The sequence below is a fragment of the Cricetulus griseus genome, chromosome 5 (assembly GCF_003668045.3).
Source record: "Cricetulus griseus strain 17A/GY chromosome 5, alternate assembly CriGri-PICRH-1.0, whole genome shotgun sequence".
NCBI classification, from domain to species: Eukaryota; Metazoa; Chordata; class Mammalia; order Rodentia; family Cricetidae; genus Cricetulus; species Cricetulus griseus.
This window is the reverse complement of record NC_048598.1, coordinates 57,307,787-57,378,593: the sequence shown is the minus strand read 5'-3', so window position 1 is coordinate 57,378,593 and position 70,807 is coordinate 57,307,787. Positions and strand designations below refer to the sequence as shown.

The 70,807-nt window shown below is 47.9% G+C and overlaps 2 protein-coding genes across 2 annotated transcripts in view; both read left to right on the top strand.

The window, feature by feature from the left end:
* Positions 1–18,220: 18,220 nt before the first annotated feature.
* Positions 18,221–37,144, top strand: Slc26a9 (solute carrier family 26 member 9). The gene is made up of 20 exons (XM_035445774.1): positions 18,221–18,345; positions 20,582–20,721; positions 20,849–20,959; positions 21,693–21,868; positions 23,204–23,368; positions 23,976–24,128; positions 24,426–24,508; positions 25,198–25,345; positions 26,485–26,598; positions 26,760–26,837; positions 27,397–27,492; positions 30,274–30,380; positions 31,082–31,151; positions 31,241–31,333; positions 31,470–31,583; positions 32,553–32,834; positions 33,722–33,776; positions 34,495–34,637; positions 35,701–35,772; positions 37,097–37,144. The coding sequence occupies exons 1-20, from the start codon at positions 18,221–18,223 to the stop codon at positions 37,142–37,144; spliced, it is 2,373 nt and encodes a 790-aa protein (XP_035301665.1).
* Positions 37,145–52,981: 15,837 nt separating this feature from the next.
* Pm20d1 (peptidase M20 domain containing 1) overlaps positions 52,982–70,807 on the top strand; it is a 19,484-nt gene continuing 1,658 nt past the window's right edge. The window contains exons 1-12 of the mRNA XM_027417658.2: positions 52,982–53,141; positions 54,556–54,642; positions 57,708–57,940; positions 58,498–58,584; positions 59,060–59,193; positions 59,483–59,602; positions 60,947–61,022; positions 61,468–61,529; positions 61,758–61,836; positions 63,060–63,131; positions 68,712–68,880; positions 70,777–70,807. The exon at positions 70,777–70,807 is cut by the window's right edge and continues 69 nt beyond it. Coding sequence (XP_027273459.1) covers positions 52,982–53,141; positions 54,556–54,642; positions 57,708–57,940; positions 58,498–58,584; positions 59,060–59,193; positions 59,483–59,602; positions 60,947–61,022; positions 61,468–61,529; positions 61,758–61,836; positions 63,060–63,131; positions 68,712–68,880; positions 70,777–70,807 — 1,310 coding nt within the window. The remainder of the gene's footprint in view (positions 53,142–54,555; positions 54,643–57,707; positions 57,941–58,497; positions 58,585–59,059; positions 59,194–59,482; positions 59,603–60,946; positions 61,023–61,467; positions 61,530–61,757; positions 61,837–63,059; positions 63,132–68,711; positions 68,881–70,776) is intronic.

Sequence of the window (70,807 nt, the reverse complement as noted above, 5' to 3'; positions counted from 1 at the left end):
TCACCCTCATATTCTGTGGGGGTTGATAGAGCCTGAGTTAGCCAAGGGTAGATGTGTAATGGACTCGGGTACATGGTCCTGCACGGTAGATTGGTATGTTTCATTATGAATAAAATTACCTCAAAACAGCTGTGGAAAACGCTGGCCACCGGTCAGTGATCCAGCACTAAAATGTTGGTCTAGATGGAGATGAATGGCCTCAGCTTGCTTTGAAATTCATCTAAACAAGAGGGCTGGTGGGCAGCCAGGGCATGGGCGTGGGGGGCATATCTGAGAGATGCAAGATTACAGGTGACGGGCACATGGCTCTGGCTGCAGAAGTTTGGCAGATTTTCTGCAGGCTTGTCATTTCTCCTGATAATATGTGGAGATAGAAAAAAAAAAGTCTTACCTCCTAAGATTGTCCCAGGCCCCCAGGACTCTGAGAGTCCCGAGCAGGGGCTAGTCAGCACCTTCTGACCCTGTGTGTGTCAGTGTGACTAGTGTGTCAGCACCTCACCAGTCCTCCATCAGCCCAGAGCCAGAGCGGCTTCGTTTCCCTCCAGTCAGGGTGTCTGCATTGTTCTTCCTTTGTTCTCCTGCCTAGGCTTCAAGGCTTGGGGACCAGTGACTTCATTCCTCATTCATCTACTTGGAAAGTCCCCTGATTCCACTCCTACCCCCACTACCAGAAAGAGAAACAGCGCTCTCCCGTTTTCTTAGAAACTATCACACATCTCTCTGAAGATCCACACTGTCCAGTATGATCCTATAGCCTCACCCTAAGAAATCTTCCTTTCTATCTTACCTAAACCCTACATGCTGCTTTTCTATAGAAGTCAATGGAACTGGGCGTTGGTGGCACATGCCTTTAATCCCAGCACTCGGGAGGCAGAGGCAGGCAGATCTCTGTGAGTTCAAGGCCAGACTGGTCTCCAGCAAGAGTGCCAGGATAGGCTCCAAAGCTACACAGAGAAACCCTGTCTTGAAAAACCAAAAAAAAAAAAAAAAAAAAAAAAGTCTATGGAACCTGGAGCCTCTGGTTATTAGCAAGTGTTTGTGTCCATGCACTGGACTGTGTCTAAGCAATCAGTGAGGCAGAAAAAGTAGGGGCACTTGGGTGAAATCAGGCTTTCTTCCTTGATGGCCCTTTGCCCCGCACCCCACCCAGTCACCTGGTGTGGCCAGGCCACTGTAGGTAAAAGAGCAAGCATCAGTCATCTGGTCTTCCTGGGCAGAGGACTTCTCTCAAGTGATGTATCCCTACCCAGAGGTGTCTCCCAAATGGGAGGCAGATGGTCCTCTGGGTACAGAGGACCCTGAGACCTGGGTCAACACAATGCCCTCTTTCTTAGAGCCATCCTCAGGGTTCACACTTTCTGAACATAAGTCAAACACAAAACATTGCTGTCCAAGCTGACAGCACACAGAAATCCCAGAGAGGAATAGCTCCAGCCCACATCACAGGGCCATGATACCACTCACAGACGCTCTCTGTGGGCTCCTGGGACTTCACAACGGCACAGCTCACAAACCCAGATGCATTACTGAAGCACTGGAATTCTTGCTGTTTCTTTGTTTATTTTTGTTTTTGTTTTTGTTTTTCAAGACAGGGTTTCTCTGTGTAGCAGCTCTGGCTCTCCTGAAATTTGCTTTGTAGCCCAGGAACTCACTTTGTAAACTAGGAAGTCCTCGAACTCACAAAGATCCATCTACCTCTGCCTCCCAACTGCTGGGATTAAAGGTATGTTCCACCACTGCCTGGCTTGGGTTTTTTGTTTGTTTATTTTTGAGACAGTATCTCTCACTATGTAGCCCAGGCTGGCCAGGAAATTGTTATGTAGCCCAGGCTGGCCTTGAATCATGGAGATCCACCTGCCTCTCCCTCCCAAGTGCTGAGATAAAAAATGTGTGCCAACACACACAACTGGCAGTTTGTTTGTTTTTGAGATGCTAGCTCATATAACCCAGGCTAGCCTCAGACTCATTGTATAACCAAGGAAAACCATGACCTTCTGATCCTTCGGAGCAATGGGATTACAGACAAGTGTCACTAACCTGGCCAAAGCACTGTTTATTTTTAGTCTATGTGAATAGCACCACTTCCACCATGACCGAGGAAGAGAATAAGAGTGACCTAGGAGCCACCAGGCCACTGAGTTCTTTTCTAATCCCAAGTACCCTCACCTGGAGACAGAGGCAAGGCCGACAGGAGGGCCAAGTCTTCTGCCAGCCTTACTTATCCTACATCTAAGAATCAGCAAGACGGAAGTCCTACTCAAAGTGATGCTGGGATCCCAACACACCTCGACTAAGAGCAGAGTCTGGTACATCCAAATCAGTGGTGAAAAGCAAGAGTCTCAGAAGAGACCCTCTATGGCTTCTCTCCCCAGCTACCCTCCTGGGTTCCGTCCAGCCGCTGGAGAAAGGCATGGAGCTCCTAGAAGTGGCAGGAGCTCTCCACACCTGGACCTAAATGAGATTTGCAACGAGATGTGTTTTAGAGACCCAATTCCTGCTGTGAAAGGAACCAAGTTGCACTGGATTATAATACAAGAAAGAACCCCTGTGACCCACTCTGAAGAGAGTAAACCAAGGCTGGCAGTGCCCTTGGTTTCATTAGGTCATTTTAGGCCAAGATTCCTTGGCATTCGACAGACCACTGTCAGCAGGCATGATGGAGCCAGTAGTCAGGGAGAGAACACATGGAAGAAGCAACACTCACCATTTAAGCCAGGGCACAGAAGTGGCTTGTCACCTCTGTCAGTAGGGACACAGTCACATAGGGAAGGGAGGTTGGACCTAACATCCTCTTCTTCTGATGATAACAGCTGGTGGTCTACCCCACAGAAACCACCACCTGTGCTTCTGTTGCAAACGTTCTGGACATCGTTTTCCCTGAGACACCTGTCCCTCAAGGGCTAGAACTCCAAGACACAGCAAAAGTGCAGAATTTTCCAGATGGCCTTGCTTTACAACTCAGGAACAACAACAAAAAAGCCTTCAAGAACCAGTTTGGCGTTGGGGAGGGCTGGGGTGTAGCTCAGTGGTAGACACCCATCCTTGGGTTCAACCTTAGATCCAAAACAAAACAAGACTGAAGAGAAAAACTGGGGAGAATCTCAAACCTAAACCCAGCAAACTACAGTCCTAAATCTAAGGGAGATCCAGACTAGCAAGAAGATGAGGTCTCCAGACAGCATGAGCATGGCAGGTCACAACCTAGGCTCCTCTTGGGAACACTTGGCCCTCTAAACTGTGTAGCTGAATTGATTATGCTTCTTCTAACTGCTCTGAGGAAGGAAGGACCTAGGTTGGCCACAGTCAATGACATCAGTAGATGTTAGTGCTTTCATCTTAAGTGTCTCCAAAGCTCATGTGCTAAAGGCTGGTTCTGCTGCTGATGGCAGATGCTACTAGAAAATGGTAGAGACTGCTGGGTACAGCCTGCCTGAAAGAAGATGGTCAATGAGGGATACCCTTTTTCTCTCTCTTTCTGCTTCCTGGTGGCTTTGTCCCACCATGCAGTACCTGCTGGGAGATTGTGCTTCACACAGACCCAAAGACAATGGAGTCAATTAAAACCCTTGGAACTGCAAGCTAAAAATAAATGTCACCTCCTTTCAGTTGCTTCTCCTGGTATCTTATCAGGGCCACAGAAAGCTGACTAACATGACAAAACACCACGCCAACATGCCTAGTATATTTGGTCCAGGAAGGAAACAAAGGAAGCACGTGCCCAACTCCTACGTGCAAAGGGTGAGAAGATGAACCCCAGGAGCAGTGTGACTATTAGAGCCAAGGCCCTGATAGCACCTGGCGAGTATCAGTTGAAGTCACCACCTAGAGAGAGGGAAGGCCACCCTGAGCAAGCAGACAGGCGTCCTGGAGATATGGCTAAACAGTCTTAGAAAACTAGGGAGAAGATTCCCAGATGGCTGGGGATAGGGTTTCACACAAAGGGCAGCGTCAGTGAGGTCTTGGGTAGAGGAAGTGATTGGAGCTGTATGCTTTCCGGGAATGACCACATTTAATCTTCCCCACATTCCTTGAGGTGGGTAGGTGCTGCTCTTGTTACCCACATTTTGCAGATGAGGAAACGGCTCAGAAAAGTTCAGTGACTTGCTTAAACTAAGTGTGGTAGCACGTGCCTGTTATATAACCCAGCACTCAAGAGGCTGAGGCAGGAGAGCTGAGAATTTGAGGCTAGCCTGGGCTACATTGAGAGACTCTGTCTCAAAAACATTAACAACAAAAACCACACGCTCATTCCTTGGGGAAAGCCACAGCCAACTTCCAGGAGCTCTGGTTTTAGGAGCTGACAAACTCAGCTCTCTTCCACGGCCAGTGGTTATGTCACATATTCCTGACACGAGCTCTTGCCCTTGGGGCAAACAGCCCCAAATGGTCGCATCCCAGTCTGACATGAGCCCTGGCAGTCTCTCAGCTCCTTGCTCAGTAGAGCAGTCCAGATCCTGCCCACAAACTTGGCACCCAGCCTGCTCCCTGAAGATGTCTTTGACTGGAATCACAGCCAACAAATGTACCAGCAGGATAAGACAGGCTGAAGGCTGTGAGAAACCCCGGCTGGAGCCCGGTCCTGAAGGAATGGTGTGACCTGGCCCACAGGAGAGGAAGCTTCCAAGAGAACTCCCAAAGCCACTCCCAATGGGCCTGTCCCTACAATCCAGATGTAGAGGTATATCTGAAGTATGGACCCCAACCAGCCTTTGTCCCACCCACCCAGGGCCTGCCTGCTGGCTGAGGGGGCCCAGAGAGAGGTACCTTTCCTGAATCCACCTCACTGGGGAACTCCACACAACATCATATGACCCCTAGCTCCCAGAAAGCAAGTGGAGTTGAGGCTGGTCAGGGGTGAGCCAAGCAGTCTGAGGAACCTTGAGTTTGTCCCAGCCTCCTGCTCAGAAGGGACCTGCCCTCCTCTAGGGCCGACGACAACAATGCTCCCTCCACCCCAACCTTTCTAAGTTTTGAGAAGAATTCTAAAAAGAGAGGGAGGGGGGATCTGTGTCCTAAGTGCCCTGACCTTGAAGGTTAAAAAAACAAACAAACAACAACAATAAACAAAACAGCAACATGATATTTACTTTGATGGGGGAGTGGGGGAGCTGAAAAATTTGTGTTCCTTAAGCACAGCCTCTGAGGGAAACTCAGAGCAGAGTAGACTCTCTAGGATAAATTGGTTATGTTGGGGGCTCAGGTACAAGACTTCTCACAAAGGCATCCACGCGGAGGTTGAGTACCACCCTGAAGAGTCTGCTTTATTCCAGACAGGAGCCCACCAAGCCCATGCAGGTCTGAAGGCACATCCCAACCAAGTAGGGGGCCAGTGTCCCTGAGAGCTGGGAAGACCAGTTCTCTAAGGAACACACGAATAAAGGCTAAGAAGGGAGCAAAGGGGAAAGGTGAGCTGTGTGTCCTCTGTCCCCAACCCTATAAAAGTCTTCTTGTTCAGTTCCCATGTACCAACACTCACACATGGACACACACCCTCCCCACTGGCAGAGGGGCCAATGGGCATGCGTGGTGCTCGAGTGGTTTTGTCCTGCCACTGCAGTGCAGGGGATGCTCTTGCTGAAGCTGCCTGACACATGGCTACAAATCTGGGAGGTTATGAGGGCAGGCTAGCAAGAGGGAGCTCGTGACCCTGGCATTGTGGGGTCATCCACTGTATAGGATAAAGGCATCACCAGGCTGGGGTGTGGCTCTGAGGTTGAATGCTGAGAGATATCAAGAGGTGAAGATAGGCAAGTAGCCAGACAGTCTGCGGTCACCCGGGGGCAGGCCTTTGTGCCCAAAGAAAGGAATTTGCTTTGCCACAACGCCTCCTTCTGCCATGAGTCCCCTTTCACAGATGAACAAACTGAACTTCAAGTGGGCAAATGCTGTGCCCAAGGTCACATGACTAGTGAGCACCTGAAGTCAGGACATCTTCCTAAAGTCAACCTGATGCCTCTTGGGGCCTGTCCTCAAGAAGCTGTGGCAAGACTGCACACCTTGGAAAGCCCAGCATTTCACTCTGGCAGAGGTCTGTAGTTAGAGTCATGGGACCTGGGAGGATCATGAGTGATAAGTACCCTCTAGGCTTACCCTCTTTCCTAAAGGGTGCAGACTGGGGAAGGAAAGACAGGCATATACCCCCTTCTTCCAACTGACCCCAAATCACAAACATCGTTTTTCCATCTAATCCCCACACTGCCTGAACCAAGCCAAATGTGGAGACACGATGCTGCCCTGGAAACCAAAACGGCCAATTTTGTGTTTCTCCAGCTATTTCAATTTCCCCTGAGCTGGAGGCTTGGGCTCCCTACACTCTACCCTTTAAAGCATCCCCTATACCTAGTTACTAAGGCACAACTAAGTTCCAACAGGCACAGAACCCGAGTCAGAATTGCAGCCAGGAGGCCCATCCGTTACCACCAACAGCCCAGAACTTGTCCCCACCAGACCTGTCCTCACGCCTGGTCTCAGCATTTCCAGGCTGGCTTAAACTGCCTTGGACACTCCCACCTAGGCCAACAACTTCTGGTTCTGAGCAGTATCACCCCCTCTTTCCCTTTATTTTTTTATTTGTTTATCATGTATATGTACACACATACACAGACATACCTACACACATATACACACATACACACACACACACACACACACACACACAGAGAGAGAGAGAGAGAGAGAGAGAGAGAGAGAGAGAGAGAGAGAGAAGAGAGAGAGAGAGAGGTCAGTGGGAAACTGTTCTTTCATTCCACCATGTGGATCCCAGGGATCAAACTCAGGTCACCAGGCTTGGCGGCAAGTGCCTTTCCTGCTATGCTGTCTCACCGGCCCTCCTCTTTCTAGAAGCTGCAAAACTGCCCCAGTTAGAGCCTTAGCCCCTAGGTTTCCAACAGACCTGCTCCCCTCCCAACAGACAGCAGGGAGACCTGGATCATCACCTCAGGAGGGCAAAATGGACTGAGGGGTGTAGAATGTGAGGAGTGGGGGGGGGGGGTTGTGAAAGAAAAATTTGGCTGTACTCCAAGACAGGCAAGAGTCCTGTGGGGTACCAACCAAGCTGTCTTCTTAGCACCCCCTGGTGACCTCAGGGGGTCCTTCCTTCTGCTGTCCTTCTCTGTGGCTTTTCCTCTGTAAAATGAGGAAGGAGGTAGCTCAGACAAACCCTAAGGTCTCTCCTCATTTCCCTCTTTACAGCTCTGTGATAGCTGTTTTCTTTGAGTGGCAGACTCTAGGGACAGTAACCTATTCTAACCTTACTCTCTAGTCAGGTTCTGACTGAACCACTAACCTCAAAGGCTACTCTAAGCTCCTTCTGGACTACCATTCCCCAGCTATGTCACATATATTCTGGAAGCCTCTTCTGTCTGCTCCTGTCAGGATCTTGACATCTCAGACTGGTTCTTGCTGGATCTTGGATCCTGCATGCCTATCACAGTGCCAGGCAAATGGTATCAGCTCAGGTTCCCTGTGAGGCAAGACTGAACCCCAGCTAGCATCACCCTGTTCACCTTACTCCCTTCAGCCAAATTCTGACCAGACCATGATGTCCCAGGTGGGGTGCTAACCCCTGAGCTCATTTCCCTGTGGAGAGAGGTGAAGACTTGACATCCTGTGAGAACCGCTACACCGTACCAGTCCTGTGTGCTCCTGAAGCTGGCAGGAGCACAGGTCAGATCTTGCATTTCAGGGCAGCAGTGAAGACTTCTCTCTGTCTTTGGGCTTGAGATGTTTGTTTAAGTCACTGGGCCACTCTGCCCAAAACATGATCTTGCCCACACCCTTGGCACAGGCTCCGTACAAGGCACTCACGCAAGAAGCCACAATGTCAGAGGCCCAAGGATGGACAGTCAGTCCGGGGAGATCAAGTGTCTGTCTTACACGTTTAGCTTCAGCTTACTAATCTGAAAAGGTATTGTTCTTTAGCAGGAACGGCTCAAAAATGAGGCTGGTCAAGAGGGCACTTGATGAACACTGTGGCTTTATCTGAATAACTCAGAAAATCCCAGACCTGTTTGATGTGAGTATGGTGTGTGTGTGTGTGTGTGTGTGTGTGTGTGTGTGTGTGCTCACATGTGCAGTGTAACATGATATGTTGGAAAACTGAACTGGGGACACAGGGAGCTTGGACTCAGTAGGGTACCCAAGGACAGGCTTAAAGCAGAGGCCCTTGGACTGATTCAGAAATCACAGATGACCGGAAAACAATCTGGAAAAGCCCTCTAGAAACAGTACTTACAGGAGCATCACACATCCAACCTCCTGGAAGTGAGCCCCTGGGGATCATAGCTCAGCTTTCCTCTCAGCAGACTGGATATTTTTATGACAGGAATTCTGTCTTAATGATATTGGTATTCAAAAGACAAGCTCCTAGCACTAGAGCAGTGGTTTGGAAAAGAGGGAGGGAGGGAGGGAGGGAGGGAGGGAGGGAGGGAAGGAGGAGCCAATACAACTTCCAGCCCTAAGGTGAGAGTAAAACGGGTACTTCCAAAGAAGAATCTGCCCTGCCCCAGAGGAAGATGAGAGGCTGCAGTTGGCTTGCTTTTGTCATAAAAACAGACAGTGAGCTAATGAAACCCAAACTGAGATGTTCTGGGTGTGAGTGTTTTCACTGCTCTCTATTTCAGAGAATTTGCCAATATTTCTTTGTCACTGTGCTTTTAGCTCAGCTCCATGTGTGCTTCTCTATATTTCCATGTCCCTACTCAGCCTAATTATTCCATAGCTTATTCCATCCAATACACCCCCAAGGTGCCCTTTCAGGCCTCAGGGCCATGTGCCCATGGATACCATCTCTGACGCCTCACTTTTGGTCCAGGTTCCTCCATCCTGGGCCTCCCCCCTATGATTCAACTTCAAAGGAGCCTCTAAGTTCACTTGTCCTGTAAAACCTCCCTATCTAGTATTTTTCTGAAACTGTAGAAATGTTGAAGAGCCAAAGAGCTCCCAAGTGGTTCTGTAGGCCCCAGCTACCTCAGCCAGATTCCCTTAGGACTTGTTCAAAAGCCTGGCTGATGTTTTCAAAAAGGTGGGTGTGGCTTAGCACCCCACCCTTGCTTCCACACTTTGTCAAAGACAAAGCAATGTAACAAACATCCACTTAACCAAATTCACTCCCCACCTCTTCCATGAAGATCTTTGTGATCTTGGGCAAGCTATTTCCCTTTGACTCTGTTTGTTCATTCAAACATTTGAGCAGCATGTGGATAGCACATAGTTGGTTCTAGAATTAAATCAGATAGCCTGTGTGAAAGTTGAAAGTTACTATAGCAAGGCAGACAGGGCTCAGAGGGAACTAGCTCGGTTAATAAAGCTCACACTAAACTGGTGGGTAACCCAGAGTATCTGTGGGTCATTTAAAAGAGAAACAATATCTGCAGATAACCCTGGTTTTCCTGGTCGGCTCTGCCCAAAAGAAGTACAGCCAAGCATTCCCTGATAGACATGGTGCCTTAGCAAAGAGACCTTCTTGATCCTGATGGCCACTTAGCCACCAGTAGGAGTCTGATGACTCACCTGCTTTCTAGGAATTTCCTGGCCAAAATGCGGATCAGGCCAGACTGTCCATTGCACTGGACTATGCTGGATGCCAATGGACAGATTCTTGTTTTTAGGTTTTGCTTTGTTCAAAACCTCCATCATATGATCATTCACAGACTCCTAGTGAAGTCTTAATGAGTACTTAGGCAGCGGGCTAGGTGGTCAAAATACAAAAGTAAACAAGCCAGAAGCTGCCCACTGACCATCTTCAGAGAGTAAGCAGGTTTGAAAGACTGACAAGTGGGCACATCACACCCACTGGCTGTGCTCCATATTATGACTCGGAGGCAAGACATGCTGCAGGAAGGAGACAGGCTGTCTATGCAGAAGCATGGGGAAGGGTTCATAGACACAGTGCCCACCTACACGTCCTCCCTCACCTGAGTGGCAGGCATGCCTGGGTCCTTTACATTCTGGATTTCTTCAGCAAGTTGTCTGGCTACACCTTGACAACTCTGAGTGACCTTGGGTGTTTCCCTAGTCCCCACAAGCAAAGCATCTACAAACTATCCCTTGGGTTGGGCTTGCAGACAATTCATACTTTCATTCATTCAACAAATATTTGTTGAGTCCCTGTTATGTACCAAAAGCAAATTCATTTCACCTCGCCAGGGACACTTCCAAAAGAGCTTCACTGAGGCACCCCTGTATTGACTCCATCACAATTGAGAGCTTCTGTTTTATCTTAGGGAGATGGAAGGACAACTCAGGGCTAGGACAGTCTGGAAAAGATGTCTTGGGGGGAAAAAAGCCACCTGGCATCAGGGAAGAGTCCCACACAGTGGATTCCCACACTGCTTTTAGAGGTCTCGCCTTCATCTCTGGCCATGGCACCCACAGCTCTGCCGCCAAAGGCCACTGGGAACCTAAGCCTTGCCATTGGCTCTGCTGCATCAGCTCCTGGAAGGGGTGGAGCCTGTGGCGTTGAGAAGAGCTGGCTTCAGAACTCTTTGCCTAAATTTGCTATAGGTCCACTTTCTTAAGCTCCTTTACCATGGTGAGCCTGAGCCTCCTGGCATCTCTGGCAGTTCTGAGCACGCTGCACCCACTGCTCGGGGACAAATTTCACAATGATTTAAGGTCAGGGACAGAACTGGAAACCAAGTCCCCACCTCAGCTCCAAGTATTCAAGGCCTTCGGGACCTCCAGACACCATTCATTCATGCCCTTTCCCAGAGTGCTCAGAGGTGCACTGTCCCCCACCTCCTGTTCCCCAACCTTCAAAGCAAGAGCCTTACAGCCCCACCTCTCAGGTGCCTTCAATGGTGTCCATTGTCCACGAGGCTGTGTGGCTTGACCCCCAGCCCCATAAGTAGCAGGACAGCAGACTCAGAGAGGAATCTGCCTGGTGCCCCTCCTCTACTGACTGCCTTGGGGGAGTCTGTGGGGTAGTGGCCCCGCTGAATGTGACCTATTGTCTTCAGGGTGGATTTAGGAAGTGCCAAGCTCCCATCAAACAGCCCTGCTCCCTGGGTAAAACAAAAAAAGGGCTGTTCATTTGGGACCTTTCCCCCCTTATCTCCTTTTCCTATCTCCTTAGGCTTAGCTCTGGTGTAGTGTTCAAAACCACTTCCCCTCCGAGCCAATCAGAAGCCGGGGCTCACCCGTGGCCCTGAGGTGAAGTTATTTATAAACGCCTCCCTGGATTATTTGAGCAGAGCCCTTTCACACACCTCAGGAACACCTCTCTACTGCCTGCTGCCCGCTGCCTGGACACACCTGCAGCCCTGCCCAGCCGGCTCTGCTCACTCAGAGGTAAGTCCCACCCAGCCCAACCCACCCAAAGGGCTGGGGGTTATCCAGAGAAGAGGACAGGCCCCAGGGGTACCTCCAAAAGAGAGATGACAGGGTGGGGACTTGCCAACCTGAACACAAGTGAGAAGGACGCTCTGGACCGGAGCCTGTGAGCAGCCCTCCAGCCCTGTCCTGTGTGAAGCCCACCATAAAGACCTCAGCTGCTAGGCAGAGTTTAGCTGGAGAAGCAAGCAGAACGGACACCGTATTGGATGAGGTCAGTGATACTCAGCTAGAGTGGGACAAAATAAGGCCTTCCAGGAAAAGGAATAGAGCTTGGGCCTTCCTGGGCCACATGCACTCTCTACTTCTTTTCAAGTCCTGGAAGCAGAGAGCTGTGTGACTGTGTCCCTGTCCTTCCTTCTCCAGACTCCCTCCTTCCCTCACTTACTTTCCCGAGCGCAGGGTACTTAGTGTGAGCTGTATGGACTCCTATTTGGTCCCTGTTACTTCTGTGAAGATGAAAGAGGTAGCCAGGGAGGAGGCTGAGGAAAAGAAGGCAAGCAAGGCACGAGCTCCATCAGGCAGGTAGAGTATGCACCGTGCAACATGGAAGGGTCTGACTCAGTGTAGTAGGTGAGGAGCCAGGCCCACAAGCACCCAGCCTCTGAACTTCCCACCCCGTAGTTCTAAGGGGTCCCACGGCATCCTTGGACAGTGTCTCTGCTTCTGGAAATTAGCCTAGAGGTTCCCCCAAACTAGGCCAGCAAATCTTTTATCATCATAGCAGCAGCTACTCTGTTGACCTTGGGCCTGTGAGGACTAAGTGGCTGGAGAAGACCATCTTTAAGGGCATGTCCTTTGGAGTTGCAAAGCCTTCCCCACCCTGAAATAGGGCAGACAGAGAGGAATTTCTCCCTGTGTGTTTTTACTCGAAGATAATTCTCTCCCAGAGCCCCTGCAGCAGCCCCTACTCACCCAAGAACATGGTCTCAGAACTTGGCCAGAGCCTGCTTGGGCAGCATGAAGACCAGCACATACCAGAACTGTATCCACTACTATGCCAGCCTTCCCTGCACATCCCATGGTTTGTCCTGACCTGGGGTTCACTGTACAGAACCCTGAAGCAAAGGTGACCCCTTTACCCCTTAGTACTCAGAGGCTTCCAGAAGAGTGACATAAAATCTGTACTTAGTGAGAGTGTGTCAACTTATACAAAATAACCTGAGGAGGCATGTCAAAGGAATGGGGACCAGCTGGACATGAGCCAGACGGAGGGTGATGTGGTCATGGCTGGAAGGATATAATCCTCTGGGGGAATCAGCCTCCCGTCAATGCCACCTGGAATTTTGACCTAGATTCTTGGATTCACCGGTCTCTTTAGGGATTTCTAAGAACCTAACCCCACACGTCCTTACAGGGACCTTGTGGCCTGGTGCAGGTCTCACTGTTCAGCATCTTCCTCAGTCCCTCTGCTGGGACTTAGTCCCAGTTCATCCCTTCTCAACAGGGAAAGCAGATGGGTGATAAGGAATGGGGACTTGAGTATCACAGTAATGAGTCCCCATCACAGGATACAGTTCCAGAACAGCCAGAGCGCCAACATTTGCCTTGGGTACGTCTTCCCTAATATCACAAAGGAGGACCTGGGGCTAGAAGGGGACTGCAGATTTGTGCAAAAAAAACAGGTGACAATAGAAAGAGTGTCTCAAAATGCCTTAGGGGTGACAGGCTTCTAGAGCCTTTCCTTCTGTCAGGGACACAGTCTCCAGCTAGGACCCCAACCTTCTGTCAACCAGCTTATATCCCTACACTGGCCATAGAAAGACTGCCCTTTCTTGGGATACCTACCCTAAATGAAGAAAGAAAGGCAAGTGGCAAGCCCTTGAAGCAAGGGGACATCAAGGTGACCTTTCCACTCCCAGAACACAGCCATTAGACAGGTAGAGACCTGTGATAAGGACGCCTGTGATCTGCCAGGCCAGGGCTGCTCCAGTGTCTGGCACAGGTGTATCAAGAAACAACTCCCCTGAGGCACCCTCCCCACAGCCAGGGCTTAGAAAGGAAGTCATTCTGGGCCACAGTGGCAGGGTCACCTCCAGACAGGACAGAAATTCACAGGCAGGCCCTCACCTTTCTGCTCCCAGTGTTCCTCATATCTCTCTCCACTAGCCCAAAGCCATCAGGAGTGGGAGGGCCTGTGGCTGAAGCATAGGATCAGGCAGGAAAAGGAAGGCCTAGTGAGATGCCTAAGGTGACAGACATAGAAAGGGACTCTTTTTTTTTTTTTTTTGGTTTTTCGAGACATAGTTTCTCTGTGGCTTTGGAGGCTGTTTTGGAACTAGCTCTTGTAGACCAGGCTGGTCTCGAACTCACAGAGATCCTCCTGCCTCTGCCTCCTGAGTGCTGGGATTAAATGTGTGTGCCACCACCGCCCGGCAAAAGGGACTCTTGCAGAGTGACAGTGACAATAATGACCAGAATTGACTGTATGTGGTCCAGGGTCAGGCGCCCTGCTCTTCATTCCCTTGAGCATCATGCTGAGCCCCTCTAAATAAGCATCCTAAGGGGATCCACAGACCTTGTCAGACGCAAGCTAGGAGGAGGTCCAGTGGGCTTTCTTTTGTAGGAGTTCATTGGAAGGGGTCCTCACAGAGTCCATTGTCACTTTCTCCTTGCTCCTCAGCTGTATAAGATCCCAGGCTGACCTTATTCCTTCCCTGGCCCAGATTCAGGACTTATGTGACCACATTTCCTATCCCCTCCCCTCCTCTCCGTTCTCTCCCTCCCTCCCCCCCCTCCTTCTCTAAGTCCTAAAGAGCCCACCTCTAGCTCTTCAGGATGCCCTCCCCTCTTTTTCCACAGTGAGTCACCTTTCTGTCCCTCAATACTGTCACATGGCTCCTGCAATCTACTGAAACGGAGGAGCTACATACTATGTGATGGGTGTGGGGCTCAATACACAGCTATGACCGCAGAAGACTTGGCTTACCAGGACTGTGTTTAACTAGGGATCAGATCATCTCGTTCCTGATACCCTCTCTCACTGTCTTGCTCCTTTTTTGTTGTTGTTGTTTTAGAGGTTTAAATTCTATGTATATGAGTGTTTTGCCTGTATGTATGTATGTATGTATGTATTTATGTATGTATGTATGTATGTATGTATGTATGTATGCATGTATCACATGTGTGCCTGATGCCCACAGGGGCAGAAGAGGCTGTCAGATTCCCTGGAACTGGAGTTAGGGGTTATAAGCCACTATGTGAGTGCTAGGAATTGAACGCTCTTCTTCTGCAAGACCAGTAAGTGTTCTTAACCCCCAAGCCATCTCTTCAGGCTTCTTGTTCTTTTACCTTCCCACCCAACCCAACATCTTAAGGCTCTCTTAGCTCTCTGAGAACCCTTAAGGGCAATCTACAAGAGGCTGAGGTCCTCCTCTCCACTGTAATAGCTCCACGCTTTTCCCTTCTTACCCCCCCCCCTTTACTCCAAGGTCTGAAGGACTGACTGGGGATGACAGGACCATCCCTGCTATGCCCACCCCACTTGAGCCTTCCCTTCCTGAAAACAGGATGTATGATGAAGGTGCCTCCTCTTCAATGAGCCAGGGTTGCTCCTAAGCCTACACGCACAACTCTGTCATCGTGCTAGACAAGCTTAGGCCAGGACAGGAGGCAGAACCTAGGCAGGGTCATCAAGGGGAGAAACAGAACCCAAAAGTCTTGTCTGATCTGACATTATCAGAGTGCACACGTCAGCGCTGTCCTTGGAGTCCTGGAGCCCTCCACCAGAGCATTTGAGTAGTTGTCAAGGCCTAGTTCCCACACATCTGTTGTTCTCCATGACTCAGTTTCCTCAGACACGAAATAAGAGAATTGGGCCAGCACAGTCCTCAAATCCCCTTCTAGACAAAACCTTCCTGACTTCAAAGCCAACCGCTGGCTTCTCCTTTTTATAAAACAGGTTTGTGAAAAGCCCTGGTCCCCTGCAACACCCCAGTCCTGGAATAGAAGAGGAAGAGTACAGGAAAGGGGCAGATTGGGGTTACCAAAAGCAAAGGGACTTTTTCCTTCTGTTACCCTGTGTCACTGGGGACTCCCAGAGTTCAGGCTACAGGGAAGACTTGCCCAGAGAGGCAGAGACCATGCTGAGTCACACACCCATTACTCGCTAAAGGTTTCACCCCTACACCTTCCCTCCCTCCCTTTCCTGGACAGGCAGCCAGGAATGGCTGAAGCCCACCACAGTACCTAGGCCAGACTAGCCCTGAAAGAGAGCTGAGGGGACAGAACAGTTGCTCTAGGCCAGGGTGGTGGGAAAGACTTCCGGATGGGGGTGGGGGAAGGAATTCAAGCAGTTCTTGAGGATAGGCAGGTCTAGAAAGGCAGCAATGAGTCAGAGCACCTAGGGTGAGGAGGGACTGTGGAGAGAGACCCAAGCCTGTTTGGGGTGAACAACCTGCCTGCATAAGGCAGTGGGACCAGTCAACTGGATCGGCTAACACAAGGCCTAAAAAAAGGATACTGGGCTTGGTCCTCCTGGAAATGACGATTGGGTTTTCCCAGCGGGACATATGTGCCAAGTGGAAGAGTAGAGTTGGTGGCCAAAACTTCAGTTAAGAAGGGTGTTTGACTGAAGTCAGACCTGGCGGGTGAGGGCAGGGTGAAGGCCACAAACGGGGGGGTGGGGGGGTGTGCTGGAAAGAAGGATTGGCTGGGGGATAGGGACAAGTGGCAGGAAAGGAGTGACTCGGTGGCAGGGAGAAAGTACCACCGAGGAAATGGAAGAGCTGATGGGGGATCGGGAATAATAGCATGGGAAATCCCACCCCACAAATGTACTAGCAGAACAGACAGCCTTTAAAAATAGCCTGGCGAGATCCTTCAGCCCACCCCCACCCCCACCCTACTGGCTGGCACAGAAGCAAGATTCCTTCCCTCTCATTCCTTGTCTAAGTGGCTCAGCTTTCATCAGTCAGCTCACCTTGCAATATTTGGCAAGTTCTTTTGGTCAGCTCAGTAGCCTGGGACACACTCCCCAAACTGCAGGCAACCCTATGGGTTCCCCTGGGGAGTCATACTCACTGCTCCCAAAGAGCCTGCCAAGCAAAGCAGCCAGAAAGGTAGACAGACCCTGGCAGACTCCAGGGAGGGTGGGAGGAAGAATGAAGCCATCTGCTCCATGGAGCGTGAAGACTGGTTGCTAGAGAATCATCTCTCATAAGCAGGAAAGCACCCTCCCATCTTAATAATAATAACCAGTGTCGTTAGCATTCACTGGGAACCCAGGAAACCGGCTGTCACACACAAGCTCACTTAATCCTCACAGCAATTGCTTGGGACTGTTATTATCCCCACTTATGGATGAAGAAACTGCATCTTTGAACCCAGATCCTTCTGCCTCTAAAGCTTGGGCTACTTTCTTGAGTTTCTCCCACTACAAGTCTCTCATACCATGGCCCTTACTCACTTCTGCCCATGTCTCCTCCAAAACCCCATTGGTTGATTCACTCAACAAGCGTTTGTTAGGTACTAAATATCAGGCAAGTAGCTGGGCAGGGGTTTTGCGGGTAGATTCATCCACCCATTTTTGCCCTCTGGTGGGTGTCATCGTGGGATTTCATAGTGCAAACCTTAGCTTCCATTCCAGAGGGCTGTCTCAGCACCCAGACCAAAGGAATGGATACACTAATCATCTCAAGCTCAACTTCCTTAACCAAGACCCTCAGGTTTCTGTCCTTTTCATTTTACTTAATTCCTCCTTGACCATCAGGCTTACACCCTTGTGTAGGAAGCCACCTGACCCACATTGTTAATGATGGGTTGGCAGTTCAAAGAGTCAATATCCCTCTTTCCTTCTCTCCAACAAAGCCAGAACCAGCCTCGGATCCCTGGATCCTCATCTCTTTCCAGTGTTCTCTTCCAAAAAGGCATAAGCAGCCCAAGTTTTAGAGGCAGACCCAGGGAGTCTGGTCGGGTGGGTCCCTCTGTGCTTGCTCATCTTCAGCCCTTCAAACCTTTGGAGTTACAGCCACCCCAGATTCCCCAGGACCTCGCAAATGCAAGTCTTTCCTCAAACCACCCTATCTCCTCCCCTGAGGGCCTCTACATAGCTTTTGCCAGCTGGGCCTGAGGGACAGGGGAAGGGGGTCAGGGTTAGAGGAGGATGGAGTAAACATTCTCACAGGGAACTCCTCTGGGCCCCAAGGGCAATGGCACCAAGCTCTGCCCAGCTTAGCTCCTGGAAGTTACGCAAAGCATGAGGAGGAGAGAGACACCAGTACACAAGGGTGGAGGAAAGGCTAGGCCCAGGAAGCTGTAGGAGAGAGCCGAAGCCGACCATCCAGACTTCCCCAAGCACAGCATTGTCCTTCCTGGGGAAACCTGTTGGTGAAGTCGTAGGCAGGAGTCTTATCCAACAAAGGTCCTCCTGAGGTCACGTTGGCTATCCCCCTGCCTCTAGGCAGGCTGTTTACCCAGTTGTTCCAAGTTAACTGGCTGAAGGATATGAGCCCTTCTGCCAGGGAAACAGAGGCCTGCGGCAGGAAGTAGTCTATGGAGCCATCCCAGCCTAAGGGGAGTAGGATTCATGTGTGGAAACCAGCTGTGACTTTTGTCCTTGTACTCCCACCTCCTCTTTGCCCGGCGTTCAGCAGGAGTGACAGTGATGTCACGGGTGTGGAGTGCCAGCCACGTGCTGGGTGCCAAGCAAAACAGCCAGGGCGAGTGTGTGTATCATCAGTGCCTGAGAAGGAAGGCCACCAAAAGACGTGAGTCTGGTGGAAAGACTTGACTGAGAAAGGGAGGCACCTTGCTGGATGGGGGCGGGAAGACTGGGATAAATCTCTGTTGCAGAGAGGACCAGAGAGAGAAGGGCCTTTCTGGCACTGAGAAGGGATGCCCCTCACCTTTCCATACTCTGCTTCTCCTAAAGCCTGTCAATGCCCCAGACATGAACCAGCCCAGGCCCCGCTACGTGGTAGACAGAGCTGCGTATTCCCTCTCCCTCTTCGATGATGAGTTTGAGAAAAAGGACCGCACCTACCCGGTGGGAGAGAAACTTCGCAACACCTTCAGGTAATGTGGCCCAGAGCCCAGACTCCTCTCTCCTCTGTTCCTCACCAAAATCCATCGTGTTCCAGTCAGTCAGGGCTCCTAGACCAGTATCCAAGGGCTTAGGGAAGCCCTGGGGGAGGGGAGATTCTGAACCCTGAATATAAGAGCCTGCAATCTCATATACCCTGAGACCCTTAGGAAGGATGGAGAGGAGGGACAAGAACCACTAGCCATTTCTGAGGGTTGTAGGGTGTTTCTGTCCCCTACAAAGGGTCTCGTGATGTCTCAGTCCTCTTATCTTCTCTCGGGGCTTCAGAGGACCCTTAGATGGTTGTGCCACAACATGGAGTGGTGGAGGGCACCTGAGCCCCTCCTCCAGACCCCATTCCCTGCATATCAAAAGGCACCAAGTCATCATCTCCTCATGCCTCATCCCCTCATGGATAGTTCTTCTTCCATCCCATTCAAAGAATTCCTAGAAGAAGCCCTAAATTCCTAGGCTGTACTGAGAGGCCTCACCAGCCTTAGGATTCTTCCCACTCTCGGGGTCCCTGGACTGTGATGGTGGACTGTGCAACCTTGCCTGGAAGGAAGGGGATATACACAGTGGCCCACACCTATACCTCAGAAGCCTGAGGCCATGGGCTTCACCCTCCCCCTCCCCAGACTTCCAGCAGACCTCACCCTCTCTTGCTCCCCTGGGGAAACAGCTGATTCAGTTACCTGGATTGAGGTCACTGGCAGTAGCTAAAGTGGAGCTGCAGGTGGAACTGGTTGAGGCTGGGGAATCACCCACTGGAGTCTTTACCAAAGTCCTAGACCAACCCTGCTCCTCCTGGGAGGCTCATCTCCGCTCAGCGGCATGACACTCCAGAGTGTGCCCAGTGTCTGAGCCCTGTCCCTGCAGCAGAGCCCCTCTGACAGGTGGGCTCAGCCAGTCTAAATGTTCCAGGAGTTTACATTTAGGTTGTTTGTGTGCTGGAGGGATGGAAGATCTGATGTTTTCCTGAAGGTTAGGGGTGGTTAGAACTATAAAGAGAAGCAGAAAACTAACAGTTCCCATGACACTGGCACCAGAGCCTTGAACACAGGCCGTGCTCCAGTGAATACTGGGTGATGAATGAATGAATGTCTGGAGAGCTAATCCTTCCCTCCAATTCCATCCTGGCCTCTGAGGCTATTGTATAAGTTGTCTGGCATCTCTTTCCAGCACTTCTTCCAGACTTCAGGTTGCTTTGCCTGACATATGGCAGAGGTGCAAGAAGGCTGGGCATGTGAGCTGTATTCCTTCCCCGGCCAGCTGTCTACCGGCAAGTCCAGTTTTCTCTGCCATAAGCAAACCTGTCAGAGCTCCCGGAGGGCTGTTGCCTCCTAACACAAGGCTTTTAGGTATGCATGAAGCCATTCGCCATGTCCTGGGCTCAAGAAGCACCACAGGCCCCAGAAGTGGCTGGACTGGCAGGCTGGTGGAGATGCCGTCTTTCTGTTCTGCAGAGTATTTAATCGGGACAAAAAAAAAAAATGCCTAGACTTTCCAGGATACAAAGCATTGTCTGTGTTGGTTTCAGTCTTGGGTGACATCCAGGGGCCCCAGTGTCAGGGAAACTATTGTTGAGCAACAGCAAAGAGTAAAGATTGGTGCGGGGCAGAAAAGGAAGCCTAATCAGACGAGGCCAGTGAGTCACCAGAGGAACCCAGAGCATTTGACTTCCCCCACTTGGGAGAAGAAAAGCAACCCCCGCCCCAAGTCATCAATCCACTGGCTGTCACTCTCATATTTGTAAGCCCTTGTTCCTGCTACTCATGAGTTTCCATGAAAGGATCTCAGGGTGCTCCACAAACAGTATCGATCAATACTCCTTACCCTGTTGGCCAAGAAACGGCTCTCACATCCTTCTTTCACTCTGATGCTTTGCTGGGGTGAACACCCAGGCTAGACTCACCATATGTAAAGGACTGAAAGTTGGCAGGGTGCACCTCACAGGAACAACAGAGGTTGCCCTTTTAGAAAGGTTCAAAAAGAAAGGGACTTGACACCTCAGGAAGACTGAGCTACCATAAAATCAACAGCTGGAAGCCCAGCCTCATAGATTCCCAAGCGGAGAAGCAGCAAGGATGCGCTCTCCAGTTTAAAGCCCGGCTTTCCCTCCGCAATAGCCTGCAGCACAGGATGTGCATTGCAGAGTGCACTGAGGATGAGTGAACTAAATGATGTGGGTGCTAACATTTCCCTGCAGCCTGCCCTCTTCTCCTACAGGTGCTCCTCCACCAAGTTCAAAGCCATTGTGTTTGGGCTGTTGCCTGTGCTCTCCTGGCTTCCCAAGTACAAGATCAAAGACTACATCATCCCCGACATGCTGGGTGGACTCAGTGGGGGCTGTATACAGGTGCCACAAGGTGAGAGAACCCCCAGCCAGGCCTAGCTGACCTCCTGTCCTTTTCCCATCTCTACCCTACCATTCTATGACCTCTGTGAGCCAGATGCTGTCCCAAGCTAAGCCTCCCTCTCTTTTGTCTCTTGCAGGTATGGCATTTGCATTGCTGGCTAACCTTCCCGCAGTCAATGGTCTCTACTCCTCCTTTTTCCCCCTCCTGACCTACTTCTTCCTAGGGGGTATACACCAGATGGTGCCAGGTAAGGTCACTTCCCATCTCCACCCCCTCCCCAACTCTCCTTCCTCCCCCCACCCACCCCCACTGAGCATGATGACTTGGACAGGGCATGGTGAAGGAAGTTACATCTCCACCTTTATTCTCCTGGAATTGATGTTAATCCAACCTGAAAGGATGGTCGATGCATCAGTCCTGGGTCCTTGATGACCTTGGAAAAATGACTACACCCATGTGAGCTCAGTCAGTACGGCCTATTGCGTCTTCCTCCCAGGAAGGAGAGCTAAGTGTGACAGCACAAGCTATACCATATGCCATGCAGACCAAACAGATTGAGGCATGGCTGCTCTCAGCAGGCCGCTGCAGGGATATTTGGACCTGTCTAAGAATTGAGTTAGACCCTGAGGATACAAAGATTTTTAAAAAAAAGAAGAAGAAGAAGAAGAAGAAGAGGTCCAGTTCACAAGTGGCTCCAAGGGAGACAGAGGAGATGGAAGAAAAGAACCTGGACACAGGACTAGTTTCTGGTCCAGGCTCTGCTTACATTTCTGAGTTGGTGTCCCAAGAGATGATGTTAACAAGGATGTATCTGATCTAGGGAAGTGTCCTTGGCAGCTTACAGGTGATGTGCTGGCAGAGAACAGCCTAGGGAGCCATTCCTCTGGGGCTGGTGCATATTCCAGGGCTAGACCCCCTTGGTCATTTCCATCGGTATGCTGCAAACTTCTGACTTTTGCTGGCTGGGTGGGGCACTACAGGTACCTTTGCCGTTATCAGCATCCTGGTGGGTAACATCTGTCTGCAGCTGGCCCCGGAGTCAAAATTCCAACTCTTCAATAATGTCACCAATGAGAGCTACGTGGACACAGCAGCCATGGAGGCGGAAAGGCTGCATGTATCAGCCACACTTGCCTGCCTAACTGCTGTCATTCAGGTGAGGAGCCCAGCTCCCAGCCGGACCAGTGACCCCACCTCAAAAGGTGGCAGGCCACTTTATCTCTGCCTCAAACCCCCCAGTGTGGTGTTAAAGCTATCCTCCCCATCCTAGAGACTAAAAGGACCTTAAAAATAGTTTAGAGTCTCCACCTGCCTGTGTGTAGCAGTGCCACTGATGGAATTGTCTTGAGCATAAAGTCTGCCCAGAGGCTTTCAGATGCCCTTAAGAGAAACCCTGATCTCTTCAAGCATTCCTCCTGCCCCTCCAGCTTCCTCCCCAGCTCCGAGACATCACATAGCAGACCATCTAACCAGGGGTGCACAGGATGAAAGAGGCTCAGTGTGGCAGAATGCAAGGACATCAGCCACTTCAGAGAGTACCTGTCATTTAGTCATCACTCACCTAATGTTTTCTGGTTGCTTTGCTCTGCCAGGAATTGAGCTAGGCCCTGAGGATACAAAGATAAGTTAAAGGAAAAAAAAAAAAAAAAGGCCCAGTTCAAAAGTGGCTCCAAGCCGGACAGAGGAAGTGGCCTTGTCAACAGATAAATTTGTGTGCTGTGGTGAGATAAGAGGCTCAGTAGAACCATGAACAAGTGGCTATGGGAACCCAGGAAAGTCGTCAGAGAGGAGGGGACATTTGACCTGAGAAGGCAAGGACGAGTAGAAGTTCACTAGTGATTGAACAAACGTGCAGACTGCGCAGGCAGAGGGAAGAGACCCCAAAAGCACCAAGACCTAAGTGAAGCCTGAGTAGGAAGGGGACAGCAAGGACTTTAATGTGACTCAAGGGCAGAGGGTCAGAGGAAACCAGAATAAAGTCTTCAGTCTGTCCCCTTGGCAGCAGCTTGGGTTCTGTTAGCTCAGAAAGATGGTTGGCGGTGGAACTAAGGCAGGGATTGTGCAGAAGCCCAGGCGGGAGAGACAGAGTAGTGGCTGTGGAGAAGGAGATGATGGGAGTGGGAGGTAGAAACATTTTGCCAAGAGCACTACCAGCTCTTAGTGGCTAACTGTGTGTGGGATGAAGGCGGTGTGACTCTCGGGTTTTCAGTTGGGCAACAGGTGGTACGGGGGCGGCGGGGGGGGGGGCTTTATTTTAAGATAAAGGAACTGAAGCCAGCAGAGTGAAGTGACAGAGAGGCTAGGTACAGAGGGAGCTAAGGCTTGGTGGCAGACACCCAGGTCACAGTGGATGGCAGGGAACAGGTTGCAGAGGACTCTTCCCTGAGTCTCTCCCTGCTGTTTCTGAGCTTCGAGAGGCTTTCAGCCGGGATTTGTGTCCAGCATTTGGAGCAGATGACCCACTGCAGACTCTCGGCTTCCTTCCTTCCAGATGGGCTTGGGCCTCATGCAGTTTGGCTTTGTTGCCATATACCTCTCTGAATCCTTCATCCGGGGCTTCATGACAGCTGCTGGCCTGCAGATCCTGATCTCTGTGCTCAAGTACATCTTTGGTCTGACCATCCCCTCCTACACCGGCCCAGGCTCCATCGTTTTTGTGAGTCCGGAAACACCCTTTGGGGAGGAGCACGATGGGAGCAGAGTGAACTATTCATTCTGATAGCTGGCTGGGCCAATGGGCAGAGAGGATCCCATTGGGTCCTGCTTGTGGGAAAGGGGTCGAACACAGATCCTCATGTGCTCACTGGGCTCTCTAGTCAATCCCTGCAGAACACAAGACCCCATTCCAGTGCCTCAGCTGCTTTACCTGGGAAGCCCTTCTTTTTTTTAGTTAAAACTCTTGATGAGAAAACGAAAATATGTCATCTTAAAGCCCTCAGCTCCCACATCAGGTGGATCCAAGCCCCTGTAACTCTAGCTCTAGTGGAACTGGCGCTGTATCTCGCCTCCACAGGCACCTGCACACATGTGGCATACTCTCACACAGACACACACCCATGACTACAATGAGAAAGTACTTTGCCTTAGCATTCGCTCCTGACGTGCCCTTTGGGAGAGGGTAGTTGGAGATGGGATGGTATTCACAATCAGGGCTGTGGTCTGCCTTTGTGTGTCTCCAGCGGTATGTCTCCCCTGGGCCAGGCACCCAAGGGCAGGGTAGTATGGGAAGAAAGGATGGGAGCCTGTGATGCTCTCTCCCTTAGACCTTCATTGACATTTGCAAAAACCTCCCCCACACCAATGTCGCCTCGCTCATCTTCGCCCTGGTCAGCGGTGTCTTCCTGGTGTTGGTGAAGGAACTGAACGCCCGGTACATGCACAAGATCCACTTCCCCATTCCCACGGAGATGATAGTGGTGAGGAGGATCCTGCCTGCCTGGAGATGGGGTTCTGAGGGTCAGGAGAGGGCAGCTGGGAGTAGAGGAGGCCCTGTCCATCCCTCTATCCACTCCACTGGCAGCCAGCGGGACAGGAAGTCACAAGTGACTATGGTGTGCGGCCCACCGTGTGACTACTCAGGCTGCCTCATACACACACTGCCCTACGAAGGCAAGACAGTGGGATCTGGGAATCCCAGAGAAAGTATTTAGGAAAGACCCCTGACCTAGCCCCAACTAAGAGCCAATATCTGTTCTCCACTTTGGGTTTTGCAGGTGGTAGTGGCAACAGCTATCTCTGGGAGCTGCAAGATGCCCATAAAATATCACATGCAGATCGTGGGAGAGATCCAACATGGGTGAGTCCAGATCACTCAGAGGCCAGTCCCAGACTATTTTCTACCTAGGGCTCTGGTGGAGTTGAGAGGCTCTAGCTGAAATTAATTGAAAACTGACACAGAAAAGAGACAAAACCAGCCGTGCTGGCCACTTCATAGAAAGTGAGTCTCAATTGCTACCCTCCCAGTTCCCATGAGTTTCATGTACTGAATGCAGTCAAACCTCTCTCAGATCGCTGGCTTTCAGCTTTGCTCTAGTACATATTCTTTTTTTTTTTTTTTTTTTTTTTAACCTGTGCAGAAAGGGAGCCACTATGGTCAACCAAATTCTTTAAGCATCTATTCTATGTCAGGTACCATGCTGGATTCAGGACAACTGGGGCAAGACTTGCCCTAACAGGGGAGAGGGAGGCAAGACCTCATAGCACTAGAGGTCTGTGGGGGTCTAGAAACTAGTGTACAAAGAGTCAGACTCTGGGCGTAAACAAAGGAAACCTTCCTATTTACTGGCTTGTTGACCTGAACAAGTTAATTCTCTTAAGCCCTGCCTTTCTGTTTTGAAAACCAAGAGTGATAGGACCTGCCTTCTGACTATACTGAATGAGATCACATGGGACAAGCCATGCAAATAAGACCCTGGCATACGATAGGGGCTCAGTTCCCCTCCTTCTCATTACCCCTAGCACTGCCTCTTTTTGGCTCCTCGGCAGGTTTCCCACTCCAGTGGTGCCGGTGGTTTCACAGTGGAAGGACATGGTGGGCACAGCCTTCTCCCTGGCAATTGTGGGCTATGTCATCAATCTGGCTATGGGCCGGACCCTTGCCAACAAGCATGGCTATGACGTGGATTCTAACCAGGTATCTCCAGCTGTCCCTGGCAGGCTCAGGGGAATGGGCCCACAGAAGCCTACCAATAATAGCTTAGGGGGTTGGTGATGTGACTCCATGGTAGAGTCCTTGCCTAGCATACAAGAGGCTCTGGGTTATGCCCCAGCACCTCACAAAGGGGAGAGATAGATGCCTTGGGACTCTGTTGAGGTGAAACAGTGAGGGTTGGGGGACTAGACCTAAGAGACTGAACTCTGGTTTTAGCTTTTTCTTTTTTTCTGTGGAGAGTCTTAGAGAATAGTTTACATGTTCATGTGTGCACATGTGTATGCAAGTTCATATATATGCATGTGTGTGTTACATATGGAGGCCAGATGTCTTCATCCATGACTTCTCAAACTTTTTTTTTTCTGAGTTGCTCAGTGACTGGCTATATTGCTAAAATAGTAAGCTCTGGGAATCCTCCTGCCTCTGCCTCCTTAGCACTGTGATCCCTGTTTGTAACAATTAAACTTTCTGCCAACCACCCAAGCCCTGCTGCCATGTGGCCGCCCAAAATAACATACAGAGTCTTATATTATTTGCAATGCTGTTGGCCAATGACTAGGATTTCTTATCTGCTAGCTCAGTCTTAATTATCAACCATAATCATAAGACTTATCTGATGGAGGACACCAGCGGAATACATCCTGCCTTGCTGGGATCACATGGTGGCTCCAGAGCAGAGAGCAGGAGGAAGAGGAAGAGCAAGAGGAAGATTTCCTTCTTGTCCCTGCTTATATCCTGAGTCTGCCTGCTATGTCACTTCCTGCCTGGATCTCTTTACTACATTTCCCAGAATCCTCCTTGACTCCTAGTCCCACCTAACTTGCTTTCCTATTGGCCAACAGTACTTTATTTATCAACCAATATACACAGGACATCCCCCATCACCTGTTCACTTTTTTTTTTAACACGGGTGCTGGGGACCTAAACCCAGGTCCTCATGCCCATGCCACAAGTGTTTGTCTGCTGAACCATCTCCCCAGCCTGAGGCTAACCTTTGAGTGATAGTTTGTGGTCATACAGCATCACAGTCACTTCCAAACCAGGCCTAAGACCCTCTACACACACAAATGGCTGTTCACATCTGACTGCTACTCCCCTCCAACCCTGCCCTCTCTCCACAGGAGATGATTGCCCTGGGCTGTAGCAACTTCTTCGGCTCCTTTTTCAAGATCCATGTCATTTGCTGTGCTCTCTCTGTCACACTAGCTGTGGATGGGGCTGGAGGAAAGTCCCAGGTGAGCCTTGTCTCAGAGGACCTGGATAGGAGTGGAAATGGAGCAATTGTTCCAAGGATGGCCACAGGCATGCCATCCTTGCCCAGCTAGTTTTCATTCCCTGGGGAACAGTCGAGTCAGGAGCCATCCGTACCCACTCACACAGCTCTTTCTCCAACTAGGTGGCAAGCTTGTGTGTGTCTCTGGTGGTAATGATTACCATGCTGGTCCTGGGATCCTATCTGTACCCTCTCCCCAAGGTAAGCGCCCAACCAAGCAGGGAACAATGTCAGCCTCCAGCAAGAACAATCCCTGCGAGTGGGAGTAGTAGCACTTGATGGATTGCGAAGTGCCACTGTCACACTTGGTGTCAGTTGCCATAGGAAGTAAACAACAGAGACTTTCTTTCTCTGTTGTACAGGTGAGGGAGACTGAGGCTGAAAGCCAAACTTGTCTGGTGAGGCAGCTCACTGTGTAGGATTGGTTTCAACCTCTGGCTTTCTGGGAGCTTGATCCCGAGGCTGGAGGAGGATAAAGGGCAAGGTATCTGAGAGTACAGGACAGCCACACAGCCTCTTTCAAGGATGTAAGGTGTGAGCCATTCAGGGATGCAGGGAGAGGGTATATGTAAAAGTAGGCCCACAATGAACTGTACGGCTCAAGAGGCTACCCTTTCCAACTCCAAGACTGAGGGGGAGTCTAAGGACAGAATCCTGGAACTCTTGCTTTGTCCTGCTTGGGCATCCAGGGTCAGGTGTGTGTAGGAAGGACAAAATGAAGGGGATACTTCAAATGACACAAAGCAATGTTCTTCTCCAGGCTGTGCTAGGAGCCCTGATAGCTGTCAACCTCAAGAATTCCCTCAAGCAACTCAGCGACCCCTACTACCTATGGAGGAAGAGCAAGCTAGACTGTGTAAGTGTGGGAGATGCTCCCGGCCTCCTCTAACCCCCAAAGCTCTGGCTTAATGCAAGACCCTCTTGTCTGCTGTTCCCTAATCTCCAAAGGCTGAGAAGCCAGGCTTTGGAGAAAGCCATTTTGTGTTCAAACCTAACTCAACCACTCCCTGGCTCTGTAGCCAATAGCAAATTCCTTTACCTCTAGAGCTTTGGCTTCAACCTGTGAAGCGGGCATATCCAACTTTGGGATGGCTTATGAAGAGGATGGGATTAGCAAACCTCATGCAACCCGAGTTGCATTTGTGATCAGCAAAACATAGTAGCTATTATTTATTTATTTATTTATTTATTTTTGAGACAGGGTTTCTCTGTATTGCTTTGGAGCCTGTCCTGGAACTCACTCTGTAGTCCAGGCTGGCTTTGAACTCACAGAGATCTGCCTGCCTCTGCCTCCCGAGTGCTGGGATTAAAGGTGTGAGCCCAGCTGCTATTATTTTTATAATTTACTACCCACACCTTCCCTAATCAAAGGAAAAAGGTCAGTAAAAAAGCTTAGCACATAAAACCAGAAGGCCAGCATCCTGAGCAAGCTTCTAGACTTCTTCTTCATCTGTTTGTGGGATGGCACTGTGTTCTGCAGCATATACTGGCCCTAAAGATTAGATGTCTCACAATGGGAAAGCCCCATACGACATAAGCATCCTGCCACTGTGACTTCATACTTCAGCTGTGCCGTCACAGGCAGTGCTGATAATGGCTCCAGTGTATTGACAACTCTCCCTTGTTTCCACTTGAGCCCACCCACCATAAGCCAGAGATGAGGCTTACTAAACACTATCGAGGATGACAAAATCAAGGTTAAGTAAATAAATCAACAGAGGCAATGGAGAAAGCAAGTGCCAGGGTCTGGGTGGAAACTCCCTGCTAGGCTCCAGACTTCTGGGTTGTTCTGCCTCTCATAGGCAGAGGCTTGCCAACACCCTGTAGGGAAGGAAATCTTTAAAGTCAGGAAATGTGTGGTCCCTCCAAGGACTTCCAGTGAGTGATGGCGAAGGGAAGAAACGAAATGTTCTAATTCCCAGCCCATGCATCTGCTTTTACCACATGGCACCCATCTCCTGGTTATGCCCATAGTCCTTGTAGTCATATGGTGCCATGTGACTTAATCTTCACTGCACGCGTCTACAAAATCCCAGCAAAGGCCGATTCCTTCAGAGCCATTTAGAGGCTCCTAAGGTCTCCCTTGGAGGGCAATGCACATAACCCCTGCACACATTTTCTATTCAGGAGCTGAATTCCCATCAATGCGCACACTACCTCACTGTCAGACAGGAAGAGGCTCACGTTCACACCTCACTGTCAGACAGGAAAAGGCTCACATTCACACCTCACCGTTAGACAGAAGAGGGCTCATGTTCACACCTCACTGTTAGACAGGAAAAGGGCCCACGTTCAGACCTCACTGTTAGACAGGAAGAGGGTCACACTCACACCTCACTGTTAGACAGGAAGAGGCTCATGCTCACACCTCACTGTTAGACAGGGAGAGGCTCATTTTCACACCTCACTGTTAGACAGGAAGAGACTCACGTTCACACCTCACTGTCAGACAGGAAGAGGCTCATGTTCACACCTCACTGTCAGACAGGAAGAGGCTCACGTTCACACCTCACTGTCAGACAGGAAGAGGCTCACATTCACACCTCACTGTTAGACAGGAAGAGGCTCATGCTCACATCTCACTGTTAGACAGGGAGAGGCTCATTTTCACACCTCACCATTAGACAGGAAGAGGCTCACATTCACACCTCACTGTCAGACAGGAAGAGGCTCATGCTCACACCTCACTGTTAGACAGGGAGAGGCTCATTTTTACACCTCACCATTAGACAGGAAGAGGCTCACATTCACACCTCACTGTCAGACAGGAAGAGGCTCACATTTACACCTCACTGTCAGACAGGAAGAGGGTCACACTCACACCTCACTGTCAGACAGGAAGAGGGCTAACATTCACACCTCACTGTTAGACAGGGAGAGGGCTCACATTCACACCTCACTGTCAGACAGGAAGAGGGCTCACATTCACACCTCACTGTTAGACAGGAAGAGGCTCACACTCACACTTCACTGTCAGACAGGAAGAGGCTCATGTTCACACCTCACTGTCAGACAGGAAGAGGGCTCACATTCACACCTCACTGTTAGACAGGGAGAGGGCTCACACTTACATGGGAGCACACTGCAAGACTAGGACTGATGACTCTCTGACCTTTCAGTCTTCTTGCAGAGTGGACTTCATTTTCCCTTCTGTGAACTAGGAAACTGGCTCACACAGCTGTACAATCCAGAACCCAGCTTTGCATCTGGGTGCATCTGACCCAAGGGCATGCTCTTCTTCCTCAGCTCATGCCATCTCTCAGTGCACACTTCTATCATCTATTAAAATAGAAGGCTAGAATTCTATTTTTAAAACTAGGCAGAGGACTGGGGTGGCTTGCAGCTCAATGGTAGAGTACTTGACTAGTTTGTGAGGCCCTGCATTCAATCCCCAGCTCTGGAAAAAAAAAAAAAAAAAAAAAAAAACAAGAGCTACAAGAGCTGCACTCAATGTAAGAGAAACGAACGAGCAAGCAAACCAAACTATCAGCACATTACTCATTGTAAAAAGTGAAGCAAGAATGGAAGGAGAGATCTGAGTTGGACAGGCTGACTAAAGCCATAGCTAATCCCAGAAGACTTCCTGAAAGGGGCAGTTTTTCTCCTCAGACTGCTTTTGACATCTCTCTCTTCACAGTGTGTCTGGGTGGTCAGCTTCCTCTCCTCATTTTTCCTGAGTCTGCCCTACGGTGTAGCAGTGGGTGTCGCCTTCTCCATCCTGGTTGTGGTCTTCCAGACCCAGTTGTAAGTGACAACTTCATCCCTCCCTGGCTCAGTATGGGGTTTCTTGACCAGTCTACAAGGGGATTCTCATGCAAAGACCTAGCATAGCACACTGTCTTCTGGGCCCAGCACAGGGATGCGCTGCCAGACTTCAGAAGTATATAACCAGCCAGGACAGTGGGCATAGATTAAGCTATCTGACTTCTGTATCCTAAAACCCCAGAGCAAACCATGGCTTCAGATGGCTAGGGATGAGGGTGAGCACAAAAGGAAGGGTAAGTAGACCCTCCCACGGAACCTTCTACAAACACTGTGAGAGCCTCAGTTCAAGTGAGACCCTCCCCCAGAGAACACTAGGTCAGAGGGTGGAGTCTGATCTTCCTCCAAAAGAAGCCATTAGTGCAAACTGAGGATGCCACAGAGGAAGGAGGTCAGGGTGTGGGCAAGGACAGTGCTGAGCATAGGAGAAACCAGGAAGTTCTGGCTTTGTCACCTATGTACCCTCCTCCCTTCTCTCTCCTGGGCCCCAGTCTGGTGGCTACATCAACATATGCCTAGTTTAAAATAGTCACGGACCACCTGGCACAGGTCCCCAGGACAGAAAGACTAACAAACAAGCCTGCATAAGGACAGGAGTCCTGGCTGATTTTCCTTGCCCCCACCCCAACATCACTCCAAGCTGCTAGCATCCTTACTCTCCAACCTCCCCCTTCTTCCTCTAGTCGAAACGGCTCCACACTGGCCCAGGTCATGGACACGGACATCTACGTGAACCCCAAGACCTACAACAGGGTACGTGATCCAAGCTTAGGACCTCTCTGCTTTACTCTGTCCCCTCCCCAAGACCTATCTGCGACCTGAGCTCAGTCTCCCTGTCACAGGTCCAGGAAATTGAGGGGGTTAAGATTGTCACTTACTGCTCCCCTCTCTACTTTGCCAACTCAGAGATCTTCAGGCAAAAAGTCATTGCCAAGGTAAGACTCCATCCTTGCTGAGCAGTAGGCTGAAGAGACAGTGACCAGAAGATGGAAGCAGAAAAAGGCTAGGGGCCAAGAGCAGGTCATCCCACAAAAGTAGAGGTCAAGATTGCTGTTGGTCCTCTCCCCACAGACAGGTATGGACCCCCAGAAAATATTACTCGCCAAGCAGAAATATCTCCGGAAGCAGGAGAAAAGGATGGCGATGCCCACACAGCAGAGGAAGTCCCTCTTCATGAAAACCAAGGTGAGCTGAGGCCAGGACCAACTCCATGCCCTTTCTGATCTTCATCCTGGCTCCCAGCCTGCAGCCCATTGAGAGGCAGGCAGGAAGTCTCTGAGAGCACTGCTGGGCATCTTCTGGGGGAAGGCTGCCAGCTGCCAGGGTAACCACTGCACCTATCTCCAGTGGGAGTTTCCTAGGTGCCCAGGCTGTGTGAAGATGCGAGAGTGGGCATGGGTGAGCACATATGGAGTCCTGCTGTCTCTAGAAGGGCTTCTTCTCAAGCAGAGTGGCCAAGGCTTCAGGCTTCTCTAGAAGGTTCTTCCCACTTGGATTGGGAAGGAGAAGCTTGCTGGCCTCCCATAGGAAGGCGTAACGATAACCCTTTCCTCCAGCCACCTGAGTTCCGCTGCCACGTAAGGGCCCCCCAAAAACAGAGTCTTAATTAGTTACAATGCTGCTAGCCAATGATTAGTATTTCTTATTTGCTAGCTCTGTCTTAAGTACCAACCACAACCATATATATATATATATATATATATATATATATATATATATATATATATATTTGGTTTTTTGAGACAGGTTTCTCTGTGGCTTTGGAGGCTGACCTGGAACTAGCTCTTGTAGACCTGGCTGGTCTAGAACTCATAGAGATCCACCTGCCTCTGCCTCCCGAGTGCTGAAATTAAAGGTGTGTGCCACCACCACCCAGCTTAATCTATATATTTTATAAAGGAATCACACAGCGATTCCTCTCTTTCCTATATTTCCCAGAATCCTCCTTCTCTCCTAGTCCCGCCTAACTTGCTTCCCTATTGGCCAACAGTGCTTTATTTATCAACCAATAAGACAAACATATACACAGAAGGACCTCTCCCATCAGGAAGGGGCTTTAGGGGAAGCCTGTACTCACTACGAAGCTGAGATGTTACCTGCCTCTGCTTGGGGGTTCCATGCCACAGTCCCTGACTGTCCTCTTCCCACCCACAGACAGTCTCTCTGCAGGAACTCCAACAGGACTTTGAAAGTGCCCCCTCAACTGACCCCAACAACAACCAAGCTCCTGCGGGTGACACCAACATATCCTACATCACCTTCAGCCCAGACAACTCAGCTGCTGCCCCGTGTGAGCTGCCCACCTCTGCTCAGTCCCCCAGGGAGCCTAGTGACACTTTAGCCAGTGTCCCACCCTTTGTCACCTTCCACACTCTCATCCTTGACATGAGTGGGGTCAGCTTTGTGGACTTGATGGGTGTCAAAGCCCTAGCCAAGGTGAGCCCTCGTGGGGCAGGGAGGAGGGTGTGTGCCCCTACCTCTGCTCGCTTCCCTCATTTGAAATAGCTGAGGGAGGTTCCAGACCCTAGGGACTCCTTGCCCCAGATGTGCGCAGGGCAGATACACTCTTCAGGACAATGAGGTGTTGGAGCAAGCTCCTGAGCTTGGGGTTCACCCACCAAGGCCATCCTGGTTCTTTTTCAAGTCATCAGTCCCCAGAACCCACCTTGGCTCCCCTGAGTGAGGCCAGTTTGGCCCTTGGTTCTGCTTCCCCTTCCTACACTCACCAGACAAGCCAGGAAAGAGGAAAACATAACACTGGTGTGTCCCGAACTTAAGCTAAGCAGGCAGCCTGAGAATGCCATGGACAGAAGGACCCATCTGATCACTTTTCAGTGCCCCTGAAATGTCAGTGTGACAGCAAACCTCAGAAGGGCTCAGACAGAGGCAAACCAAGAGATCAGAGGACGACACACTGTGTCCTAAGTGATGTCACTACCAGCCAGGGACAGCAAAGGCCTTTCCCCAGTGTGAGTTCAGCTGGCTTCTCTAGGCTGGACCTGGATCCCCTGATTTCACTGGCTTGCCTAACTGAGCCTTGGTCCTGAGCACTGGAAAGAAAGGCCATGGTAACTTCAAGTGTCTGCCACACTGGCAAAGCCCCATTTCCGCCCCACTTTTCAGAGAGGCCTTGGGCCAACACTCCAGAGAGACGTGGGGTGCTCTCTGCCACTCATGCCTGTGGCTGCCAGGGCCCTCAGGATTGCTTGTTTGTTTGCTTTCCTCTCTGAAGTGTTCCATGAACCACTTTTAAGACCCACTCAGAACATTCCTTTCTTTTCTCCCCATTTCCGTTCCCTCCCCTCCCCTCCACTGCCCTCTAGCTAAGCTCCACCTATGGGAAGATTGGAGTCCAGATCTTTCTGGTGAACATCCATGGTAAGAAAAGTGGGGGTTGGTTGGGCATTTAGGGGACTTAAGGCTGGAGAAGGGATGAAGTGGGGACAGGTTGCAAAGCATCCTGGGGGTGTGGTTCATGCGGTTGAGAGAAGACAGGATTATAATCTGCTTGCCACTAATTTGTGTGTACCTGACTCGAGTCAGCCAAGTCACCTTACTGTCTGGGGCCCATCTCCACCCATGTAAATTGGAGGGTTAGCTGGTTGATCTTGGAATACTTTCCAAGTTGGAAGAAAACCCGCAGACCCTAACTTCCCAGGGACTTGTCTCCAAACAGTGCTTTATGCAGCCCCAAGGCCATGCCTCAGAGCAAAAGACACTCATATGCCAAGTACAGGCAGCACACAGGGACCCAAGAAAAATGCAAAGGGGATGCACATATATCCAGATACCACCTTGCAGGACTCTGCAAGGGCCCCACCATGAGCCTGTTCATTACTCTCACCCTCGATGAACACTCCCAGAAAACCATCTCCAGAATGTACTGTATTAGCCTGTCCTTGACCGCAACCATTTCTCCAATCCAAAGGCTTCCTTCTAAACTGGGTGGAGGGCTCAGCATTTTCAAGATCACACTGCCCTCTGCTGTTCAGAACTTATATTGCAGGGCCAATTGTCATCTTCACCCACCCTCCTCCCTCCAGCCCCAATCGACTACTGCTGTTACCTTTTCCTCACGTGACCTCCCTCCTTTCAGCCCAAGTGTACAACGACATCAGCCACGGAGGTGTCTTTGAAGATGGATGCGTCCAGCGCAATCACGTGTTCCCCAGCATCCATGATGCAGTCCTCTTTGCCCAGGCGAATATGAGAGGAGCCCCAGCACGCAGTTTCCAAGGGGTAAGGTCTCCACACCTGAAGAATCCTAGACTCCAGCGCTCACAAACAGAAGGACCAATGCATATTGGAAAGAAGCTCACCCTCTTGAATCTCAGTTACCCTATCTGTAGAATGGGCACCATCAACCATTGCCCTTCACTGTTTTGTACTAGTGGTGGGTACCCTGGCTTGGAGATTTCAGGCTGAGATTGATGGAGAGGGTGAGGCGTTTCACTTACTAGCTCAGTGAGTGGTGTGAGAGGAAATTACAAATAATGATCTAAAGCTTCAGAAGCTGAGGAGCCAGATCCAGCCTCCCCTTACTTGCAGGCTCAGGGAGACTAGCGGAGCATTCTGACTCATGAGCCTCGTCCACAGGGACTCTTGGAGAATCCTTGTTATTTGCCATTGCCATTTGCCATATCCAGTTATGTGGGTTCTGGGGATCAAACTTGGGTTCTTTGGCTTGGTGACATGTGCCTTTACCCACTGAGCCAGCTCTCCCACCCTTGTTTTAATATTTATAAATAATTTATATTAGACATATTCTCTATGACCGATTATAAATTATATACACAAGGTGTGCACACTCCTTAAAACAGTGCAAAGCCGGGCGTTGGTGGCGCACGCCTTTAATCCCAGCACTCGGGAGGCAGAGGCAGGCGGATCTCTATGAGTTCGAGACCAGCCTGGTCTACAAGAGCTAGTTCCAGGACAGCCTCCAAAGCCACAGGGAAACCCTGTCTCGAAAAACCAAAACAAATAAATAAATAAATAAATAAATAAATAAATCAGTGCAGAAAGGAAACTAGAAAGGGGAGTCTGATTATCCCATCTTTGCAGAATTCCAGAGAAAGGAAAGGAATTCTAAGGTCAGGCAACCTGTGCCTCCCTGCCTATAACACCCACAAGGGAGTCCAGGCCCTATGGGCATCTGCATTTAGCTGTGCTGTGTCATGAGGCAGGCAGAAGGGACCAGAGAAAGGGATGAGGGAAACATGGGGTCCTCTCAAATATCCTTCCTTCCACCTTCCACCTACCTCTGATACCCAAACTTACCCTGCACCCATTTCCTTCCCTTCAGGCTCCAGGAGATGCTGAGTTCTCCTTGTATGATTCCGAAGAGGACGGTCCCAGCTATTGGGACTTAGAGCAGGTGAGTAGAGGTGCAAAGAGTGAGGGGTGAGAGAGAAGAGGACCTGCTTCTAAATAAGGCGCTCACTGGCTGTCTCCTCCCATTCAGAACAGTAACCTTGACAGTGGCAAGGTTTCACCTTCATTTAATAATAGGTCTTGATTCTTCTCAGCTTAGCATGCACACACACACACACACACACACACACACACACACACTCATACATAATGCACATACACACTCACACATATTTACACATACATACATACACACACATACTCACACATTCATACACACACTCATATGCACACACATACACATGCATACACATACTCATACACACACATACACACTCATACACACATGAACACACGAGTGCATGCACACACAGCATCCTGTGGCATGAGAGAGCTTCTGGACCAAGTCCTAGAGAATTGCTATCTATTCTTAACTCTCCAGTGTGCCAACCCTGTGACCGTGGCATCACTGGGAATGTTAATATTACTGGTAAAATAAGAGATACCTAGTTAATCTGCCCCCACCCACGACTGGCAGTCATCTTTCATCAATTCATGAGGTGTTTATGGAATGCCTACTGCTTGTCTGACACTGTTGCAGGTGGGCATCAGTGAACAGAGACCCCTGTTTTGTGGAAACTACATTCTGGGAGAAATGATGACGTTTAGAGGCATAAATGAATTATTACTCCAACTGGTTAAGCATTTAAAACAAAAGCTATGCAAGACAAGCTGTCACTGCCTGCTTGGGGCCTGTGAAATTTATCACCATTCTAGAGCCCTGAGTTAAAGGAAAGCAGATGACTAAGTTTAGAGAAATCTGGATTCGAGTCTGTTAAAAATAGCATCTCTCTTCCCATTCCACAGTCCTCTGAGTGTGTCAGAGTGTTGATGACAAGCGAGGGACACCTGAGATCTAACAGGCTGATTTCTGTGCCCCCTTGGAATCTCCAGCATGTTAAAAAAAATTTTTTTAAAAACCCTAGATGGGACAGAAATAATACAGCTTATGTAGTCTTGACATTGGTGTTACCCAGTGAGGGGAAAAAATGGAGCTGACAGTCAGAGAGGAAAGTGTTAAAAAAAAAAAAAAAAAAAAAAAAAGCCCACATAGCACAGAACGCAATTCATGATTAGATGCTACTAGCACTTTCTGCCATTGCCCAGTACCAGTTCACATCTTATGCCAGCTCAGTGGCACATACAGTGTCACTCAGGATGCTCCATTCTGGCCTGTGGTTCATAGTGACCTCTGGGTTGCAGCCGCTCTAACTCCAGAAGGTCTAATGCTGCCTTGCTCTCACCCTTCCTTCTTGTGGTCTCTGCAGGAGATGTTCGGGAGCATGTTTCATTCAGAGACCCTGACCGCCCTGTGAGGGCCCATTTGGTTCCCATACTGCCTCCTGAGCACCTGCAATTTCCATGGACAATATGCCCAGGACCACAGGAAGGAACAGAGAGAAGAGTATGTCCATCCACCAAGGCTCTAGATCCTCTCTCGACTCCTTGTCCTCTCTCCTGACTTTCCCTCCCTTCCTGTTTCCCTGGGAGAGAGCTGTCTCAGCCTCTGCAGGCAGAAGCACCTGTCCTGGCAAGGATTGGCAAGGATGAGAGTCTGGTGAACCCACCTCATCACCTCCCCCTTCCCATTCAAGCCTGGGCCAGCAGTAAGCTCAATCTGCCCATCTACCTGTGCCCCGCCCACGGCGGCTGATGGACACCTTGACTTTCAGCCTTAAGAGAGAGCCAACAGCAGAAAGATAAGAGCAACTGTGTTGCACAGGAGTGCAGTTCCAATGGGTGTGTGGCCTGGGTGGTTTGGCCTCGGAGAGTTTCAGGCTGTCGTGGGACATAAGGATGAACTGGGTTAGAATGTTGAAGCTTGTCCTTCCAATTGCCTTATACTTGTCAGCTTTGTGACTCAAAGACACGGTACTGTCCCCAATCCAGGACTCTGTCTCTGTGCCCATTTCTCTCATTGCCCTAAGCCTGCTGAGACCTCCATTGCTGTCCAGCACTTCAAACTCCTGTGGGCAGTGGCAGGACCTGCATGACTGTCAGCACTACCTCTTCAGGGACAACCCACCAAGGAGCTGACTTGGCCTCTTGAATCAACCTTGCCTGGATACTGCCACATTCTGGGAACAGGTGTCCAGCAGAATCCTCCAACGATACAGCTGCAGCTATTATGCACAAAATCTTTCGAGAATCCCTCTTTGTACTAGAGGCATGGAGAGGGGAGTAAGATACTAGTGCAAGCTCAGGACAAACTTGGGGGTCCTGGGCCTGACAGTACACCTCAGAGCCAGTATCGCCTCCCCTGGGGAAATCTGCCATGTTCATGTTCACTTGGAAATCAGCCTGTAGCCTGGGCTGTGGTGGGAGGTCCTGACAGGCAGATGAGGAAGTCCTGAGGTAATAGCTTCAGCACCCAACTGGGTACAGATGAGAAGGACTGGATCTCCCTCTACAGGGAACTCTTAACCATCTCAGGACCTTTTACCCCAGGAATTAAATTCTCATGAAAACAGGGAGGTAACTAGAGGCATCCAACTGTGGACTTGAAAATAGGTTCTCTCTCTCTCTCTCTCTCTCTCTCTCTCTCTCTCTCTCTCTCTCTCTCTCTCTCACACACACACACACACACACACACACACACACACACACACCTTGTAAAAATACAAGTACACAGAAAATCTGACCTCTCCTTGTTGTTCTCCAAGCTCCTTCAGTAATGACCCCTGTGCCAACAGACTGGGCTAGCCCTACCTGGGAAAGCATCCCACTTACTAACTTGAGCCTGACCTTTGTTATGTGTCCATGTGTTAAGTAAGCTAGTGAGCTAGCAAGTCTCCTCTCTAGAGTTAAAAGCACAGGGCCCTGGCAAGCAGCCAGCACATTCTTGGCCACAGCTGTTGCTTCTCAGCGAATCCATTATGCCATCTGGCTGCCAACGGAGCCCAAAACTTGGAAGGCTGAAAGACAATGTTATCTGGGATTCACTGTGCCCTGCACTCAAAGTGCCAAATTCCAGGAGGAAGAGAACCCCAGCCAATGACAACTTACCCTCCTCTACTCCACCTCCTCCAAAGTCTAAGAAGTCACAGAGCCCCAGGACATTATAAGTCCCTTTTGAACCAAGTGTCTAGATCCCATTAACCTGCAGGTCAGGCTGGGAACTAAAAGGGATTGCTGACTCACGGTGGCCTGGGGCTTGGGCTTGTTTGCGAAGGGGGCAAGCAAGCATCGACAACATGTTGAGACTATACACTCACAGAACACATGGTGGGAGTGTGATTAGAAACACAGGGACAGGGGTACAAAAAAGGGGCCGAAGAAACTCTACAGTTGCAATCCTGGGGAAAAAACGTAAATGTCACACAGACTGCTGCTCTGGACATGACTGAGGTAGGGAGGGAGGGTGCAAGGGAACAGAATAATCCAGATTTTCATAGCTGACCTGCCCCGGGAGGGCTGCAAACCTTACCTCTTGAGATGTTTGTATAATTTATTTAAATGCCAGTCTCCTTTGTTTTGGTAATAAAGTGGTCTTGAAATGTGACTGTGTGTACGTGAAGTGGTTTTAAAGAGTGGCAAGAAGATCCCTCCAAACAGCTGGCTTTTGCTCTGTGTCACCCTAAGAGGCCAAAGGGTTACAAGGTCATCACACACACACACACACACACACACACACACACACACACACACACACACACACACACGTGAGTCTCCTAGAAAGCCCCCAGATCTGTTTGCCCACCCCTAACAATGAACAATGAATATATTTGCATAGCCAGGCCAGGTATTGGTGGCACACACCTTTAATCCCAGCACTCTGGAGGCAGACGAAGGAGAATCTCTGTGAGTTCAAGACCAGCCTGGTCTACAAAAGCTAGTTCTAAGACAGCCTCCAAAGCCACAGAGAAACCCTGTCTTGAAAAACCAAAATATATATATATATATATATTTGCATGAGTCAGCCAAAGAGCAGATTGGAGGGAGGAGACTAAGCTGCCAGGCCACTTATTCTGTGTCTGTTCTGAGAGACAACTCGGTGCTTCTGTAACTATGAGGAAAGATGAACAGTTCGGTGTAATACTGCACACCCGTAATCCCAGTACTTGGGAGATAGAGGCAAGAGGATCAAGAGTCGTAGGCCAGCCTTGGCTATACAATGAGTTTGAGGCCAGCCTTGGCTACATGGAACACTAACACCACACACACACACACACACACACACACACACACACACACGTCAAACTCTCCTCATACCTTCTGCTGACCCTCCCCTCATCAATTCTTCTCCATTTGTGAAGTGACTATTAGCGACCTGTACCACCACTACCCAGCAAAGCCTTCATTAGATGCGATCTGCCTTTCCCTCCCAAATGTGAGGCATTACACAGGTTAACAGGACTTCAGTCCAACAAGCTAGACTGACTGCCAACTTCGTTGACTAACTGTGGGGGAAAGGAGATAAAGGGACCAGAAAAACAAAGTGATGGTGGAAAGGAGATGGAAGGGGGATAGAGTGGAAAGAGACAGAGGAACCAAAGAAGAGACACCAAACAAGGAACACAGACAAACAATGAGCAGAGCGTGAGAGGAAGAGATGGAGTGAGCAAAAATAACAAGACATGGATGAGGGAGAACTCACGTGTTGCAGACACGGGAGTCTGGGGAGTTCTTAATGTTTAACATCAACTTAACCAGCTTGATTCTGCCACTCAGGACTGTGGGCATTTCAGCATTCTCTCCATTTGAGTTTTAGATTTTCTTCTAGTGACACCTTGATCTTGGCCCAATTCTCCCAAGAAGAAAACCCAAGTACGGTTTTCTCTCCTAATTTCCCACCATTCTACCAGAGGCCAAAGCTGGTGGCGCAGGGCTGTTCCTGTGACCCCATGAAACAGTAGAGAATGAGACAGCAGTGGAGGGAAAGCCAACGTAAGAACCAGTTACACTGCTGCAAACTGTCCTGAAGGAACATTTACCTGTTGCCCCATTAGTCATGGGTGGTGGGTGCAGTTTTTGTAAGAAATGCCCCTCATGGGTTCATGTGTTAAACTGGTCCCCAGTTAGTGGGGTAGTTATGAGTGGGGTCTCGCTAGAAAACGTACATCACTGGAAGTGACTTTGGGGGCGCTTTATAGCCTCACCCCCTACCTCCTGCTTTCTCTGTTTTCTATGTGGAAGTGAAACTGCTATCAGCAAGCTTCCTGTTCCTACTGTCATGCCATGCTCCCCCACCCCACCCCCCATGATGGATTCTAACCCTCTGGAACCATAAGACAAAAGAAACTCTACCATAAGTCACTTTTGGTTGTAATGTCTTATCACAGCAACAGAAAAGTAACCAATGCAATGCCTTGAGCAATGAACTCTGTGATGACTACAGGCAGCATGGCTTTCCAGGGTGTCCCATGAAAAGACATCCACCAGGAAGGGATTGGCAGGTAAGATCACTAAGAACTCTCAGTCTACAGAGGGGACACACAGCAGCATTCCACCTTTAAAACCGGTTTCTTGTGGGTTATACAGCTGTACCATCTATAAGATGCCCAGCTAGCATGCTAAACTGGAATGCAGTACTTTGAAGACTGTGGCACCCCTCTCATAGGCATCCTCAACAGGCATGCTGTCAGAGGAGCCCAACTATAGAAACTAGTTCATATGTGCCAACAGTACGATCTCCTGACTCTGAGGCTGAATGGTATAATAAATTACATGATTGCCTCCCACTTTGGGGGCTTCATTTCACAATTTTTAAAGACAGTTTTTGTTTTTAATTTTCTATTGGGAAAAAACATATTAAACTAAGAACAAGCTGAAAAACCAAGAATAATACCACATCCTTTTTGCTTGCAGATGGAGTTTCTGTTCTGCCTGGTCCCACAGCTGCTTAGCCCCAAATAAGCACACAGAGGCTTATATTAACTATAAACTGTTTAGCCAATGGCTCGGGCTTCTTATTGGCTCACTCTCTCTTAATTATTAATCTGTATATCTCCCATGTGGTTTTGGTTTACCAGAGAATGCTCCAGCATGTTACTCCTTTGGCAGCTACATGGTGTCTCTCTGGAGGCCTCTCTATCAGTCCTCTCCCCAGAATTCTCCTTCTCTGATAGCCCCACCTATATTTCCTGCCTGGCTACTGGCCAATCAGTGTTTTATTCATCAACCAATAAGAGAAACATATGTACAGAAGGACACCCCCAACCATTAAACAATTCATCAAACAATTCAATAAGAGAAACATATGTACAGAAGGACATCCCCCCCCCCATCATTTGCTCTCATTCATCTGTTAACATTGCATTCATTTTATTTCATTCTCATTCTCTCTCTATATATTTAGGTACACATAACTTTTTTCTGAATCATCTTGGTGGAAACTTCTTGTGATAAGTAATCTTGCTTGTCAACTTTACACATCTGAAAAGAGGGGTCCTTGAGAGAAGAATTGCCTCCATCAGATTGGCCTGTGGGCATGTCAGTGGGGCATTGTCTTTGTTGATGACTGATCATCAGAGTGGTGCTATCGATGGGCAAGATGAATGCTAGCCAAAAGCGTGGGGTAGCTATATTCATATCAGACAGAATAGCTTTAAAAGAATGGGGTTGTTATTTTAAGCAATGGCATGGTCGTACACACCTATAATCCCAGCATTCTGTAAGCTGACCCAGGAGGATCTTGAATTTGATGCCAATCTAGGCTACGTAGCAAGAACTTTTAAAAGGTTAGGGGAGAATTACTAAACATAAAAAATAACATCATGGTAAGAATTTAATTTCAAAGGGAGATGAGGGAGAGGAGTATGGAGGAGGATCAACAAAGTATACATGAAAACGTATAACAAAATGCTGATTTAAAAACAAACATGGCACAAAGGTTAAGAGCTTTGGCTGCTCTTCCAGAAGAACAGGCTTCTTATGTGGGTTCTGGGAATCTGAACTTAGATTCTCACCATTTACCAACCAAGCCATCTCCCCAGCCACAAATAGAAATAGGGTATGAATTGTATGTCTAACTTTTTTTTATATAGGGTCACATGCTAAACAAATGCTCTGCCACTGAGCGTTCTCTCTCTCTCTCTCTCTCTCTCTCTCTCTCTCTCTCTCTCTCTCTCTCTCTCTGTGTGTGTGTGTGTGTGTGTGTGTGTGTGTGATCTGAATTGCCAGCATCACCATCCTTGCCTTTTGGGACCATTATAAGTAAGTGTTCTATGAGTTCAAGTATTACAACATCACCACAGTCAATCTGATAAATGGAAGTACTCATAAATCACTAATGGGCAGGTAGTGTATACAGTGTGGATATGTGATGGCTAAATGTATGTTTTAAGTTTTAATTACCGTGCTTAAGAGATCTATAAAATAAAAAATGCCTCTAACCTGTAAGTCCCATTTGCCTAAGGACAGATGACATCCTGGAATGCTGGGAGCTATTCATATAAAATAACAAGCCATGTGTTTTCACTTCTGTAACAAGCATCAGTTGCACAGTGTTTGTACTTTATCACAATAGGTAGGAGGTACATGAGGATGTATATGTGCCCCTGGTTAGATGAAAATGTAAAGTATATAGCCTTGTGGGTTTTGCCTTTACAAGCCCCTCAATCCCATACTCTGGGAATCCCAGGCATGAACCTGGTCAGTGTCCATCATCCTGGCCAGTATTTAATAAAGCTTGTTTCAAATTTGTCTCAAAAATTGTGGTAATGGTCTTATTCTGGTCCAGTAGGATTAACATTTTCCAGAGGCCCCCAGCAAAATTAGACCATCCACCCAAATTCTAAAGCTGGAACTTCACTCCAGGACTCAGGGACTGAAGGGCCACCTCAGGAGGTGCACACCTTGAGACATTCCAAGGCTCCAAGCTGTGTTTTTGATTTCTCAGACTACCAGAATGAACTACCATGCTGAGAAACGCAACGAGCATCTATGGAGGCCTCCTTAGATATGCCATAGCAATTTTCTTGTTCTGTTGAGATCCAGGATCTGGGATGAGGAGGGGTCAAATGAGACCCAGTAGTCTTCCATCCAGAGCAAAAAGTGAGACATCACATTGCCATTCAGGTTCTGGTTGTTTGAATACTAGGAGCCAAGTTGCAAATTGGTCAGGCCCATGATTGATGGTGGCACCATGTTTTGTTTCTGACTGGTCTCCTTTGGGTGTATGAGCTCTCTGTGTTCTGTTTTTATTGGTATTGGTTTTGCTGTCTTCATTGCCACCAGCCACCACTGATGACCATTTTCCATGGCTGCTTCAATGATCAGGGCTTGGAATTTCTTATCTCTAGACTTTTCTGGTCACTGGATTCAGTTTAGCAGGGATTCAAATATCTCTTGGGTATGGATAATATTGAAGTTGTTTTATGCTTCACATTTTGCCTCTGAAGTTGGGTTATGACTCTCCCTTCTCTAGACCCAAGCAGGCTTATTTAAAGTTTCCTCTCAGTCCTATGCCAGAAAAACCACCTGATTTTGTGACAGAAAAAAAGGAAGCAAAGCAAAACAAGCAAAAAAAAAATTAGACTATTGGTTTCATTTAACTGCTTAAAATTTTTACTAAGACGGGGCGTCGGTGGCGCACGCCTTTAATCCCAGCACTCAGGAGGCAGAGACAGGTGATCTCTGTGAGTTTGAGGCCAGCCTGGTCTCCAGAGCGAGTGCCAGGATAGGCTCCAAAGCTACACAGAGAAACCCTGTCTCGAAAAACCAAAAAAAAATTTTTTTTACTAAGATATAAAACTTATAAACTTATCTCAAGTTGTGTAAGACTGTTATGAGAACTTTCTGTACTTCAAAATTTGTAAGTTATTGGGTCTGGTTAAAAATCTATAAAATCTGTAACAAAAATGTTACCTTAAAACTCATAGTGCAGGGGGTTGATAGTTAAAAATCTATACATAGGTAATATTAAAGGTACCCTGAGATACAGGCAACATGTGCATCCTTGCTGGTGACCTGGACGAGAACAGAGGCAAACGTGTAGAACAACTGAGGCTTGGCACTGTGTGGCGGGAGGGGGGGGCCGCTAGTGATGAAAATTCAGCCCATCTGTAATGGAGACTCAGCCATTTAGGAGATGCCAGTGTCATATGATGGCCAGCAGGAACAACAGCCACAATGATATGGAGCCAGCTGAAGCCTAGAAGACAAGCTATGTCACCAAGGGAAGAGCTGGACACATGACCTAAGCCCCGAGGGGAAGCCTAGAGCTTCATGATATATGTGTCACTGAGGATAGAGCTGGAGGGGTGACCTAAGCCCCGAGGGGAAGCCTAGAGTGTCATGAGTGAACCCCACACAGTGAGCATCGTGTCGCTTGCACTGTTGGAATTTGATCTTGCCTTGTCTAGATTGTGACTGTGCCATGTTTCTCCCTTCTTGAGGTAAAATAGGTACTTAATTTTTTTTTATATTGCAGAAGCCCACAGTTGAGAGACTTTAACCTTTTTCACAAAGAATTTCATTTTTTTAGAAACTGTATTTAGCAGGGCGTTGGTGGCGCATGCCTTTAATCCCAGCACTCTGGAGGCAGAGGCAGGTGGATCTCTGTGAGTTCGAGGCCAGCCTGGTCTCCAGAGTGAGTGCCAGGATAGGCTCCAAAGCTACACAGAGAAACCCTGTCTTGAAAAAACAAAAAGAAAAAGAAAAAAAAAGAAACTATTTAAAAAATAAAACAGCTTACAAACATGGGACATTTTAATATTTTACAAAATAAAATCATAAAATATTTTATCTTATGATGTCTTTATTAATATGTAATCTTAAAAAACACAAATAAATAGAAGGCTAAAGAATTAGGGCCACAGTTATCAGCACCAAACACTAAACACCAGAAACTGGGATATTCCTATCTATTGATGCAGCAAGACCTTAGCAGTCTGGCAAAGAGCCTAGTGTAGTGATTGTTTTTTATTCTTTACTCTTTTGGCTTTTTGAGGGGCCCATCAAATAACCAAAAGCCTCCCACAAACCACTCTTGGGATGTGGATGTTACTTTTTTTTAATATTACTTTAAGTATATGAGTGCTCTATCCGCATGTTCACTTGCACACCAGAAGAGGGCATCAGATCCCGCTATAGATGCTTGTGAGCCACTATGTGGTTGCTGGGAATTGAACTCAGGACCTCTAGAAGAGCAGCTGGTGCTCTTAACCACTGAGCCATCTCTCCAGTACCCATGGATGTTGTTTTCTATAGACTGCTTCCTGCTGATTAAGACCCCAGAGCTTATTAAGACCCCAGGTAGAAAAGTTTTAGATTAAATGACCATGTCCTGGAAAGACCAGCTATAATCGTTGTTGATAGATATCACCTGTAACGTTTCAGGAAGTCTTCCTTGATCAAACCAGATCCATATCAACCTGGAACGAATCCCCAGCCTCTTGTTTCCTGTGGAAACAAAAGCAAAACCACTTTTCCAAAGCATTTTTGATTTCCATTTGGCAAATACATTCTTTGACTCTTTTTAAAATTAAGGCACTCTTAAAACATCTAGGCTGACTTATTTCCACATCCCCTCTTTCAATTCCAGGTCTCTTAGCAGCCGTCCTTTGCTTTTCAGCAATCAAAAAATTCAAAATCAACACAATACTACATAGGATCTAGACTCCCTATGTGTTTCCCATCTTACATGGCTTTTTCTTTTACTGTCTCTTTAAAGACTATTTTATTTTTTTAAATTATTTCTTTCTGTAACTGTCTATACCCATTTTGTTTCTTTCTTAAGCCTAAGAACACTGGAACCTGTTTAGAGGTTTTTCTGTCTGGATCTCTTTTACTTCGTATCTCTAGTCTATTTTGACCACACGAGAAAACTTTAAACTGTTAAGCTACTACATCAGAATCCTCCCAGGGCCCTCTTGGCTGACCCCGCCCACTCTCTTGTCAGGTCGTGAGAAAGTAAAGCCAAGCCCAAAGCTTGCAGCCAGGTCATAAGTTCATGACCAAGAACTGCAATAAACCTTTCTAGCTATGGACTCCCATACCTGAGTTGTTGCAACTGATTTTTATTTAGCTTGCCATTTTTTATTTAGCACTGCCTGCTGAACAGCAGCGCCTCTTAAAGGAGCCCTTTATTCCAGTTTTCTCAGGCTCTACATGGATATCTGACCCTCACACTGGGTACCAATTTGTTTTCTTTTTTTTAATTGTTTCTGCCTTTTAAGCTACAACTATTCTATTCAGCAACTGCCACTCCACTGCTACCAGCAGTGACTAGGCCTCAAGAGCTGAAGCCTGAGGGAATTCTGTTCCCTCTGGCACTGACTCTTAAAGCTACTAAGAAAACTTATTTAAATCTCTGCCCCACTAAAGAAATGGAGATTCAAAGGTTGAGGCAGAATCCTGTGTCCCAGAAAGGCTGAATAGCAAGAAGCTCACCTAGCTCATCTCTTTGCATCTCCCAAGAAGTCCTTGTGCGTTTCTCGCCCTTCCTCATAAACCCTTCTTCACCTGGCTCCTCCCTACAACTTCCTGTCAGCTAGTTGCTGACCCAGCCTCCTGACCAGAGATAAATTTTATTTAATCAAACACATCCTTACATCATTAAGCAAATGTTCCAGAGCATAAACAAAAATAACACACCTTAAAACAATATTCTACAACAGCCTATAGACTGTCTCTCCTGACCTCAGGTCTAGTCAGACAAACAGAAACTGGCTTCATGTATTTCTAGCCTCGTTCTTTGTAACCCTGTTAAGCTAGAGCTATTTTGATAAACTGAGTCACACGAGGAACTGTGATATTCTGTGATGAGGTGCCCCATGAAAGACCAGGAAAGTAAAGTTGCCAGTCTCCCTGTGGTCTGTATTTATGATTTAAAGTTTTATTTTGTTACGAAAAGAGCTTCCATTCAAAAATTGTTTATTTTTTAAGGCTAAAACTAACAGGGATAAAAATAAAAACCCTAATCTTATAAAGAGCTACTAATTTATTGTGAATTATTAAAGATGATTAATATATGCAATTAATATATAAGGTAATATAGTTACCTTATAAATGATCAAATTCTTCAATGTGTTCTCATGCTAAGTTGCACTGTATTTTATTTACAGGAATTAGCTTTATTTAGCTTCCTGTATATTTTTTCAAAGTTAAGCCTAAAGCAAATAACTAAAAACCATTGAAGTTTGTTTAAAATAGTTATATTTAATAGATAATGGTCCTCAAACTCTTCAGAGATCCGCTGAATACAGCATCTAAAATGCTTAATGAAAGAAGCTTCCTGTGACAGACAGGCATGCCAGCTATTGGAGATGACACTAAGATCTCCAAAGAAGATAGATGGGGTACAGACTTGGATTGTGGTGACACTGGGAAATACTGTTCCATACCTCACTTGCTTCCAGGCCCTGCACAAACTGTGGACAGTTAGGTTGACTGCCCTACTCTGCCTGTGTCAAGATAGGCCAATTTTCATGAGTTCCTCATCCACCGGAAAATCTCAGACCTTCTGGGTCTGACAGGTGCAGCAACTGAAGATAAAAAAAAAAAAAAAAAATGCTGTCATGTTTGACAACCCAAGACTTATAACCTCTGCCCTGCAATGAAGCCATCAAGACCACAGAGCCTAGTGGGGTAATCCAGTTAGCTGGTAAGCCTCTGGCACCTTAATCAACACAGAGGCCATTTGGGTTATACTTCCTGCTATAATTTATCCTTCTCCGATTTCTGATGGTGTTGACAACTAACTAGCTTTCTCAGTTTGGAAGCAGCAGGCACCTCACAACTGCCTCGGAAAGACACCTTGCAAGGAAGCCAAGGACTTCTACTGTGAAAGCCTGTGAAACACTCAAGAAAGACAATGAAGACATTCAGTGGTAGAAAGACCACCTATGCTCATGGACTGAAAAGAAGGAATAGTGTAAAAATGGGTATCTTATCATCCTGTAGACTCAATGCAGTCTGCATCAAAATCCCAATACCATTTTTCACAAAAATAAAAGAAAAAGTCTTGAGTTTCATTTGGAATCATAGAAGACTTGGGATAGCCAAAGTGATCTCTAGCAAAAAGAATAATCCTAGAGCTAACACTATTCTTGATTTCAAGTCATATTTCAGAACTGTAGTAAGGAAAAGAGTGTAACGTTGGCACAAAAAGGCATGCCGATCAACAGGACAGAATAGACATCCAGCGCCAAACCCACACAGCCACAACCCTCAGCAGAGTCAGAAGAAAAATACACTTTGGAGAAAAGACAATCACTTTAGTAGTGCTGGGGAAATTGGACACCTACATGTAGAAGACTCAAACTAGATCCTTTTCTCTCAACCTGCACAGAAGTCAGCTCCAAAAGTATCAAAGACCTTAATGTTAAACCTGAGACTCTGATAAAGAAAAAAGAGAGAAAATGCTTCAAGATATGTTCATAGTAAGGACTTTCTGAATAGAACTCTACTCACCCAGGTGTGACAGGGCAAGACAGTACAGAAGTTTCTCCATCTTGTATTCTTGCTGAGGCCATTTCAGGCTTAACTAGAATTTTATCTCCTTGACAGAGAATCCCATGGAAAATTATCCAACTCTATTCTAGGAGCCCCAGGTCAAGATGTCCCAGCTAACTTAGCTTCTGTCAAATTGCTTATGTATACACAGCTCCCATCCCTACCCCACCCCCACACACCCCTGTAGGTGCCAGGGCATGGTTTCTGCCTTCAGAAACTCTGTGCTCTGGACACTGTGCTACCTACACTTAGGACCTGAATCCCTAAGTGTAGTCCCAGGCAGCTGGAAAAGACACTTTCAATTGGCTATATACTGTGTCTGAGTGGTCGTCTGTAGCGGGCTTCTCATAGCACATGAAATATAGTAAAGAAAAATAGAAAATAGACTCTCGTGAAATTAAACCCAATTTCTGTACAGCAAAAGAAATGGTTAATGGAATGAAGAGACAGTCTTTGAAAAGAGAGAAATTATTTGCCAGATGTACATATGACAGAGGATTAGTATCTGGAATACACAAAGAACTCAAAAAAACTGAGCAATAAAGGACTAGAGAGATGGCATAGCAGGTAAAGTACTTGCCACACAAGCATGAGGACCAGATTTGGATGCCCAGCAACCACATTAATAGTGGGGGTTGGCCATTGTGGGGCCCACCCACCTGTAGCCCCAGTGCTTGGAAGGCAGAGATTGAGACCCCTGGGGCAAGTTGGTCAGCTAGACTAGCCAAATCAGTGAGCTCTGTGTTCAAATTAGACCTCGCCTCAATATATAAGGTGGAGAATGATAAAAGAAAACACCCGACGTCAACCCCTGGTCTCCACACATGCACACACACCCTCGTGCTTGGGCACACACAAACACACACACACACACACACACACACACACACACACACACACACACACACACACACACACACACACACACGAACATTCACATACATATACACAACAATAAAACTGAGCAATAAGAAAAGAAATCATCCAATCAATAAACGGTCTAATGAAATGGAGACAGTTCACAAAGGAGGAAATACAAACAGCCCATTATCTTGTGAAAAAATGTTCAAGCTCTCTAGCCATCACAGAAGTGCATAAAATGACTACATTAACATTATTCTGCTTTACAGCCTGCTGTGCTGGTACACGCCTTTAATCCCAGGTAGAGACAAGTGGATCTCTGTGAGTTGAGGCCAGCCTGGTCTACACAGTAAGCTTCAGGATAGCTAGGGCTATGTAAAGAGACCCTGTCTCAAAACACACACACACACACACACACACACAGAGAGAGAGAGAGAGAGAGAGAGAGAGAGAGAGAGAGAGAGAGAGAGAGAGATTCTGTCTTACCTCAGTCATTAAGAAAGTAAGAGCTGGGCATGGTGACACACACCTTTAATCCTAGGACTTGGGAGGCAGAGGCAGGCAGCGACCAGACTAGCTACACACAGACTGCCAGGACAGAGCTACATAGTAAGATCCTTGGAAGATGTCTTCCAAGATGTCTTGGGAGAGAGAGAGAGAGAGAGAGAGAGAGAGAGAGAGAGAGAGAGAAAGAAAGGAAGGAAGGAAGAAAGAAAGCAACAACAATGATGGCTCCATATGGGGGAAAGGGAGCCCTCATACACTGTTGGTGGGAATGTAAACTTGCTGGAGTCCAGCTCCTGCCGGGGTTCAGGTCCCAAGGAGGAGGTGTGGAGTTGCTGAGGGAAAGGAGGAGACCGATACGATCTGAGGGTGGATCAGGATGGCTGTTTGTTTATTGAGAAAAGATTACACCTCTTTATACTCTATAATTACACACAGGATTCAGTGGGAGAAAAGAGGCACATGAGATGGGGTGTGGCTTGACATCAGGGGTTGAAGAAGCTAGCCTTGATGTTGACAAGTTAATAGGCACAGTTGTATGTCAATGGAAGGGTCAAAAATTCTGTTCAGTTGGAACCTGCATCTCACCCCTGCATGATCCAGGAAGCCCCATTCCTGTCTCTCTCCAAACCCCACCCACTCAGAGAGCCTCTGAACAAAGGAATAGCACTATAAAGGCCAGTTCCACATTCTTTTTTTTTTAAAGATTTTATTTACGTATTATGTACACAACATTCTGCTTCCATGTATATCTGCACACCAGAAGAGGGCACCAGATCTCATAACGGATGGTTGTGAGCCACCATGTGGTTGCTGGGAATTGAACTCACACACACACATGTGTGTGATTCCTACATTTCATATGGTCTTATAAAATGTTTTCATAGACTAAATGAAGGAGCTGAGATTGTCTCAGGAAACAATGGGGATCAATGGGACAGAGAGACAAGAAATGGAGGGTAGAGAGTAATGGAGAGGAGATATTTATGTGCAAATATAAGACACACCTCTAAGAAATTTGTTTCTGAAGTTGAATTTAAGAACTGGAGGAAGGGCTGTGCGCTATGGAACGCTCTTTCTGGCATGGCACAGCCTTTGCACTCTTGAATGGTCATCAGATGCAGACTGCCTGCACAGAACTGGGCTACACAACCTTCTGTCATGGAGGGGGAAGGGGTTCATGCAGGGTCCCCATTTGTTGAAAATTTATAAGCAGTCAATGTTGCTTGGAAAGGGACAAATGTTCTTCAAGGGGGTACTGGCAAATTGCCCATGCTCCTTAAGTAGCCCTAATTGGACCCATTGGATCACACACACACACACACACACACACACACACCACAGAGGCAGACTAGTTTGGACAACAATAAGGTGATCAGGGGGTGTGAGAGGGAGACAGAGGTTGGGAATACATTTGATCAAAATCTACTATATATGTGTATAAATGAAACCTGTCTCAAGCTATCTAGGAATGCAGGACTGGGTATCAGGTTTTTTGTTTGTTTTTCCTGTCAATTAAGAATTAAAACGAATGTCAGGCGTTGGTGGTGCACGCCTTTAATCCCAGTGCAGCACTAGGGAGGCAGAGGCAGGCGGATCTTTGTGAGTTCGAGGCCAGCCTAGAGCGAGTTCCAAGCAGAGCCATCATACCTGGGAAATCTGAGTCTTCTTTTGGAGTTCTTGGTGTCATTAATAAAAGAATTTAAGAGCCATCACATACAGAAGCTTGAGAGTTTAAAAGAAAAGCCCCAAGGCAGGCGAGTTTAAATCTCAAAACTGTGGGAAGGGACCTGTTGCACCGGATTAACCCTTGAGGTAGATTCTATTCTCTGCACATTATTATTGTGTACAGTTATGCTAAGAAAAGTTTCAAAACTGTTCCAGCAAAATTCCTAAACAGGAGCAAAATGTCCTGAGCTGGTATGTCAAAGCACTATCTGTTAACAGCCATTTTGCTGCAGTTTTAGAAGAAATTAAAGCCGAAATCCACCGAGTTCCTCTACAGAACCTAGGGACTAGGAGTCAAAAATCTAAATCTAAACAGACTCCAGAAAGAGACTGAGGTCTAATAACCTTGATTTACACACCCACCTGACTGGTTTGCTCTCATGCAGCAAAACATTTTCAGAACCTGCAAGCAGACAAGCCCTAACCTTTGCCTAGATCACGGTAGCGCGGTATTGCTACACAGTTTGCTTATCAACGCTACTCCCGCCTACCGTGGGAAACCACACACCCCTAGAGGCCATGCGGGCAGGGGCGGGGTCATTCTGTTGATTGGTTAGCTGCGGACCGGGACAAGCGATGATTGGTCAGTGGCGAGTCAGGCTTTGGGCTTTTAGGTCCAAACTCCGGCCGGACTAGCGGACTGGCGGCGCCTCCGGAGAAGCATGGCTGGGCCGAGCGTTAGCGCGCAAGTCTTGGCAGCTGCACTTCTGCTTTTGCTCGCCACTGTCTCAGGATCTACGGACCGGAAAAGTCGGGGGTCGTCGCGGATCCCTTTCCAGTTCAGCGAGGAGGAGCGCGTCGCTTTTAAGGAGGCGCTGAAAGGTGAACCTCCGCCCCCTTGTGCTCAGATGTGGGTGTCTCAGTCCCCAGTCAGCCCCGGGACGTCTCCCTTTGCCACTGCTCACTGCTCAGGCTTGAGTTCACCTGCCACACTGGCCCGGCCCAGTCAGCGTTCCCACACATGTCCCAGCACACTGTGCACGGTTTTAGCACGCCCCTCGCGTCGGTGTCCCCTTGTCTAACCTGGAGGCTCCTCTTATCTCCTCTCGGCATAGCCCTCACCCACCCTACCTACCTCCAATAAGTGTTTGTAGCACTTTGAACCTCACAAATGTTTCTTGGCTGTTAAATCTCTGTGGTATCTTAAAACTGATTAGTTTCGATAAATCATCGTTCCCCAGGGCCCCCGACAAGAACTGGGCACTGGGAAGCAACGTTTTAGAGTCACTGGGACTCACTGACTCTTGAGGGAGATGAATTGTTCCTGGCGTGTAATGTTTATCTAGTTGCCCCTTAATACCAGGACCTAACAAAGCAACTTACTCATTGCCCTGAGTCTGTACCTTTCAGGAGGAAAGAGGAGCATTTGTGGAGGCTCATGGGATGCTTTGTGACCACTGCTTTCAACTCCTCTTTTCCGTTCACTAAATAGTGGATTAATAAAAACTGCATACGCAAACATGTGCAGGCCGACACAGGGACCAAATACTAGCGTCTATGTGGGAGATGGATTGTGCATGCTCTGGAGTGACAGGCCTGGGAAGAGCTTTCCCATCGTGCAGATAGCCCTCTGCAAACTGGTGGGCTGCACCAGAGTCCCTTTGCACAGAAGAAAGCAAAAGCTTATCAAGACCTCATAGCATCATGGCGTAAACTCTTAAACGAGATGCCAAGTATCGAAGTTCAGATGTCAGATATGCTCTCGGATGGGCAGTTTTATAATCTTTTTGGATTTAAGATACCCCATCTGGGGAGTAGGCTGTGATGTGATAGAGTTGATGCTTAAATAGAGGTAGTTGTGTCTTCCAGACAAAATCTAAGTGCTCTAAAATCCAAATTTTTCTTAATGCCATGTTAACCCTCAAAAAAATGAATTTCAATTTTTTTTGTCTTTTATTTGGGACAGTTTCCTGCTATCCCAGCCTAGATTCAAAATTGCAATCTTCTTGCTTTAGCCTCTACGTGCTGGGATTACAGGGATGCGCCACCACATTCAGCTATGGTTTCAGATTCTGTTGTTTGTTTACAGGACATGATTTCTCTGTGTTGTAGCCCTGACTGTCCTAGCACTCGATCTGTAGACCAGGCTGGCCTTGAACTCAGAGATCCTCCTGCCTCTGCCTCCCGAGTGCTGGGATTAAAGGTGTGCACCACCACACCCGGTGGTTTCAGATTTTTATTTTTATTGGAAATATCCACTTGAATCCTCCTCCGTCTCTGACTTGAATCTTGACAGGTGCCATCCAGATTCCCACAGTGTCTTTCAGCCATGAGGAATCCAACACCACAGCCCTTGCTGAGTTTGGAGAATACATTCGCAAAGGTCAGCTGAGAACTGAGGGCAAAGGGTGGCAGAGACACACTGGAGACCTTGTCCTTGACAAGGTGATAAGGAAATAGATTCTGTCACTAATAGAGGACCATCACATTCTTGGGGTTTGCTTTTTTACTTTGTACATAGAATGTATAAAAGAGAGAATCCAAAAGTTACCCAGTAGAGGGCAAAGTGAGGGCTGTAGATTTGCCTTTGAAGAACTGAGAATTAGCTATAGTTCTCTAAACATGTATCCATTAATAAACTAGATCATTAGCAGGTAAAGCAAGGGTTCCTTCTCTTGTACAAATGTCTAGAACTCTGTCCCAGCACCTCCCACTCATGCTACCATATGCCCACATGCAGCTTGCAAGTGGGCTCCACCTAGTGGGCTCCGTTTACAGTAATTACTAGCACATTCCTAAGCCTCTTGGCAGCCAGCATCCTTGACCTGTCTGTCCTATCATTCTCTCCCTTTATCCTTATGACCGTGGAGCCCAAAGCTAGGAAGAATGGATTGGAGAGGGTGTTAGAATCCTCCTTAGTACAAACAAAACAATCTAATGAAGAATAGGGAGGTCCTCACTTCAGAAAGTCAGAGGTGGAAGAAGCAGGCTTGGGAGCATCAAGTAGTCCCCTCTCTAACACTCTGGGACAAATGGATCTGGGACTAAAGCCTTGTCACCAAACCAGAGGCCAGGCAAGAAGTCATTACCAAAGAAGGGAGGGGATGAGAGGGAGAATGACTTAGGATCCTGGAGAAATAACTCAGTAGTAGAGTGTTTGCCTAGCATTTGCAAGACCCTGGATGCAGTCTCAGGTCTGTCTGTCTGTCTGTCTCTCTGTCTCTGTCTCTGTCTCTCTGTCTCTCTCTCCCTCTCCCTCTCTCCCTCCCTCCCTCACAAAAATAAACAATTTAGAGAACTAAGTATATACAGTGACAGTAGACTGAGTAAGCTGGGTAACAGACTGAACCACACTCTTCAGTTTTGTTTTTTGCTCTGTGGGTGTGTGTATGTGTGTGTGTTTAGATATGCACAGAGGAGTAAGTGGATTCCTCCCAGAAAGTCCAGGGAGGGATTAGCTAGACCACCCGTATTAAGGCCTGCCTGTAATGGGAGTAATCTGCCCTAAGAACATCCACACCTACATACAGAGCAGATTTCATCTCCACAAAACACAAATAGTGGAAATGATATTTTCCTTCTTCATGGCAGACATATATATATATATATATATATATATAATATATATATATTACAAAGATATATATATATCTTTGTAATACCCTCAATTGGAAACATCATCCCAAATATTCATCACTTCACAAATGGTCCTTTAAAGCAAAGTACAGCACCTAGAAAGATGGCTCAATGGCTCAATGGTTAAGAGTACTGGCTGTTCTTCCAGACAACCTGGGTTCTGTTTTCCTATATCCACATGATGATTCACAACTGTCTGTACCTACAGTTCCAGAGGATCCAACAGCCTCTTCCCCTTCATGAGCACCAGGCACAGGTATACACATGTGGTATACCAACATACAAGCAGGCAAAACAGACATATACTTAAAAAGTAAATAATAATAATGATAAAAATTTAAAAATATTACACACAGCTGTCTGTGTCCATGGATTTCATGTGTGGGTTCAACAAACCTTTGATTGAAAATATTAAAAAGAAGCTAGACGTGGCTCACATCTGTAGTTCCAGAACTTGGAAGGCTGAGGCAGAAGGATCATGGGTTCCTAAACTACATGTCTCAGAAAAGAAAAGAAAATCTTGCTGTCCTGAATAGTTTGACCCAGGCCAAAGTCATGTGAGAGAGGGAAACTCAATTGAGAAAATGCCTTCATTAGTTGGGGCTGTATGAAAGCCTGTGGGGCATTTTCTTAATTAGTGGTTGGTGTGAGAGGGATCAGCCATTGTGGCTTTAATCTCAGCACTCAGGAGGCATAGGCTGGCAGATCTCTGAGTTTGAGGCCAGCCTGGTCTACAGAGAAAGTTCCAGGACAGGCTCCAAAGCTACAGAGAAACCCTGTCTTGAAAAACCAAAAAAAAAAAAAAAAAAAAGCAGGCTGAGCAAGCCAGTAATCAGCACCCCTCCATGGTCTCTACATTAGCTCCGAGTTCCTCTCCTGACTTCCTTCAGTGATGGACAGTGATTTGGAAGTGTAAGTCAAATTAACCCTTTCCTCCTCCAGTTGCTTTGCTCACGGTGTTTCATCACATCAGTAACTCTAACCAGATACCTGCAGGTCTCTGTGTCTTCCCCCGACCACCCCCATCTGTTTTGCTTTTGAGACCGGGTCTTACTGTGTGGTCCAATGGCCTCCAACTCGGGTCCTTTTCCTCAGCTTCCTGCAGGCACATCCCCTTGTTGTTTTCTTAAAAAGATCTTAGAATTTTTTACATAGTGATCTTGCTTACCTCTGAGTAATGTGGATATTAGGAACCATTACATTTACATTCAAATTTTAAAACAACCCTCATCTATAAAGGTGTCAATTATGTGATAGCATATTAGGTTAGAATGAGCCAGATCTTGAGGTATACCCATTGTGTGTGTGTGTGTGTAGCTGTTTTGCCTACATGCATGTCCACTCACTATGTGTACAGTTCCCTCAGAGGCCAGAAGAGGGCATCAGATATCCTTGGAACTGGAGTTACAGATAGCTATGGGTCTCCATGTGGGTGCTGGGAATTGAATCTGGGTCCTATGCAAGAGCAACTAATGCTCTTAACCTCTGAGCCATTTCTCCAGCTCTAATATTTAATGGTATAGTTTTAAATAGCTTATTAAAATAGGTGGGGTTTGATCCTGGGAGAAGTGTGTGTGTGTGTGTGTGTGTGTGTGTGTGTGTTGCATTTTAATCTACATACACATGCACACAGAGAGAAGAGGAACTTCAGAAACAGAATAGATGGAACAGAATTCATAGCTATAAAGAGCGTTCATATTCAAAAAATAGAGAAAGAAAGGAACGAAAAGGACTTGGGAGCAAGAAATGGGAGGGAAACAGAAGGAAAATTGGCCCTGGCTTTCTCACTGTTTCTCATTCCTTTGCCTCAAGTCTTCCCTACAGTGTTCCAAAGCAGCTTTGTCCAGCATGAAGTCGTGGGAACGTATAGCCACCTGTTTACTGTCCAAGGCTCAGACTCCAGTTTGCAGCCCTACATGCTGATGGCTCATTTTGATGTGGTTCCTGCCCCTGAAGAAGGATGGGAGGTGCCCCCGTTCTCAGGCCTGGAGCGTGATGGCTTCATCTATGGCCGGGGCACACTGGACAACAAAAACTCTGTGATGGTCTGAAATGCTATGCTTAATACCTGACTTAATACCGAAGGTCACTCCAGGATGGGAGAATTTGGCTCGCTTTGGGAGAGAAAGGAGGTTATGGTTGAAAGAATTGGCTGAAGCTGGGCAGTGACGGCACATGCCTTTTCATCTCAGCACTAGGAAGGCAGAGATAGGCATGCCTCTCTGAGTTCAAGGCCAGCCTGTCCTATAGAGCAAGTTCTAGGACAGCCAGGACTACACAGAAAAACCCTGTCTCAAAAGAACAGGAAGGAAGGGAGGAAGGGAAAAGTGGCTGTAGGAGGCCTGAATGGTAGCTATCAGTTTTCTGGATCTTGACTTCTCAACTGTAGGAACTGGGGGTGGATAACCCACTATGGTTTAGGGACCATTGGTGGTAATAAATGCATACTTCTCTCGGGTGGCAAGGGTTTTCTACAGCTCTCTGGACCACCTGAAGTTGTTCTCTTTAAAGCCAGACTATCAGATCTTTGTCCCACCACCCCTGATGAATGAATCTGACACTCTACTTAGATAATGAGCCTTTCTCCTCTTCTGAATCCTAGGCAATCCTGCAGGCCTTGGAGCTTCTGTTGATCAGAAACTATAGCCCCAAAAGATCTTTCTTCATAGCTTTGGGCCACGATGAAGAGGTAAGCTGTCTACCCCAACCTGTCTCGGGGCCCTCCTGGAGGTGGGGTGCTTTACCCTGAGCCAGTATGCCCATCAGCTGCAGGGGCTCCTTGAGATTCTGTAGCTGTTTGCTAGTTTCTCTGTGTGTCTGTGCGCCAGCATTAATCTTCCTGGTAATATCCAAGGCAAACAGAGAATCTGGCAATTCTACCCCAGGAAGCCTAAGTACAATAGAAAGAGAACTGATTGTTTCATTCTCGGTGATGCCACCTGCTTTCACCCTTGCCCAACCCTTCACTCTCTAGATCCCAGTGCCTTCATTTGTGAAATTAGTGGGACCCAGAGGGACTTGGACACTAGACAATTATGCGAAACAGAACTATCTCAGGCCCTGCCTCATAAAAAGACAAGGTTCTGGAGTGACAAGCTGAGTCTACATTTGCTGTCTCTGTTTCTGGCTAAGAAAGACTGTAGCTTTGGGTTCTCTGTCTACAGGTGTCGGGGAAAAACGGCGCCACAAAGATTTCAGCACTCCTACAGGCTAGGGGTGTTCAGCTGGCCTTCCTTGTGGACGAAGGGAGCTTTATCTTGGAAGATTTTATTCCGAACATCAAGAAGCCCTTTGCCATGTAAGTGAAGCACCCCACCTTCCACCCTGAAATAGTTATCATCCACTTGAGATTTCCCAGCCTGCCACCTGTAAGCCACACTTAGATATTGTTGCATCATTCCCCCTCATTCTCAACATGGCCTGGGCTCCCCCTCATGCCCTTCCTCTAGTGTTGAACTTTTCAAAACAGCATGAAGCTAGCCTCCCAGACCAGACCGCCAGACCATCATACAGATGAGCCTGTGGGTCTACAGGAATAGTTTAGTGGGGAAGCAGTCTGAAGATTCATCTCTGATCCTCTCCCACAGGATTTCGGTCTCAGAGAAGGGTGCCCTTGATCTCATGCTGCAAGTAAACATGACTCCGAGCCACTCTTCAGCTCCCCCAAAGGAGACAAGCATTGGCATCCTTTCTGCCGCTGTCAGCCGGTAAGCAGCTCCTGGCTTCGCTCCCAGGACTGCCTTGGATGGAAGACCTGGCACTCGCCCACTTTGAGACTGAAGAGCTGGCCTGCCTGTGCTTCCTGCCATAAAGCTGGCCTGAGGAGCAGAGGTGCAGGCAGCAGGAGGGACAAAGCCACCAATACCAAGAACAGGACTGGGATCAAAAGATATTATCAGGCCAGCTAGAGGGCATGCAGGAGCCAGTAGACAAAAGTCAAGCCAGAGAGCTGGGTAGCCCAGAGCTCAGCCAAGCAGTTAGAATTACAAGTTGGCAGTGACTGGTAAAGCTGTCTAAATTCTCCTGCTGCTCTGGCAGGAGGACAAAGATAAATAAGGGGCCCTGGCTGTGGATAAAGACCAAGGTTTGCAAGAACAACACTTACCTGTGTCTAGGTTCTCTTAGCAAAGTAAAAAGAAAGTGTGCTGGCTAGTTTTGTCAACTTTACACAAGCTAGAGTCACTAGAGAGGAAGAAGCCTCAACTAAGGAAATACCTCTATAAGATAGGGCTGTGGCCGAGCGTTGGTGGCGCACGCCTTTAATCCCAGCACTCGGGAGGCAGAGGCAAGCAGATCTTTGTGAGTTCGAGGCCAGCCTGGTCTCCAGTTCCAGTGCCAGGATAGGCTCCAAAGCTACACAGAGAAACCCTGTTTCAAAAAACCAAAAGAAAAAAAAAAGATAGGGCTGTGGGCAAGCCTGTGGGGGTATTTTCTTAATTAGTGGTTGATGTGAGAGGGCCCAGCCCATTGTTGGTGGGGCCATCACTGGGCTGGTGGTCCTCAGTGCTATAAATCAGGCTGAGCAAGCCATGGGGAACAAGCCAGTAAGCAGCACCCCTCCATGGTCTCTGCATCAGTTCCTGACTCCAGGTTCCTGCCTTGTTTGAGTTCCTGTCCTGACTTCCTTTAGTGATAGACAGTGATGTGGAAGTGTAAATCAAGTTAACTTTTTCCTCCCCAAGTTGCTTTTGGTCATTGTGTTTTCATCATAGCAATGGTAACACTGACTAGGACCGAGAGCTACTTTGTGTCAGGGAATACAGTAAAAATTGAGATGGCCCCTGACCTAAGGAAGTCCCAATTGGTACTGGCAGTCCTGCCACACCATGAGAGTGGACACAGGGTGAGAGAGGGGCAGAGCATGAGACAGGCATGTGTGGCCAGGGAAGGTTCCTGCTGATGCTCTGGCTCTTCAGCTGGAGCTGGTGGAGGTGGCAGGCCGGTGGATGGCTGAGCAGGCTTGTTGAGACTTTCATCCATCTCCCTTATCTTGAGGATACTGATCTTGGTCTGGGAGAGGCCTGGTCTTGAGAACTCTGTTTCTCTTCCAGACTGGAGCAGACACCAATGCCGAACATGTTTGGAAGGGGGCCACTGAAGAAGGCATTGAAGCTACTGGCAAAGGAGGTGTGTGAGGAACGTTCTGTGCACCTGACCAGCTTGGGAAGAGGAGCAGAAAGTGGGTGGAGAAGGAGCTGTAGAGTAATGAAAGGGCTACTAGGCCACTCAGGTCTCTGCCCATTCTCACCTAATCCCAGCCAATACTGAACCAAGAAGGAGCGTGTTGTCTAAAGCTGATAGGACTTACCCAAGGCCCTGCAGCCTAACGTGCCCGGGTCCCCTTGAAACCTGTTTCTCACTCATCCTTGTGACTGCTGAGCAATTGCTCCAGATAGTCAGATATGCCCATCCAGGTAGAAACAGCCTCACTCCAGCAGAGACTGAGTCAGCGGATAGGGCAGGGGGACTTGAGTACTGAGGTAGATCTCAAGGAAAGAGACTCAAGCCTCAGCTACAGTGACCCTGTTATGCTGACCCTTCCCTCCTGCTGACCTTGTTCCTTCTCTTTCAGTTTCCCTTCCCTGCCAATATAGTCTTGAGCAACCTGTGGCTATTTCGGCCCATTGTAAGCAGGTAACATGTTATGTTTCCTCCTCTAAATCTCCCTCCCCAGATACCTGCCTCCTCCCCATTTCTTGGCTTACCTGGCCTGACTAGTCATCCCTCAGCCATAGATACTTCATGTTATAATATATAGGCTGATGTCTCTCTCAGCCTTAAAGATCTCCAAGGTTTAGGACATAGAGTGAAATTCCAAACCTTCTTCCTGATGTCTAACCGTAGTCTTTTTGCTTTGTTTAGGCTAATGGAGAGGAATCACATAACCAATGCACTGGTCAGAACCACCACAGCCCTCACCCTATTCAAGGCAGGAATCAAGGTAACATCATCCAGTTCCTTCAGCTACACTTGCACCTCCATCCCTTGAATTTATATATGGGCCTTCCCTTCCTTTTGTGGCTACAGTAATGGAAGGGTGGGTGTTGTCCCATGTCACTGTTCTGTCATCATTTGGTAAGCCGCAAAAGCAAAGGCTGCAGAGAAGGTCTACAGCCCATTGAGAGTGTGGTCACATCCATCTGTGTGTGTGTAGAGGGGCACCAGTTATTGAATGTAATTCCACATGTTTTATATTTTCCTAGCTCTTTGGTCATACAGACTAAAACCTTTTAAAGGTGAATGAACACCACCACACTTGGCCCCAAGCTTGATAGAAGTGATGCCTCCATATTTACTCCTGGCATAACAAACCTGAACCAACCCATATTATCTTCACCAGCTGCTGTCAAATAGTCACATATGCCCAGCTATTGCTTGATCGCCAACATATTGTGCTCTTGCATTTGACCGGTGGTTTTCTCTCCATGGAGGTGGGGGGATACTCCATTTGATTCTTCTAGAACTACACATTGTTCCAACTGCCAGCTGGAAAAGCAGAGTTGCAGTGAAGTAGCAGCTACTCAGAAATCACACTGCCAGTTTGCAATACCCAGCATGTTACTGTACCTGGTGCTTCTTGGTATCTTGGCAGTTCAAAGAAAGATAAAGAGAATCTCACGATGTCAAGGAAATATCCCTCTATAGCCTCTCCTCTCCAGCTATTCATAGGTTCAGAAAAAAAAATAGGTGTATTTTATACCCAGACATACAAAAACAACCACCACCACCATCCCTTCAGGGATTAGACACACTGTACTATGGAGGAGACCCTTGAGAACCCTAGGTGTTCCACCACAAGTAAGCACCAATATTAACAGAATTAGCCAGGGTGTCCTGGGAACATGCACACAGAAGACTCCTGATGGCACAGCACAGAGTTGTCTGGGCAGTCGCAGGGCAAGCAATCCTGTTCTGAACTGCTCTATGAGCCCTCTGGGACCAAGAAGCACAAAGAGCTTGCCTAAAGCAGAGACCCTAAAAGTGAATATAACAGCAGATTGAGGGTCACGAGAAGACAAGGACAGACTCTGGATTAAGCCCTGGCTCCTTAAGCCAGAGCAGTTGCTTCTCCTCCTCCTGGGTGGTAGTTGGTGTCTCCTGGGCAGGGGCCAGCTCTGGAAGACACAAGGAGGGTTCAGGCCAGGTTTCTGGTTCTCTGTCTAGGTGAATGTCATCCCCCCATTGGCTCAGGCTACAATCAACTTCCGAATTCACCCTTCGCAGACAGTACATGAGGTATGTACTTATGTTCCAAAGAGCAGGTGGGTCCCATCAGGAAGTGGGACCCTCATACCTGAGGTTGTTTTGTTTTGTTTTCTAAAAACCCCTATGCACCAACTGCATAGGATAGGAGACATCTGGTTTGGGGAAACTTGAAGTCTAAGGCTGAGACACAAAGATAAATGATGTGATGGTCGTAAATCTTTCTAGTGGGCTTGCTGTGTGCTTGGCACCATTCTGCTGTATACAGATGCATGCACTCACTCATTAGCACTCACACTGCCCAGTAAGGTAGGATCTCTGCTGTCTTCACTCTCCTAAGGAAAGCTGGGGTGCAGAGCAACTAGGAAGTATGCCCGTGAGTACATAGCCAACGGTCTTGCTCCGGGGCTGCTGCTTTCTGCAACCCTTTACTGCTGCCATAATAATCCGGGGTGAACAGTCTCCCACAGGACACATTGCAAAGCCACCTAGAAGATCAAAACAGTCCTTTCTTTTGTTTTTTTTTTTGGGGGGGGGTTCGAGACGGGGTTGCTTTGTGTAACTTTGGAGGCTATCCTGGCACTTGCTTTGGAGACCAGGCTGGCTGGCCTTGAACTCACAGAGATCCGCCTGCCTCTGCCTCCCAAGTGCTGGGATTAAAAGGGTGTGCCACCAATGCCTGACAAAACAGCCCTTTCTTACTAATAGAAATTTGAACTGGGTGTTAAAGGACCATTAAGATGATGCTAAGAATAGGATGTTAAGAGTATCACCGGGTGTTGGTGGCGCATACCTTTAATCCCAGCACTCGGGAAGCAGAGGCAGGCGGATCTCTGTGAGTTCGAGGCCAGCCTGGTCTCCAGTTCCAGTGCCAGGATAGGCTCCAAAGCTACACAGAGAAACCCTGTCTCGAAAAACCAAAAAAAAAAAAAAAAAAAAAAAAAAAAAAAAAAAAAAAAAAAGAGTAGGATAAATGAGAAAGGGGAAGTTTGAAACTAGCCTAGGCTAGAGACCTTGCCTCAAAAACAACAGCAGCACATGTGAGCAACACTAAGTGAACTGGTTGCATATGTGTGTGTTGGAGGTATGTGGGGGTGGGGGTGGGGTGAGTGTGTAATACAATAACCGTTAAGGAATAAGAGGCCATAAATTTGAGAAAGAGTGGGGGGTATGGAAGGAGTTAGAGGGTGAATGATATAAAAGATATAAACTCATGAAATTCTCAGTAACAACAAAACAAGTAGATCAATGGAAAGCCAAATATGAGCTGGAGAAATGGCTCATTGGAATAGTGCTTGCCATGTAAGCCTGAGAGCCTCCGTTTGGATTCCCAGCACCCACAGAAAAGCCAGGTAATCAGTGCATCTCTTAACCCAGCCCTTGGGGAACAGAGCTAGGATCCTTGGAGCTTGCTGTCTACCCAGTCAATCTAGCTGAATTGGCGAGACCTAAGTTCAGACTCTGTCCTAAAAACAAAAGGTGGACTAGGATGTGAAGGTGCATGTTTTTAACCCCAGTGCTTGGGAGACAGGCAGGTGAGTTCAAGGCCAGCCTGGTCCATGTAACAAGATCCAAGCCAGATGTCTTAGTGTTCTGTTGCTGTGAAGAAACGCCATGACCTCAGCAACTCTTATAAAAAAGAAAGCATTTCACTGGGGGCTTGCTTTCAGTTTCAGAGGCTTAGTCCATTCTCAACATGGCAGGGAGCATGGCAGCACATAGGCAAACATGGTGCTGGAAAGGTAGCTGAGAGTTCTACACCTGGACCCTAAGGCAGCAGGAGGAGAGAGACACTAGGCCTGGCTTGGACTTTTGAAACCTCAAAGCCCATCCCCAGTGGCACACCTCCTCCAACAGGGTCACCTCTCCTAATCCTTCTATGTAATTCGACTCCCTGATGGCAAACATTGAAACATATGAGCCTATGAGGACCATTCTTCAAACAACCACACAAGGCAAAGCTATATCGTGAGATCTTATCTCAAAAATAAAATAAAAAGTAAGGCAGCGAACAATAGAGAAAGACACCCAACATTCACCTCTGATCTGTATAACACACACACACACACTCAAAATGACAATAGCAACAACAAAAAAGAAAACACCAAGAGGGCAAACCAGCAGCTGGTTAATACATTCTAGAATACAGTAGGGACTCCTGCCCATAGCCTGAAGGGTCAGACACACCTGTTTTCAAGAGTTCTTCCAATGTAAATTTCATCTGTCCCTGTGTTGGGAGGGGATACACTCATTATAGACTCAGAAGTGGGTTAACAGCCTGCCTGGCCTGGGGAAGGGCCCGAGTACAGTGCGGATCCCTGATTCAGCTGCTTTTCATCAGATACCAACCTTGTTCTCTCCCTGGAGGCTCATAGGATCAGGAAATCACTGAATTTAATCAGCTGAGCTTTCCACCTGGTTTTTTTTTTTTTTTTTTTTCCCCAACACATTCCAGCTCCATCCTTTTCCAAAGTCTGTTTTCCACCCATTAGGGCTTTCATCTCCCTGGTTCTGGCACTGTCCCCTCCTAACCACAGGGCCTTCCCTCCTGGTCTATCTGATGACACTTCTGGAATCCCCTGGACTCAGCCTGGCCACCTGCCCGATGAGGGATGGAAAATCTCCATCCTTTAGAAAGCTCAGAGGGACCCATTTGTCCTGGTCACTCCTCTTTCTTGTCCAGAGGCCACAAGCTCAGAGCTTCATGCTGGGTCCAGTGGGAACACCTGTGGGCACCACAGTTCTCTAAAGTATCTAGAATTTCAGGCCTGTAGCCCTGGGCCCAGCTAGATATTCTTCTAAGTACTTAGGATAGTGGTGAGCCAGAAAGACAAGATTCCTATTCTAATGGTACTTGTGGTCCAGTGAGAAGGGACAGCAGCAAGCAAGCAATCAAATGAATGGACAATGTCGCATAGGCGGTAAAGACTGTAAAGATAATTGGCTGCCATGTCACACAGTGATTGTGAAGTGGCAGTGGGGACATAAGCAGAGTTAAATACAGGGACAGTGAAGTATTACCTGGGTGTATTGACATGACTTTTTTTGGGGGGGGGGGACCGGTGGTGGTGGTTAAGACAGGGTTTCTCAGTAGCATAGCCTTGGCTGTCCTGGAACTCGCTCTGTAGACCAGGCTGGCCTCAAACTCACAGAGATCCACCTGCCTCTGCTTCCCAAGTGCTGGGATTAAAGGCGTGCGCCACCACTGCCTGTCAACATGCCAATTTTTTTTTTTTTAAGGCAAGTTCTCACTATGTAGCCCCCACTGCTTGGAACTCACTGTAGATCAGGCTGGCCTTAGACTCACAGATCCTCCAGCCTCTGCCTCTGCTGGAATTGAAGCTATGCTCAACCACACCCAGCCAGGAGAGGCCTTTATCCCTGCCCTCAGGAGGTTGATACAAGATAGTAGGTTACAGGCCACTCTGGTTACAGTAATTTTTTCTCTGTTTGTAATAAAGGCACACGACCCCTCAGCAATAATTAGAGGTACAATAATGGGACTAGAAGGAGAGACTACCAATGGGGAGAGAGACCTCCAAGGTTTCTATAGAACATCTACAGTCCTGGTACATTTCCACAGTCTGGTTTTCTCTTTTATGTGTAGCAGTGTTCTCCTTTCATATGAGTGTCATGTTTGCTGACAGTGAGAACATTGGCTATTTAAAACTTGGTCAGCTTTTTGTGGTTGTGAGTCCACCTTCCATCCAGCTCTATGGGCTACTTACTGGAAGACCTGTGACAGGCCGTAACTCAATATATACAGTCCCATTTTTTTAGCATCCTGATTATGAATATCTTCCTTATGAATCTGAGGCATGGCTTCCTGAAAGGCCTAACCCCATTCCCTTCTTCCATACTGTACATACTGCACTGAGTAGAACATGCTAGACAACGTCATAAGCACTGAGAAGAATCTCAGCTCCTGGTAACAGAGACACAAACAGGCACAGAGGTCAGAGGGCTTGCCCAAAGTCACACCACTGTGAGGAATTATCTGGAGCACAACAATGTTGTCATGCCTCACTTTTTTTAACCCATGCCTCTCCACCTTAGGAATATCTGGTTTCCTTCTCTGTCAGTACCAAATCCTCTCCAACACCAAACTGCACACCTAAGATGAATGCTTTTCTGAGCTGCATCTCCTCTTCTGGTTGTACCCAGGACTCAGTAAAGTACTGTCCTTAGGTGATCAGACAGACACTCAGGCCAGCACTCCTGACTGTATACAATGGGCAAGGTACCTAGGGGAATAATGCCTGTTATTGTTTTTTATTGGTTCTTGTCTTTTAAAGCTCAAGTAGCCAACATTTATTACTTTTTACTTGCTCAATGCTATAGGTAAGGGAATGAGGCTGACAGTCCCTGCCTTTGAATCAGGCCCCAGCCTCTCACTATAAGGAGCCAGTTGTCATATCTTCTTCAGTTTCCAGATGCATAAATCTCTGGAGTAACTAAAGCAAGAAACAGCAGGCACAATCCCAATCTGCTACACAGGTGATAACTTAAGTGCCTTTCCCTGGGTAAAAAAATGTGTGAAGACTATATATACTTTTATTAAGGTACTGGGGCTTGAACCTAGGGCCTTATGCGTGGTAGGCAAGCATTCTGCCATTGAGCTATACCCACAGTGAATTTGGTATTGATTGAGAGCATTGGGGGTACTAGTGCTGGGGTTCTTATAACCCTCATCCACTCCCTGAAGGACATTCACTTTGATCCTGAGGAGTTTCTAAGCTAGAAGTGGGAGCCTTCACTGCCCTTCCCGAAAATGAGTACTCCAAATAATGCCCCCATTTGGGTGATTGCCAGCTGTGAGACATGGCCCTTCCTAGGGCAGAAGCAGCTTCAAACTAACCACTGGTCAAATGGTTGATATTGAGCTTTTCCTTGTGAAGCTGACTGGGTTGGGGGACCACTGTAAAGTTCCTGGTCTGTTCTCTCAAGACCTGAGCCGCCAGGTCTGGTCTGCATCCTTCCTGGGACCAGGAATTTCATTGGATCCCCCCTAGTCACCTCAGGCTCGATTTTCTGGGAATTTCCTCATGGTCTTTCTCAATAAAAAGAGGCAAAGGGAAAACCCCCAGCCACAGCACCACACTCCTCCTGATTTTGCATGCATGTTGAGCTCATCTTTCCGGCTCACCGTATTTGGTTACAAATAGGCAGCAGCTCAAGAGAGGAAAAAGAAAACTGTGTGGTAAAGTGTTTTGCAACCTGTGTCACCACCCCCCAAGGCTCTCAGGTTGGAACAGGATCATCCAGTTGAGATTGGGCTGAGATTCTCATCCTGGTATCTCTTTTACTTTACCTAAGCCCATGGCTCACAACCCAAGTGGGTGGGTGGGTGGGGGACCAATTTCTGGATTATCCAATGCCCCATCTGACTCAGAGCTGTAAGATAATCCTCCCAAACACTTACCTGAATTCTGCCATGCTTTCTAGGAAATGCTAGCTCTAACATCACCCATAGCCAGGCAGTCAAAGCTGGGGTTCCATTGCAAAACCATTCTTTTCAGCAAGAGTGCTACCTTGCTGAAACAAAAGATGTGAGTTTGGTGCTTAGGTAGCAGGTCAGTGAGAACTGTAACCGTCTTGGTTTCTGCCCTGAAGGTCCTCGAGCTTGTCAAGAAAATCGTGGCTGATGACCGAGTCCAGTTGCATGTGTTGAGATCTTTTGATCCCCTTCCCGTCAGCCCCTCTGATGAGCATGCCATGGGCTACCAGCTGCTTCAACAGACCATACAGTCTGTCTTCCCGGAAGTCAATATTGTTGTCCCAGGTAATGACTTCATCATCTGTGGGCTAGTGGGTGGTGGTGGCTAGGACTGCTTCCTATCTGATGTCCCTTTCCCTACCCCCCAACCCAGTCATTCATCCTGGAAACAGCTGGCTGCTTCTGTCCCTGGAACTGTATTTTTCCCTCGGGGTGGAAGTGAGAAAGGAAACAGGAAAGGGACAGAAACAATAAATTAGGTCAGCTGAGGATGGGTCCCTTCTTAACCTAGGACAGCAGTGTTCTTTTTTTTTTTTTTTTTCTTTTGGTTTTTTGAGACAGGGTTTCACTGTATAGTTTTGGAGCCTATCCTGGCACTGGCTCTGGAGACCAGGCTGGCCTCGAACTCACAGAGATCCGCCTGCCTCTGCCTCCTGAGTGCTGGGATTAAAGGCATGCGCCACAAAAGCCCGGCGGGCAGCAGTGTTCTATGTCCCTCTGACATAGAGGAGGGGTTGGCTTAGAATATGACTCTCTTGGAGGAGTTACCTTACCACCATCCTAGAATAACAGCTGAGCAGCAGGACTCAGAATGACAGTCCAGAAAAAAAGCATCTGAGTCCATGCCTTTCATACCAGTGCTCCTCTTCAGTCTAACCCCTGCACATCCCTAGGCATTTCCCCCACCTTCTAGCACAGCATCTACACCTGGCAGTGGTTCTCCCAGGGAACGTCATAAAGTGTAGAATACCTGGACCCACTCATATATTCCAGCTGGAATCTGCCTTTTTGAAAGATACTACCAGAGGATTTATGGCATAGTGATGTCTGAGCAGTTTCCCAATAATCTCTGGTCTCCATGTGTGGGCATGTTCTAATGTGACAGCCTGTGTCATTTCCTTCTATCTAGGTTTACCTCGTGGCTTTCTGTGAACATCTAGGAACCCTGGCTCTCACAGTCCATATCCTCTTTCAGCCTTAAAGGCTCTCTCCACCCTATCCTTGCCGCTGGCCATAATCCCATCAGTAGTGTCAGACTGCAAAAGCAGTGGAGAAAATCAACAGGAAGAAATCCACAAAGCACAGAATTAGACCCTGGTACCCATTTGAAATAAGAAGCGGAAAACAGAACAAAACACAAAAATACCATCTTGAGCTATCTCACCACACTCGAACTGATGCTGGGAATGTCTTTTCCTAGAGGTCATTCCTATCCCAGGGCAAATCCCAGCCCAGGCGAGTGACCTATCCTTTGGGAAAGTAGGAGACTAGGAGGAGTTTCCTAGGACTTTCCCACCTGAGCTTTGCCTCCCAGAGTCTTCCCTCAGAAGATGAGACCAGCAGAATATCCTGCTCCATGAGGAGGGATGTGTTCTACCTCAGCAAAATGCCCCCACAGTTGTTTACTTCTGTCCTAAGGGATCTCTCTAAACTCATGATTTCTCAAACAACAAATGGCTCTGATTGTGGGGATAAAATGAAAGGCCTCTCTGGTCATCATGGGATGAGAACAACTTAGCTTTGGACCACTCACCAGTGCCTCCAGGAAATTCCATGTTCCTAGTTAAAAGTTACAGTTTTTTTTTAAGGATTTGAAAAGGCCACCTTAGACAATAAAAAAAAAAAAAATGTCCTAGGTGCTAGGTGGCGCACGCCTTTAGTCCCAGCACTCAAGAGGCAGAGGCAGGCAGATTTCTATGAGTTCAAGACCAACCTGGTCTACAGAGTGAGTTCCAGGACAGTTAGGGCTACCCAGAGAAACCCTGTCTTGGGACAACAGGGGAGCGGCGGGGACTGAGGGGGGAGGGAGTCCTAGGCAGATGCTCTTAGAAAGTCCCAGGAATCACTCTACAGTGACCCAAGTTCCTAACTGGCTCCCAGTCAGTCACCCAGCTAGCTTCCCAGTGTCATTGACTAGGTAGCTCGCATAAAGCCCATTTTCTCTTACTTCTCCACTTCTAGGTATCTGTATTGCCAATACAGACAGCCGACA

Excerpts from the sequence above, each read along its gene's own strand:
- Slc26a9 (XM_035445774.1), top strand. The coding sequence starts at position 18,221 with ATGAACCAGCCCAGGCCCCGCTACGTGGTAGACAGAGCTGCGTATTCC. Across the intron at positions 20,722-20,848 it reads CTGTATACAGGTGCCACAAG|GTATGGCATTTGCATTGCTG; the intron begins GTGAGAGAACCC and ends TGTCTCTTGCAG. Across the intron at positions 20,960-21,692 it reads TATACACCAGATGGTGCCAG|GTACCTTTGCCGTTATCAGC; the intron begins GTAAGGTCACTT and ends GGGGCACTACAG.